Source organism: Gopherus evgoodei, chromosome 4 (genome assembly GCF_007399415.2).
Source record: "Gopherus evgoodei ecotype Sinaloan lineage chromosome 4, rGopEvg1_v1.p, whole genome shotgun sequence".
Taxonomy (NCBI): domain Eukaryota; kingdom Metazoa; phylum Chordata; order Testudines; family Testudinidae; genus Gopherus; species Gopherus evgoodei.
In genome coordinates, this window is record NC_044325.1 from 112,825,576 (window position 1) to 112,896,979 (window position 71,404).

The following is a 71,404-nucleotide window of genomic DNA, read 5'->3' on the forward strand; positions in this document are numbered from 1 at the left end:
GCGTTTCGTTTACATTAACACAAGCTGGCCTGGAAAGGTGCATGACACATGCATCTTTCGGAACATTGGCCTGTTCAGGAAGCTGCAAACTGGGACTTTTTTCCCAGACCAGAGGATCACCATAGGTGAAGTCGAAATGCCCATTGTGATCCTTGGAGACCCCACTTACCCTTTAATGCTGTGGCTCATGAAACACAGGGAACCTTGATAGCATCAAGGAGCAGTTCAACAACAGGCTGAGCCGGTGCAGAATGACTGTTCGAGTGTGCTTTTGGCCATTTAAAGGGCCACTGGCACTCTCTGTATGGGAAGCTGGACCTGGCCAATGACAGCATCCCCGTGGTTATATCCGCATGCTGTACCCTCCATAACATTTGTGAAGGGAAAGGTGAAAGATTTACTCAGGCATGGAACTCCGAGGTTCAACACCTGGAGGCTGAATATGAACAGCCAGAGAGCAGGGCTATTAGAAGGGTCCAGCTCGGGGCTACAAGGATGAGGGATGCCTTGAGGGAGCAATTTGAGCCTGAAAGCCACCAGTAATGTCTGGTGCCCTGCACAGGAGTGAAGTGCAGTGGTTCCAATGTTAGTAGGAATCTGTGTTTGCTACGCTGACTTGCAGTGCCTGTTGCTTTTCTGGGCTAAGTTATCTTTTATTTTATGCAATAATAAAGAATGTTTTCAAAGCCAAAAAATCCATTTATTGAAAAGAAAATTCATTTATTGAAAAGAAACACAACTGCTTGGGAAACAGAAAGGCAAGGAGGTGGGGTGGGGAATGGTACAATCACAGATTTGCATATGTCCTTTTATCATACTCAGCCTTCCCATCTGGAGTGCTGTGCAATGAGTGCTGCACTTCAGGATGGCTATAATGCATAGTGATGGGGGTTGAGAACAGTGGGTAAGGATCGTAGTTTTCAGGGCTAGGTGGTGAAGTTACAGGCGTTGGAGGCAGCTGGTGATGATAAGAACCCGGATGTTAGGGAAAGTGGGTTGGAGGTGACATGGGGGCACAAGGGAAAGAGTTTTGGGACAAGGACTGTGGGGGTGCTGGCGCGTTAGTGCTTCACCTGCATGGCTACGAGCGCCTGCATCGAGTCCACTTGGCGCTCCATGATGCTTATCAGCCAATCCGTGCTTTGCTGCTGGAGCGCCACGCTTTTGTGCCAGCAATCCATATTCTGCTGGCGGATCCTCCTTTCACTTTCCCTCCACTCCTGCTCTTTTAGATTCTCATTAAGTGTCTGCTGCATTACTTCATGCAGCATGTCTTCTTTGCTTCTATGGGGCCTCTTCATGATTCTTTGAAGTCTCTCAGCCGGTGATAACACGGACGGCTGAGATCTCAAGGTTGCATCTGTAAAGGCAAAATGCAACATTTAACAGAGGCAGCATTGTTCGCACCAGACAGTGCAATGATTCCCCTGTACTTAAGAGCAAGCACAGTTTACACAATAGCATAATTTTCCCATCCCAAAGTAAGCGCACATAACCCACAGGAGTCCCAAAATGATGAGTAAGCACAGAGTCAAAGGGGACTGATTGTTTCACGGCCGTACTGTCCTTCGGGTTTCTGTGCCTTGGGAAGAGCCAGCAGCTGCAGGTGGCCCCTATACTGAACACTGTCCCCACATTTTCCACAGGAATTCATCCTGGAAGATATCTCGCTGCTGAGGGAGACCTGGGAAGCAAGGGAGGGTCTTCTACTACAATGCGGCTTCCACCCTGGTCCATATGCAGCCTGCTTGTGTGCAGCAATGGTCCCCCCGCTCCTCATGCCACAGTGGCGTGGACAGGTTAGCCTGACTGGGACAAGGACCACAGTGGCTCTCCCAAGAAACCTGCGCAAGCGCATTGCCCAACTCCTGGATGAGACCTTTGAAGGGATCACTGAGGCCGATTACTGCGATGTGAGAGAGCACATCAGTACCCCATTCCACATCTAGGCATGCATGCAGCCCTAACCCTCCTCGCCCCAAGAGCCCACACCCAATAACTTCCTTCCCAAAATAAAAGCGCTGACTGGGAACATCCTCTGGTGTTTGTCCTTCCCCAAGCACCAGCCGCTGCGACTGGCTACCTTCCTCCTGGCTTGATAACAGTTCCTGGCTGCATGCATCTAGGGATGCCGGGGTGTCTTCCTCCACCTCAGCACCCTTGCTCCCGCTTTCCTCCTCCTCCTCCTCTTGCCTTGTTGAACTGGGCTCTGAAGTGTCCATGGTGGTACTTGGAGTGGAGGTGGGGTCGCCCCAAGTATCGCGTCCAGCTCTTTGTAGAAATGGCAGGTCATGGGGGCAGCACCGTAGTGGTAGTTTGCCTCGCGGGCTTTGCAGTAGGCATTCCACAGGTCCTTCATTTTAACCCTGCAGTGCAGTGTGTCTCAGTCATGGCCCCTTTCCATCATGTCCCTTGATATTTGCCCAAAGGTATCGTAATTCCTATGGCTGGAGCGCAGCTGGGACTGGACAGCTTCCTCCCCCCAAACACTGATGAGGTCCAGCACCTCGCCATTGCTCCATACTGGGGATCGCCTGGCACATGGAGGCATGGTCACCTAGAAAGATTTGCTGAGAGCACTCCACACCTGGCTGAGCAAACAGGAAGAGGATTTTCAAAATTCCCAGATAATTTAAAGGGCAGGTCTGATGGTTGGTCACCTGAGGGCAGGTCAGTAGAGTTCAAACTGATGACCAGAGTGACTAGAACAGGCATTGTGGGACACTTCTGAAGGCTGATCAGAGAACGTTAACAGACCAGGGCATCCACACTGGCGCCACGGCGCTCCAGCGGGGGCACATCAAACGTTATTCCTACTCTAGCCACGGAGTCAGAGCACTCTACGTGCCTTGCCAGTGTGGACGCGTAGTGAGTTAGAGCACCCTGGGCTGCTTTAATGCACTCTAACTCACAAGTGTAGCCATGCCCTTAGTGTGGTGGAACAGATTGCATAGCATAAGCAGTTAACACATTTCAAGAGACTATTCAAGGTGAAATCACCTGTTGACATCCCTCCAATCATAGGGAGGAAATGGGGTGGGGTGGGGTGGGGGAGAAGCAGCAAGTGGAGACTTAATCTGTCCTCATCCTCAAAGGAAACCTGCACAACACTTTCAAAAGACGAGCCTCTGAGCTTAAATCCAAAACATTGCTAGACACTAAAAATCATGGGCTGAAGAGAGACACTGGATTTATGGCTTATTACAACAATCTGTAACCCACTAACAACCCCCGACCCCAGTTCCTCTCCCTCCCCCCAAACAGTAGTCAAGTTTGCCTTTAATGGATGAAAGTACCACTTGGGATTAAACTCTTGTGATGGAGAGTTTTGAAAAACCATTGGCCAGATTCCAGAGCACAGACAGATTACATCAGTGTTGCACCTACAGCTGTGGATAGACAGGGAGGAAGCTTTGGAATTACTCATGACCACCTTAGAATAATTGCAGAAACCAGAGAATAAATTTAGGAGGGTTTTTTAATATTATCTCTCTCTGAGCGAAGGTAATTTGAATCAAATGTAATTAATCAAAGGGTGGTGATAGCTTCTAACTCTTACACAATAAGGCTCTTCGGGGCAGGAATATTCCAGTTTGTAAATCTCTTCTGAAACTCAAGGGAAAAAAACAAACATGCTAAATGATCAGGTATGATTTAAAACAACCCCAGTTGCAGCTGTCCAAGACAGAATGAAATTGTGGCAGGGTGCAGGGCCCTGCCTGGGCCATGTGAACAAAGGGTTAACATTGGCTCAGTTCTCCTTCCTCCCCCACAATGCCCCTTTGCACAGAAGGACTATAAACTGAGGAGAGAGGGATAAGATAATACCTGCGGAGAAGCTGGGTTCTGCACTGCCTGGTATAAGCCTATGCTTAATTCTAGAGTGGCAGGGGGGATGTTTTTGTCCTTTTCCTCTTGGGTTTAGATTTCTGCTTTTAAGCATCCTTTTAGGAAAATCTTTCCTGACTGCATCTGTGCTTGGGTTCAGCTGATTCCACCTCTCAGAGAAATCTATTAATTTCAGTTATTCATTGTCCTGGTATTAATATTCATACTCTGCCAGATGAAACTTTCTGCCACATGCAGCTGTGTAATTATCTATGAGTAATGGCATTTGCTAAGGCTTTGGGAAGAAAATCATTTTATGTCTAGCTGTTAATCCAATAATAATATGCCACTTTCTAGCCCAAGATCTCCAAGCATTTCACCACCATTTATGAACGAAGGCATATAGCACCTTTTGGGAGCATGTTAGTATTTTTAACCTGAAATTCTCAGAAGGAAAAATTAACACTTCTGAAAATTTTACCCTAAATCTCTTTGTTTCAAAGACTCATTTTCAAAAGTATCCAAGTCACATAGGTGCATTTGGAAAATGGGACCTAGGTACTTCTGAAAATTGTACCCTTAATGATCAAGGTCACAAAGGAAGCCTATATGGTAGAGTCAGGAGTAAAATGCACATCCTTTGACACCCAGAATCACAAGACTCTCAGTCCTTTCTTATAAGCTCTATATTTGCCTGTGGCCCTCATCCTGCATGCTGCAACATGCATGCAAATCTGTGAAGGATCCCACTGAAGTCAAAAGGGCCCTGCATAGATGAGGGGATCTGTCCATGCTGGGTTTTTTGCAGGACTGGAGGCTGTGAAAGTGTAACCCACTACTTGGTATGCATTATGTGTCCCGTCCCTCTGTGCCTAATCAATAGAGGATGTGAATCTGTTACAGTTCCTACCTACAGCACCAGGTTCCTGAGCTATAGAGATTCATTCCATCATCCTTTGGCATGGTAACAAGCTTTGTGAATGGGGAGAAGTGATAGATGTGGTAAATCTTGACTTTAGTAAGCCTTAGTTTTGATACTGTTTCACATGATCTTCTCATAAACATACTATGGACATACAACCTAGATGGAGCTACTATAAGGTGGGCGCATATCTGGTTGGAGAACCATTCCGAGAGAGTAGTTATCAGTGGTTCATAGTCAAACTGGAAGGGCATATCAAGTGAGGTCCCACAAGGACCAGTTCTGGGTCTGGTTCTGTTCAGTATCTTCATCAGTGGTTTAGATCATGACAGAGAGAGTACACTTATAACATTTGCAGACAATACCAAGCTGGGAGGAGTTGCAAATGCTTTAGAGGATAGGATGAAAATTAAAAATCATCTGAGGTAAATAAGCTGAAAGTCAATAAGGGCAAATGCAAAGTACTCCACTTAGGAAGGAACAATCAGTTGCAAAACATACAAAATGAAAAATTATTGCCTAGGAAGGAGTACTACGGAAAGGGATCCGGAGGTCTTCATGGCTCACAAGCTAAATACAAGTCAAAAGTGTAACTCTGTTGTAAAAAAGCAAACATCCCAGAATGTTTGCTTTTTTGCATCAGCAGGAATGTTGAAAACAAGACACGAGAAATAATTCTTCCACTCTACTCCACGCTGATTAGGCCTCAGCTGGAGTATTGTGTCCAGTTCCGGTTCCTACATTTCAGGAAAGATGTGGACAAATTGGAGAAAATCCAGAGAAGAGCAACAAAAATGGTTAAAAGTCTAGAAAACATGACCTATGAGGGAAGATTGGAAAAACTGGGCTTGTTTAGTCTGGAGAAGAGAAGACTGAGAGGGGTCATAACAGTTTTCAAGTACATAAAAGGTTCTCCTTAACCTCTGAGGATAGGAAAAGAAACAATGATCTTAAATTGCAGCAAGGGCAGTTTAGGTTGGACATTAGGAAAAATTTTGTAATTATCAGGGTGATTAAATACTGGAATAAATTGCCTAGGGAGGTTGTGGAATCCCCATCATTGGAGAGCTTTAAGAGCAGGTTAGACAGACACTTATCAGGGTTGGTCTAGATAAAACTTAATCCTCCCATGAGTGCAGGGGATTGGACTAGATGACCTCTTGAGATGCCTTCCAGTCCTACAACTCTGATTCTCCTTGCTCCAGAGGTTCCCAGACATGACCAAGATAGTGGTGGTTTCTTATCGCATGCTCATTGCTGTCATAGCTGGGGTCATTGTTACTAGAGTATCACAACTTTTTGCAGATCTAATTAATCAAGAATTGTTGCTATTTAAATGGAAAGAGCTGAGTCTCCCCTAATCCGGAATTCACAATGGCTGGACATGGATTACATTCACTTTGGTCTAGATCCTTAAAGGTATTTAGGTGCCTAACTCCCATTGATTTGTAGGTATAAATACCTTTGAGGATCTGGGCCTTTGTGCCTTCAATAGAAAGAACTTTTAAAAGGCATTTCAGCTAAGACAATGGACCAAATTCAGGGAGAGTGAGTTGAACCTGACTAGAGGGAGTCTACGGTTGTATAATTCACACCTTCTTCCAGCCCCCTTCAGTGTTCATTTTATATCAAGTTAGACTCATAGAGTTCACTTAGGTTTAGGCACACACCCACTTTCCAACCTGTAATTTCCATCCCAACCCCACCCTTACATCCCACCTGTGGCCAGGAGAGAACATGTAGCAAGGAAAGCAGTGAACTAGAGTGAGTAAAAATGTGAGTAGTTAAAGATACCACTCCTTGCAGCTCCGTCTGGCACCTGTGCATGTATTCCCACACACTGGGGAGTGGGAGCAAGTAGGTCTAAGAGAATTGGAGTGTCAGAGTGTCTTAGGCTATGGCTACGCTGGGAGCTAGAGCAGTGACTCCTTGCTCATGTAGATATACTCCTGCTATCTCGCATTGCGTTAACACACTAACAGGAGTAGCGTAGCCAGAGCAGCAGTGAGCCGCAGCACGGCGTAGCCGTGCTAAGTACATACCCATGCGATCTAGGCAGGTTTGTACTCAGCACAGCTAGCCTGTGCCGCCACCCACTGCTGCCTATGCTACCATAGCGACACTACTGTTGTTAGCATGCTAGCTCAATGAGAGCTAGTGCAAATCTATGTGAGTTTCCAAGCATAATGTACCCTTAGTGGGATAGGGCATCTCACTCATACTACTTAGGATGACCAGACATCCTGTTTTAAAGAGACAGTCCTGTATTTAAACCCTCCTGCAAGTGTCACGACTTTTTCTTAAAAATGGACAAATTGTCCCATATTTTCTGTCTCTTCCCTTCCCCCCATTAGTATTGGTGGGTGCTGCTGCTGGGCGGGTCCCTGCTTGCCAACCACCCGCCCACCAGCTGTGAGTGACAGAGGGGGGGTCCAGTGGCTGACAATGGGGGTGGGTGTGTAAGGCTGGTAGTAAGGTGAAGATGCAGGGCGTAGGGCCAGCCACTCGGGTCCCTCAGCACAGCCCCTGCTGCATGCCAGCTTTTGGCCAGTAGGGTCCCATCTCCCATCCCATTTCCGTTGTGCTGGCTGCTTGCTGCAAGCTGTGGTGGCTGGTGAGTGCAGGCAGGCATCAGGCGGCGGCCAGTTACATCACCTCTTCCGCCCACCCATCGGCCCTTTATGTGCTCCCCCTCTCGCTGTCCTGTCCATGCTTTTCCCCTTCACCCCTCCAACCCTGCTGCTCCTCCATATCCCCCCTGACGGAGCGCATCCCACTCCCAGTGCTGTGCAGGGAACCAGCTCCTGGTCAGAGCACTGAGCTCACCAACAGCCTGGCCAGCAGGCTCCTTCCTTCCCCCACTGCCTCTGTTCTGGTCAGACCCAACAGCCTGGGGCACTGGCCAGGAAGAGCAGAGCCACAAGGGGGAAATTAAAATGCTAATGGAACAGCAGGGAGGAGAGCAGCAGCAAGCTCAAACAGCAGCTCCTTGGAACAATAGAGATCCTTCTCCAGTCCAGGAAGGAACACCGGAGGCAAGCGTGTGAATCTGGGGCACTGCCCAAACTGCCTGGAAGTCCCAGTCCACCTGTAGCCAAAATGGGGCAGGAAGATAATCCAGGGGCATATCTGGTTATGTCTTAATGGGTGGCTACTGCAGCTCAGTGGGAGGAGGAGTCCCAGCCAATCCAGTTATCTCTGTGCCTAATGAAGAAGAGACAAGCAATGTATCACCTCCTGGGTGAGGAGGTGTGACAAAGTGGGGGATTGTCTTGTTTTTTCCCCCATGGTTTGCATGCAGAGGGGCTGGGATTCAGTTTCCCTGGGTGTTACTGGTTTAACGAGGTGATGGGGGAGGGAGTTGTTACAGAGGACCAGTGAGCAAACTTGGGACCCCAGCCAATGGCCTGGAGAAGGGATGACCTAGTGACCCGGAGGCCCAGCTTAGGGGTTGCAGCTGGTTCAGGTCAGTGGGAGGACAATGAGCTGTAAAGAGGACCCCAGTGACCTAACCAGCTGGTTCCAGCCAGAGGGGGCCAGAGGACAGAAGAGAGGATAGGAGACCCAGGCGACCGTTTACCTGGAGAAAAGACAATGGACAGAGGTGAGGTTTGGGGGAGGCGATATCAGATGTCCAGCTGGGAAGCCGGGGGGCTCTGGGCTGGAGAGGGAGAGCAGGCAGAGCCCACCTGGATGCAGGGGAGACTTGGATGTGCTGTGCTGAGGGAGGCCAGGTCCAAGGGCTCTGAGTTTCCTATGCTGTGTTCAAATGCTCAATAAACCCTCCTGTCTTATGCAGGCTGAGCGTCACTCCAGTCCAGAGAACAGGGTTGCATTATTTCCTTTGGGAGTGGAGGTCCTAGGTATCCAGAGCAAGCGGATTCCCTGAGGGGGCCCACAGAGTGAGACAAGCGTGCTAAGGCTCAGAGAGATGCAGTTCCAGGAGGTGAAGGGGCTTAACCCCCAAAAGAGAGTGGACCCCTAAGAAGGGTTGTCACACTGAAGGGGGTTTCCCCCAACGGACCGCATGAGGCCAAGAGTGGGCACAATCTGTGAGTCCATGACAGGAGGCAGCCCAACTGAGGCTGTGACAGCTGAAATCTCCACTGGAGTGGGACTCTCAGAAAAGGAGCACTGCTGACTGTTGGGGGGACATTACTGTGCACACTGGTTTGACATCAGACTGGGTGGCTCAAGATGCAGAGTGTGTTGAGGGGAGGGAACAGAGCTGCTGCCTGCAGAGTAGTATTGAGACCATCTACATGGGATGTCCAGGCATTGGTGCACTAACTCCTACAGATTGTGCTAGCTGAGGCACCACTGGTAATGGAGAAGGACCTGCTGGCAGAGCAACTGGTGAGAGACACTAGTGCCTAATGCAAAAGAGCTATCCAGGAAACAACTAAAGGGCCTGGTGAACTCAAAGCTGCAGCAAAGTCAGATGAGGGTGCTTACCTATACCAGTGGTTCTAAACCAGAGGTATGCCTACCCCAGGGGGTATATCAACTAATCCAGATGTTTACCTAGCTTTACAATGGGCTATGTAAAAAGCACCAGCGAAGTCAGTACAAACTAAAATTTCATACAGACAAATGACTTGTTTATACTGCTCTATATACTATACACTGAAATGTAAGTACAATATTTATGTTCCAAATGATTTGTTTGATAATTATATGGTATAAATGAGAGAGTATGCCATTTGTTAATAGTGTGTAGTAACACTTCTGTATTTGTATCTGATTTTTTTTTTAAGTGAGATAAAACTTGAGGGTAGGCAAGACAAATCAGACTCCTGAAAGGGGTACAGTCATCTGGAAAGGTTGATAACCACTGACATAGACCACAGGTGGGAGCCCAAAGTGTCCCTGCCATAGCACTCTCAGTTCTGCCCCTAGAATGGGGGTAATTTTGAGGCAACTGACCAAGTGGGAGTCCAAGGGCTCACTGGGCCTTAGGGTCTGTGGTCTTTGGTGATGGCACTGTGCCCATGCAGGTGGATGGAGAAAGAGTAAACAGTCTGCTGGAATTGGGGTGCAACTACACACTGAGGTGGGAGGAAGTGGTTGCCAGGAGCTTCTTCAGTTTGAGAAGCCTGTTGCATCCTGGGAGTCCCATCCCCCACATACTCTTTAGCTGTAATTCCCCTATGGCTGCACAGAGAAGGGACCTAATCTGACTCAGAAGAGGAGGCCTCCATGTTACTCTTTGCTGTCATTGTGGGATGTGACCTGAAAATCTTTTTCATACATCCTGAGTGTCAGGGGGATGGATTGTCAGTCTCGAACTGAGTAAGTGCCATTAGTGGAAGGCTGGCCAAGTTCTTTGGCAATTCCAGGGGTCACTGAGGGGTGTTGCATCTGATCACTGCAGAAAGGAAACTAAGGCCTGGTTTACACTTGAGGGGGATTGATCTAAGTTATGCAACTTCAGCTACATGAATAACAGAGCTGACCTCTATGTACTTAGATCTACTAACTGTGGTGTCTTTGCTGCAGTGAGTCAACTGCTGCCACTCCCCCGTCGACTCCGCCTGCACCTCTCATGGCGCTGGAGTACAGGAGTTGTTGGGGAGCCCTTGGGGATCAATTTATCACATCTAGACTAGACACAATAAATTGACTCCTGCTGGACCGATCGCTAGCCGATCTGGTGGGTAGTGTAAACATACCCTCAGGGAAGCTGGCAGGGGCTTTGCTCAAGCAGGGAGGAATGTAACAGGCTGGCACTGTTTGCCTAAGGTGCCTCAAGCTGTTAGCAGGTCTTGAGCCTTCTAGGAATGTTTTAAGTGGGTTTTAGCTGACATTGCTACAGCAGACAAAGGAAGTGGGGAATAGAGAGAGCACTAGGGTGTAAGACAGTTACACGCTGAGGGTTTTGCTGAACCATTGGTAAAGCAGGCACACGATGACACCCATTCAGGCATACAAGGGAGGTAGCAGTTGCTCTCTCAGGCAGTGGGTGAGCTGGGGTTTGGCACCCTTCCATCCTGAGGAAAGGAATGCTAAGGGCATTGAGGTGGGGAAGAAACCTGAGGCTGAGGGACCTCGCCAGCCAGCCAAGATGGGAGTTTCATGTAGGACCAGTTTGGCAGCCACTCTTTGTTAATCAGTCAGACCTCAGAGGGGTGACTCCTGACCATACACCCGTGCAGTTCTGTGCTGGCTAGGGTTAGGAAGCCACTTACTTCCAGGCATCTTAAACCAGCAGCAAGACCTTCAACTCCTGTTAATGTCAGAGAGCAGCAGGGGCTGAATATCTCTTAAAATCAGCCAAGCTCTAGTCCGGGGGCTCAATGTGGGTTGAGGACTAAGATTTTTTTTTTTTCCAAAAGTGACTAATGATTTTTTGGGTGCCCAGTCTGAAACACTTGCCAAGGGCCTACATTTTCAGGCAGTGCTGAGCACTCTCCCATAGCTGGGCAAAAGTTTATTCACTGAAAAATGGAGTTTTAGTTGACCTGAAACTGTTTGCAAATTGGACGCAAACTGGCTGAAATAGGTTTGGCCAGAAAGAACTGTGCATGCTAGATTCACAAAACAGCCAGAGGAAGAGGTGCCTCCCTGATAACTTTTAGCCTAATGGTTCAGGTACTCCCCTGGGATGGGGCAGACTGAGTCTGGAATCCCCACACAAATGTTTGAAGCCATGTCTCCCCTAGCCCAGTGTGATGCCCAAACCACTGGGCTGTAAACTATTCTGGGTTAGGTAGCTTGCAAGATCTCCTGTGCAATCTGTTACACTTTATATAAAATACTTGAACAGTCACTGAGGCAGAGAGCAATAATGACTCTACACTTGTGGCTAAGGCACACACCTGCTCCTGAGTAGGAATTCAAACCTGGGTCTCCAGAGTCAGGTGGACTTAAACCAGTGGTTCTCAAACTTTTGTACTGGTGACTCCTTTCACATAGCAAGCCTCTGTGTACAACCCCTGTTTTAAATTAAAAAAATCTTCTTTACATATTTAACACCATTATAAATGCTGGAGGCAACGTGGAGTTGGGGTGGAGGCTGACAGCTAATGAACCCCAATGTAATAACCTTGTGACCCCCTGAGGGGTCCTGACCCCCAATTTGAGAACCCCTGACTTAAACTGTGAATTTGACTTGTTTTTGGTTAATAGTTCTGGTCCAAAAAAAAGGGGAAGGGGAAAATTGGAAATGCTGAAATTAAATGCTTCCAAAAGATGTTTTATTTTTAATTAAACTTCTAAAAAAACCCACCAAACATTTTATTCAACCCTAATTGCATTTTTTATTTATTCATTTTGCTCAGAAATTAAAAAAAATCTTAAATAGCCCATTTCTAATGGGAAAAAAATGAATTTGTGCAGTGTTGCAGTTTTGGGCCCCTGCACTTGTATTTCCACTCAGTGGCCCAGCAAAAGCTCCCTAGCTATTCCTTCTCTTAGATGGAGACCAACTTCTCTCTCTCCCTCCTGACTGGGTTAGTTCCAGGCTGAACAGCTCCCTGTGTTATTCCCAGCAAAAGACCGACTCCCTAAGCAGTCCCGCATCTCTTCTTTCCTCAGAGACAGTACAGTAATTGCTACAGTTGTAAGTTAGTACACAGCTTTCTAAGCAAGCCTGTTTTATTCTTAAGGCAAAAGCACTACAGAGAAAACATATTTAAAAACAATAAAAGAACCTACATGCATGCTAATAAGATTACCCGAGATTATCCCCTGCTTCCAGCAGGGGCTCTGGCAGGAACAGTCCTTCAAAACTCACCTATGCATTCTCTGTGGTTTCAAGTTAATCATACCCTTTGCTCAGCAAGAGAGCAATCTTATGGGAACTCAGTAGGCCAGAGTCCTTCCAACTCTTCCCTAAGGACCAGGGCCTTCAGTCGACCAGAGGCCCTGTCCACTTGCTGGTTCAGAAAGAAAGTCCTGAATCTGTTTACCACCAAGTTATTTATCCCAACATCCTTTTTTTGTCTGCTGGTCTCTAGAGAATCTAGTCTGAACTTTTGAAGAGAGCGTGACTAGGTAATGAGCCAGACACTAGGTCCCCCTCCCAATACAAAGTTTCACAGGGCTGATAACTGGAGGGATTACAGTACTATACCCCTGCCTCCTAGAGAAGTTGCATATAATCTGAGGGCAGGTCTACCCTTAAACTGCTGCATCAGCACATCAGTCCAGCTGCCTCCTTAGTGCTTTAATGAAGACGCTCTACATTGCTGGAAGAGAGCTCTCCCAGTGGCATAATTAATCCACCTCTGTGAGAGGCGGTAACTATGTCAACAGGGGAAGCTCTTCCACCAACTTAGTGCTGTCTACGGCAGAGGTTAGGTGGGTATAATTACATTGCCCGGGGTGTGGATTTTTCACATCTGAGAGACGCAGTTATATCGATGTAAGTGTGTAGAGTAGACCAGATCTCACAATAACACACAAACAATTGCATTTTTAATAAGGTGGCCCCCAATAGTATTAAACCTAATTCAAAAGACTATTGCAAGTCTGTCATGCTTGGCTCTAATCCCAAGGTGAGCACCCAACATCATTAGTCACTTCTGAAAATCTTGGCTTATCTGTTTTATTAATCTTGATAGAACTGCCCTTCCCCCCAGCATTTTACAAACATGCAGCAGCCGTGTTATCTCCCCTGAAGAGATCACAAGGGACAAGGGGACCGCCAGGCAAAAGATGATATAAAAGTTCATACAGGGGAGGGTGTGCTGAGTTCATAGAGAGAACAGGGCAGGACAGATTCTTTGAAGCAGCAGGCCTGAAGGTGGAGGAAGGACACTTGGCTGGCTCTCCGAAGCATGGTGGGGGAGCACAAAGAAGGAAGTGAAGCTGAGATTGGGAGAAAGGGCAAAGAAAGGAGAGAGAGCTGGGAGGAACACGGGAGAGTAGGAAGAAATAAGAGTGGAGGTGGGGGTGAGATTCTGCAGGGCCTTCCAGAATGCGGTGTTTGAATCTGATGGAGGCTGATAAAGGGATTCAGGGAATGAGGTATCTACAATACCAAGCACACCACCTCAGTTGCTACTAATGGAGACCCCCTGTTGGCAGCCTCAGTAGTGGTCAGAAACTGAATGGGCTTGGAAACTGAGCTCCCTTTTCTCCCATAAGTTTGGAGAAGCCCCTGTTCTACCTGCGCTGTAGATAAGAAAGGGCCATGGCTGACTGGCTGGCTGGCGCCATTAACCATCCATTAAATTCACAGTCTCCTTAGCAGAAGTGTCCTCCCTGCTATTAGACGCCTGCCCCTTCCTTACCCTGAAAGCCCTCTTGCGAAGTTGGTGCTGCTCAAAGCCACATCTCCTGCCAATCCTTTATTCCTCCTTGGAGTCAGTGAGAGAAGCAGGACTCCCAAGTAACTCTCCAAATGCAAATGCACTGGGACAAAAAAGAATCATTATAATGACTTCTCTCCTGCTACTCCAAGAAAGATATAATAATAGCAAGGTGGGGGTGTGGGAGAGGAGCCAGTCTTCCAGGGGGTGCTTCAGGCTGTGAAAATCCCAGTTCCTAATTATATTTCATGTTGTTTTTACTCCTCTGTGCTAGCTGTTAAGCAATCAAGAGGATGAAAACAGACCCCAGGATCAGTGTAATGTAGGGGAGCATCCTGGCTACACTCCTTTTCCTCCAGCCCTCTCCCCCGCCACTAGGCTGGCAGAGGTAGGTAAGGGAAGTGGCATAGGAATCTCTATATGGACAGGGCTAGAGGTCCCCCCCCCCTGCACTCAGAAGATTCTCTAGTAGTGCTTTGCAGATGGGTTTAGAGCCCAGTTCTGTCAGCAGCAGAAACCTGCAGCTGGTCATTATAAAGCACATCCCATTCTGATGGATCCCTTTACAATCTATGTAGCCAAGGTTTGTTTTACTATCTTTAGATTGGAGGGCAGCAGCCACAAACACCCCCACAATAACTTAAGAGTGGGTACAATTTTGGTCAAAGGTCCCTTGCTTCCTAAAAAGTGCCCTAAGACCTTTAACATCCAGACAAATCAGACTGCACCTGGCTTTTCAGGGTATTCTCTAAAAGATCCAGAGAATCTGGTTCATCCGCCTTGAAATGGGCCTGCTGCCCTACAAAAATTCAAACCTACAGGACCAAGGAGTCTAGATACTGCAATTTTGCTAAGGTCCCTAGGTAGGGATCCCAAATTGTGGTCCATACATCCACAAAGCCCTTGCTCGCGGTCTGCAGGGAGCTGGCAGCTCACATGATGCTGTCTCCTCCTTGTTTCTAGCTGCTAAATTGCACTAACAATCTTTAGTTTGAAGTGCAGGGATGCTTAGAACATCAGTCCTTGCCTTCTGCTGTTCAGCCGCAGAGTATGTGCTCCTCTCTGGTGTCTCTCGTCTCACATGAAACTGCTTGATGTAGAACTTAACAAAGCTATGCACGTTATGGGGACTTTTTGTGCAACTCCATTGCCATGACTGCCAATACTTAGAAACGTAGCACCACTCCATTTTCGCTGTGAGGGGGCCTCCATCCTGCTCCTGGCCACAAGCCATGAGAACAGCAGCTTGCCTCTGTCCTCTGACCTCTTCAACCGCCCACCAATTCGCCAGTCTTCTAGGTGCCCTTTATGGTCACTTGTGCCACCACAAGACATGGTGGAATCTGCTTGGTGTAATGAGAGATCTGTGATGACAGTCATTAATAATCACTCTCTCACCACCTACCCAACCATCTGCCCAACAGATTTGGACCTGCCAAGACACCTGTGGTCATCCCTGAACCGGTTTTGAACAGGACAGGGCCATTTTTCAGCCAGTCTCTTCAAATGGGGTTCCTCTAATGACCCACCACCAGGTAGATGCAGGTAACGTCTGGCTGTGTGGCATATTCTCTATAAGTGCCCACTGACTTATTTCCACAGTGGGCTACTGCCTCCTCACCTGGCTGATGACAATGCTATGAAATGGCTGGTCACACTGTGCATACAATGAGAGAGAATAACAGGCAGGTACAAATAGAGTGACCAGAGAGCAAGTCGGAAAAATCAGCACAGCGGGTGGGGGGGTAATAGGAGCCTATAGAAGAAAAAGACCAAAAATCAGGACTGTCCCTATAAAATCAGGACATCTGGTCACCCTAGGTACAAATATATTAAATACTTTCCTGATCTCCTCTTTCCATGCCAGCGGCTGCCCCGATTGCCACAGGGAGTTTATATGATTGTGAGTGGGAGGTAGACATGACACAATCTCTCTACCAGTGTTGCAAATTCTTGCAATCATAGCACAAGTCTTGTCACGTTTGGTGTTTTTCGTAAACCGCATGAGTACACCAGCACCTCACTCTTCCCTTTTTTAATTATTATTAAGTTTTGAGCTTTCCTGGCTGCAAAGAAAAGCTTGAAACCTGTGACCAAAGTCCAAATTAAATGCGAGACAGCAAAGCACTCTAAGGCAGTCTCATGATATTTTGTGGCGGGAGGGAGGGGGGCTGACTCATGCTGTTTGCATGCTTACGTTAGCAATACTGCTGCTGGAAAGGAAAGTCTGGCACCTCACAGCCCTAAGCTACCTCCTTCCGCCTGACTGTGGCGTTTACAGGGTTAAATCCCTTCCCCGGCTTTCTCCTCCTCCAGCGGGCGCTCTGATCACGTGACACGGAGTTGCCATTTTAGCCCGTCAGCTGATCCCAAAGTCACAGGGTTCTATGCTCAGTCATCTCCTGCCCTGGATAACAGAGGGTGTGGGCAGGTAGTGGCGCACGGATCGGCTTGCAGTAGCTGTCACACCGGGAGCTAGCTCCGCAGCAGCTATGGGGCTCCACGCCTTTGTCCTGCTCCTGGCCCTTGTGGTCCCATGCTCGGCGCTGATCAGGTGAGGGAAGGGCTGCAGCTGGGCATGGATAGACAGCAGGCGCTAGGGGCTCCCAGGGTGAGGTCCTTGTAAACAAAGGTGCTGGCGGGGAGCCCGATGGCAACAGCAGCTGCTCACCCCTTGCTCCAAAGGGCTACCGAGGCCTCCTGGGAAACATATTTCTTAGAAGCCAGGCTGCTTGGGCTTGCCTGGCTGCCTGCGGTAACTAGTGAGGGTTGCAGGAAAGCTGGGTCTCTCTTGCTCTTGGGAGGTTGTGATTCCTCTCTGCTATCATGAGCTCATGCGGGGGGGAGGGGGAGCAAGATTAGGACTTGACGTGAGGAATTAGCTGCAGACTCAGGTAAATGCCTAACAGATCAAAGAGACAGTCTCCCTGCATCCAGCCCTCGGCAACGACTGGAAATGGGAGAATTTAAGCAAAGAAGCACAAAAATCTGACTCATCATGAGCTAAAATTTGGTCCTTGGCTAGGCATGGACCTTTTTCCATTGGCTTCCTCTCTCCCCTCTAGGAGAAGTGCCTGCCTCTCCAAGGGCACAGTTTGGCTCATGAAGTTTCTCTGAAGAGGCATCAGGGTGCTTTAAAGTGTCTCACTACTGCTAAGCAGAAGTTAAGGGTGTACCTATTGACTAGTCAGTTTCAAAAACAAGAGGAGAAAATTCCTGACCACTAAGTAAAACCTCAAGTCTTGATGATTTCTCAGAAGTTTTATTGACCTTTACAGGAGCAAAACTTCCCAGGGCCTCAGTGTTCAAAAGGGTTGAACACCCACAATTCCAGCTGAAATCAATAGCAGGTGCCCAGCCCTTCTGAAAATTAGGGCTTGGAAAGTTTTGCTCATGTGAAAGTCAATGGAACTTCTGAGAGATCATCAAGACTTGAGGTTTTATTTAGTGGTTATGAATTTTCTCCTCTTGCTGCTGAAACTGATAGTGAATATGTTAACTTAAAACAAAACTCCCTGCAAAATATACATTTACTCTGGAACTAGGTAGCACTGAATTTGGGGGATTTGTTGGTAGCAAGCAGCTCTTGACCTGAGGATTTGGGTTGTGGAAACAACTGCCCTCTTGTTAAACTCTGTTGTCTTTGATCTGTGATACAGAAGTGGGAGTTTCTGGACGCATTAGGAGCCCTGCACTTTGCATAGTCAGTTTCAACAGTGCAAAGTGTGTGTAAAATGCTTTGAGATCAGAATACAGCAGACCCTCTTTAGAACACGCGTCTTTATAGCGCTAGTTCAGTTATAGTGTGGGGCCATGCATGGATCCCAAATTCAATTACCTTCATTGGAATCCGCTATAACACGGTCCCTGCTATAACACGGTCTCCGTGTTAACCTGGGACCACGCATGGATCCAAAACCCTATGTTCTAGCGTGGGTCCGGTGTAGTAGTTGTAACACTCGCACACTGGTGAAAATGACTATTCTAGTTGCTGGACAGCAGTGAATGAGGCCCTGGGAGTCAGGAGTCTGATCTAGGGAGTGCCAAGCTGGGATAGTTGTCCTCTCAAGTGGAACCTCAGTGGAGTGTTTACAAAGATCTAAATCATGACAAGCAAAATAGCTGTAAGTTGTTTTCCTTCATTTCATTTTCTGTGAGCTGTGATCAGCTCTCCGTCAATGTGTTAACTTTCTTTATCTGCACTGAGCTATAACCGACAAAGGAAGTGCCTTTAGCTAAGTACTGACTTTACCACTCTTCGATCATAGGTAAACATCCTGATACGAAAGCTCTCATTTGTTGCATAAAGCCCCTCCTGTACTTCAGTTGTTTCTGGACTCTGAGCAGTTTTCATCAACTGTTTTAACAAAATTATACTCTTGTTGCGGGCCATCAGCAACCAGTACAGTCCTGGTACCTGACAGCTTGCAAGAACACAGTCAATTTCCTAGTGTGGACAGGGCTTGAAATCAGGGCTGGCTCCAGGCACCAGCTAAAGAAGCAGGTGCTTGGGGTGGCCAATACCAAGGGGCTACACTCCAGCTGCTATTGGGGCGGCACATCCAGGCCTTCAGCGGCAATTTGGCGGTGGGTCTCTCAGTCCCTCTCAGAGCGAAGGACCTGCTGCCAAATTTCTGCCAAAGAGTGGAGCAGCACGATTGCGCTGCTGTGGCACTTTTTTGCCGCTTGGGGCAGCAGAAAACCTGGAGCTGGTCCTGCCTGAAATATAGCAATTTCAGAAAGAAGTTAGCAGAGTCCTTACAAGCAACAGCGTCCAAATGGATGGCCTCAAGGGGAGACAGGAATGGGTGGTTTTGAACAGACTGGCTACCACACCTTGAGGAGCAGACAACTTTCTTGAGCAAAACCATTGGCTCCAGAAGTTGCAGAAGATCATTAGTAGCACAGGGGCCCTGAACATTAGAGTGATTCCCTGTCTGAGTGAAATTGCGGAGGGCCATGAGTTCAGTGGTGCTGGGACATCCCTAGCAGTTGGGAACACTGCACTTCTGCAGTTGCTAGTCTGAGTCTAAGGTGTCAAGTACCAGAGGGTAGCCATGTTAGTCTGTATCCACAAAAACAATGAGGAGTCCCGTGACACCTTAAAGACTAACAGATTTATTTGGGCATAAGCTTTTGTGGGTAAAAAACCCACTTCTTCAGATGCATGGAGTGAAAATTACAGATGCAGGCATTGTTATACTGACACATGCAGAGAAGGGAGTTACCTCACAAGTGGAGAGCCAGTATTGACAGGGCCAATTCGATCAGGGTGGATGTAGTCCACTCCCAATAACAGATGAGTCTAAGGTGTCGCCTATGGTGGGATCAGGAGGCTGGATTAGTGACTATTGTTAGGATGGTTCACTAATTCAAATGAACAGGGAATCCTTTCCCCAAACTAAACAGTGCTATATGCAACTCCTGCCACCTCCCCAAATGTGGTTTTATAAGCCCTTCAGAGCAAGAATGGACTGTTTTCTATATTCATCCAGCACCCTGCTAATGGGGGGCCTGGTGCAAAGCCCGCTGAAGTCAATGGAAAGACACCCATTCGCACTGGTCGGCTTTGGATCAGGCACTTGTCATGAAAACGGTGTGTTGGAACATAGAGCTAGCATAGTTCTGCTTCTGGTATAAAGAGGGCCATAAAGAACAAGGGAAGTGCCCCAAAGATGGAAGGAGGAGAAGGGAATAATGGTGCTAATCAAACTTCTGACTTATTTTATTTTTCTTCTTGTGCTGGTAGCCCACCTCCCCTCCATACACACACACACACACACTCACGTGGGCCACTGAAGTTGAGATAAGTTTCCAACTCTTAGAAGCAGCTCATGCTGGATTGTGACACACCCTAAGGCAGGGGTAGGCAACCTATGGCACGGGTGCCAAAGGCAGCATGCGAGCTGATTTTCAGTGGCACTCACGCTGCCTGGGTCCTGGCCACTGGTTCGGGGGGCTCTGCATTTTATTTAATTTTAAGTGAAGCCTCTTAAACATTTTAAAAACCTTATTTACTTTACATGTAACAATAGTTTAGGTATATATTATAGACTTATAGAAAGAGACCTTCTAAAAACGTTAAAATGTATGACTGGCATGCGAAACTTTAAATTAGAGTGAATAAATGAAGACTCAGCACAGCACTTCTGAAAGGTTGGCAACCCCTGCCCTAAGGCCTGGTCTACACTGGGGGGAGGGGTCGATGTAAGATGTGTCGACTTCAGCTACGCTATTCCTGTAGCTGAAATTGCATATCTTACATTGACTTACCTCCCGTCCTCATGGCGTGGGATTGACAGCAGCTCCCCCCGTCAGCTCCGCTACCGCCTCTCACCCTGGTCGAGTTCCAGTCGACGGGAGCGTGTTCGGGGATCGATATATTGCGTCTAGATGAGACGAGATATATCGATCCCCAATAAATCAATTGCTACCCGCCGATCCGGCAGGTAGTCTGGATGTACCCTAAGTTTGGCTCATTCAGGGATGCCTACACTAGGAGCTGGGGGTGCTGTTCTGAGCTTGAGGGCACATGCTTTCCCACTAGCAGTGTGGTAGACATGCCCCAGATGAAAAGCAGTGAGTGCTTCTCTTCAGGCCTTGGGAATTGAGAGAGATGGACAGCATGGCTGTCTGGATAGGGCACTGGGCTTCAACTTGGGATACCTGGATGCTCTTCCTGGCTCTGCCACCTACCTGCTGTGTGACCTTGGGCAAGTCCATCTCTGTATCTCCATTTCCCCGTCTGTGGGGATAATCGCAGTTACCTCCTCTGTAAGATCTATACGTGAAAAGCACCAAGTGCTATGTATTCTTAGTAAGGCTCAAGAAAGAAGACACAATGGTAGGCTTCAGAAAAATATAAACATTGTCAAAGCTTTCCCAGTCTGGGAGCTGCATTGTAAACCTTGCTGACATTAGGAGCCAAATTCTCTGCTGATGTAAACTGGCTGATCCGTTAACTTCCATGGAACTGTGGCATTTTGCACCAGCAGATGTGTTCCTGAGAACCCTACAGGCCCTGGTGTGCATTTATTTGTATGCACAGATGAACAGAAACAGGTGCTGTCACCCTGGGGAGAGGAGAGGAGGAGGGACATTCTGTCCCTCAGAACATTAAACAGCAGCAAGTTCTGGATTTTTGTAAGACTGCTACTGAACCTCTGAGTGCTCCTTGTGTACCAGACGATCACTTGCTTTGCATGGAGCCCAGCCCTGCCTGTGCGGATGGTTGATGTTGTCATGGGGTATTGGCAGGGTTAACTTGCTTTTAACTGGCAACGTGCTTTTCTTTGATTCCCAAACAGAATCCCGCTGACTAAGTTCCCCTCAGTGCGCCGCATCCTAAATGAAGCCGGAAGCGAAATCCCCGATCTGAATGCCATGGGCGAATTCCTCAAATACAAGCTAGGCGTGCCTGGCGTAGGGGAGCCCACCCCAGAGACCCTAAAGAACTACATGGATGTAAGTACAGCAGCTAATTCTGCAGGGTCACCACTCTATTTGGCAGCATGGTATTGCAGGGAACTCCCTGCATCAATGCATAGGTCTCCCATTAACCTGGAAACTTTTTGTCATCTGCACCAGTTATGCAGCTCGCCTGGACAGGAAAAAGAGGCAGTTGCTTGCCCACAATGATAGCTGACTCATTCTGCTGCAAATGCTTCTCAAGTGCCTGACTCTTTGCTGTGAATATTGAATCACACTCAGATCTTGAGAGCCCCTGCACATGGGCAATGTTTGTTTGCAGACGCATTATACTCTCATCCAGTGCTGTGGAAATCCATTCCCAAGGAAATTCACCCTGCCAAAGTCAGGGCCTCAGTTCTGCAGCAAGCTGCTTACTCTCCCTCAGTTTACCCATGTGTGAAAGGGTCATACCACCTCCTTTACAGAGCTGTTGCAGGGATTAGCCCCTTAGGTCCAGATTGCCTAATTCCCTTTGAAGATCTGAGCCTTAGAGTCCAGTCCTGCTTCTGCAGACATCAATGGCAATGCCTCATTTGACTTTAGGGGGAGGAGAGTGCCTTGAAGTGTAGCACTACATAAGTACACAGAAGTGGTGCAGACTCCCAAGGAATGGAGGAGCCACAGTTTGAAGGGCAAGCGCCTCTTATTTGCAGTTTTAATAAACCTGTTGCCACACCCAAGAGAGCTTTAAAACAGTCTTTACAGCTTCAGTAACCTATTTCTTTTCCCCTCATTGCTAATTACCCAAACTTTATGACTGTCAGTAGAAGCTTTCTCCTTTGTAATCAGACCTCTCAACTTCTCACCTGATCGGTGGTGCCCCAATCCACTGCCTGCGATGCAAGGGCATAACAAACTGCAGTTTTCACTGAATGCATCAAGCAGGAGGGAGAGGTAGCTGTTAGTATTGCTAGCCGTTGTGGCCTAGTGGCCAGGGCACTGGGCTGGAATCTGTAAGAGCCAAGAATAGAACCCAGCTCTATCAAGCTGCTGGGGAAATGGAAGGTGGGAAGTGATTTGCCCATCCATAAAATGGAGATAACGACATTGATCTCCTTTGCAAAGTGCTGTGAGATCTATGGATGAGAAGAACTCTTGCTGCTGTTTGTTTGAGGCCCAGATCCAGCAAAGCATGTAAGAATGTGCTTTACTTTAAGCTGTTGAGTAGTCCCATTAGAGTTAAGCACATGCTTAAACGATTTGCTGGATCAGGGCCTAAGCCCATACGTATCACAATGGGAGCTGCTGAGCGCTGAATTGTTTCGAAAGTCTAGCCCCAGTTGGGGGTGCTGAGCACTTGTCAAAATGGCCATGAGCTCTTTGGAAAGTCTGGCTTGTCAAGTGCACTTGAGATTGGGTGCTCAAGAAAATCACAGAGCAGATGTTACACCCACCTATATATTGGCAGCAGTACTGACGAAGGTCAAGTGAAAAGGGAGTCCAGAAACAGAATATATGTGCCATTTTGCTTTGGTAAAACACTGCATATATTTTGAGTGTGCAGGGTTCCTTTCATCAAAGCTCACTACCTGGGTTTGCGTTGGGGACACAGACATTTTGTGGTTCATTAATGGAGCAAATTATATGTTGGATATTCAGGAAGCTGCCTATTTTCAGCCTTGCTAGGGAGTTTATGTAACCTGAATGCCGGAGGGAGGTTCAGAACCCACTTCAAAAGGAAATGTCCCCTCTTGGATTTATGAGGAACCTGCATTAGCTCTTAGCAGTATAGGGTCCATGAAACATGGTTATAGTCCTCCCATACAGTAGGGGGCATTGGCACACATGCTCATTATAATACTAACCCCTTGATACCAGTGGTACTGACACTAGCACGAGGACAAACCCCAAGCATTCAAGGCAGCAATTGTTTACTGAAGTCTCCTTTTGGCACATGACCGGAAACAGATTACAAAAGCGGGATGTGAGCTTGAGCCATCTGATGGGGAATCAGCAATGTGATTAGAGCTGGTGTCTAGATCCTGGCTGACAGTGTCACACAAGTGTTTTCCCTGTAGATGGAAAAGGAAATGCCTGGCAAACGTCTGGGAAGCAATGGGTGTCTGAATGGTAGGAAAGGCAACCATCTGCCGGGATAGAGGTAATTTCCCACCTCTGCAGCGTGGGTACTGCTGACTCGCCCCTGCCAACATTATCCCTGGTTCTTAAAAATGTAGGACTCCCATTGACTTCAATGAGCTTTGGATCAGGCCCCCGACTGGTGTTTTCAAACGGGGCCTTCTGAGACCCCAATACGAGGGTTTTATCCACCCTCAGTAAATGACTTGGCTCATACTGCAGGCAAAGCCTTCCAGAAGGGCCCACCTTTGAAGCTGGTTCTTTCTACTACCTAGTAGCCATGCTGCTGTCCCCTGGAAAGTTACCGATTAGTCACTGCACGTAACCAGAACAGGGCTCAGTGGAGCTGCAGTGTGCTGCCCCTCAGGGATCTGCCCAGCTCTGGCCCTGCCCATGTTTCTGTTCTTGATTCATATCACATCGCACCTCTTCCCCCACAGCTGTGCTAACCTCACCATGACCTATTTCCTTCTCTCACTCACTTCAGACCTTCTGTCTGGGGAGCAGTGTATTTAGACTGTTTAGTTATGCCAAACTTTTCTAACTTGGGTGCTGAAAATTAAACACCTAACCTAAATCTGAATATGAGGCTTGATTTTTTTTTTTTTGTGTGTTTTGTTTTTCTTCTCCCTTCGGAGTTGCTGAGCACCTGCAGCTCCTATTGACTTCAGCTGAATTTGTGGGTGCTCAGCACTTCTGAAACTTAGCCTCTGATTGGGCACCCAAAAACTGAAGTCCTAAACTTCAGTGGCCATTCAGCCTTGGTTCCTATGAGACAGGTGGAATTTTAAAGCTCCCAGAACTGAAGGCATCAGACTTACGAACAACCGTGCATGCCATGTCCTGCATATGTGGAGAACACTCCTGGGAACGGGAATGTCTTGGCAGCTCTTCTCTTGCACTCCCAGGCCCCCTGGGCTCTTGTCAGATTTCCAATTTCTTCCTCTCTCAGCTTCCTTGGGATCAGCAAGGAGGCACCGCAATTTGGTTAATCAGTGATGTCGAAACAGAGGGAGGAGTGGATTACACAACGGTGGGACTGCGATTCCGAAACATTTTTGGTGGCTTCTTTTAAAGACCTTTTTCCTCATTTTCAGCTCTTGGCTCTTAGGAGCTGACACTAAGTCACTTCTCAGGTGCTGTTTTTTCCATCTGCAAATCTTGTTGCTAGAAATGATTTCAACCCCCTTTTGGTTTATTTTCAAGTCACAAAGTCAGAAGAATTTGGTTGTGCTCCTCTTGTGATGTCAGGCTAGAACACTGGATCCCAGGAACTGTGACAGGGCAGATTTATTATTTGTCTTCCTATAGCACCTTGTATCCCAAGTCATGGACCAGGACCCTAGTGTGCCAGGCGCTGTACAAACACAGCAAAAACAGTCCCTGCCCCCAAAGAGCTTACAGTCAAAGGGAAAAAGGCCAGAGACTACAGGTTAGCGTGGGGCGGTTAAAGGAAATGATGAGACAATACTAGTCAGCGTGATGGGCAGTGATGTAGCTCGAACCTCACTATCGTTTCATGTGAAAGCGCACGTAGCATAGGCACAACTACTGGATGGGAGAGGATTCATAGAAGGGATCACTGTAGTTCTTGGGCATGATAACAGCTGTGTCTTTCTTAGCCTACCCCCACCTCTATCTCTTTTTTTTTTTTTTTTTTTTTTTTTTTAACTTCCAGGCAATACCCCCTTCCCTTCCCACCCAGTCCTGCATGCCCTATGCCTGAAGAGCTTAAAATAACAAGGTTTCACCCCATCCCCTGAAATACACCCTCCTTCTGCCACTCATCACCGCTTGTCACCCCAGTCCAGGCCAGTGTCCCCTGGTCAGATGAACAGAAAATCCTTCCCAAGTCTCTCCAAGAGGCCCCTTGCAGAGTCTTGGTTCCCACTGACCAGGATGCCCGTGACTCATTGCGTTTCCGTCCCCCAGAGCTTGTGGCCCACAAATGGCACAGAATGGTACCCGATATTGACCCATAGGGAGGTACTCTGCATCTGTTCCTGTTAGTGGACACAGCATGGCTTAAAGTCAGCTTTGTGGTGTTTCCAAGGGCTTGTTTTGGTTTTTCTCTTTCTGATGAAAAAAAAAGTGAGGAACTGGGGTGGGTGGGGGGAGAGGCAGTTGTGCCCTCAGGTAGGGAGACCCTGATGGTGTGCCAGAACCCCACCCAAAGTGCTAGGAGACTAGGGGAGCCTTTAAACCTCAGCAGAAATAGCCATTTGGGCATGATGCACAATGGAGACTGCACACCCTGCATTGCAATGCTATTGAGATGTAGATCTCCATGGCTTTCTTAATTGCATTAACATAGTTCTCCTGCATCCCTACACCTAGGATGGCCTCCCTGGCCGAGGGAAGCAGTATCTCTTTGCATTCAGGTCTTAAAGCACCTCTTCAGTGAAGCTCATCAGTATTAAAGCACATAGTACTTCCTCTGGGTTTCCTAGTGTATATTTGGTTCTGGTCTATCCATTTAGCTGTCTAGTTCCTTGGCCAGATCATGGCTCACATGGAGAATGCTTTGCTTTGCGCTGCTAGACTGGTGCAATCTTATAGCCGGCTTAACCAGCTACCTTAAGAATTTGCCCTTAGGAATCTCCGGATGGCATAAACTGGCCTGGCCAGCTGAGGGCCGCCCATCTCACTTCCAGGATAGGGGGGTGACATACAGAAGGGGTGTGTGGCTAGTGTACTGCTGCATTCCTGCAATCCCCTGGTCCCAGAACCCCCCAGTGAGGCTCCATTGCAGCCAGCAGAACTTAAAGAAACCCCGAGTCTAAGTTCTGTGGCCCTGTCATAGGGTGAGCTGGGCCTGTCAAAGTCAAGCCCCCGATTCTAGCCTGCACTTTGATCAGGTGACAGAGGGTCATGTGACTTAAGGCATAGGCCCAGCTCATCCTGTGACTGAGACTGAGCCAGCAAAGCATTTAAGTATCTGTTAACTTTTAAGTACTTTGCTGGATTTTCTGCAAATTCAGTACAGAGTCAACCTTGTAGAATTGGCATGTGTTTTTTAAAAGTTCAGCTCCGTTCCCAAAGTTCAAGCTCCTTTCAGAGGTGAGGGAGTCTGCAAAGCTTTTCTTGTCTCTTCTTACTATCTGCAGTGGTGGTGTAGTCATGTTGGTCCCAGGATATTAGCAAAAGAAGGAAGGTGAAGGGAATATTTTCTGTTGGTGAAAGAGACCTGAAGAAGAGCTCTGTGTAGGTCAAAAGGTTCTCTCTCTCTCTCGCCAACAGAAGCTAGTCCAATAAAAGATATGACCTCATCCACCTTGTTGACTTGCTAACAGATTAGGCTTTTACAGTGCTCTGGCTGGTAATGTGCAAGAGTTTAAATAGCCTGTTAGGTGGAGGGGAGTCATGACTGTGACTGTCAGTGACAAGGTAGAAATCTGTCACTCTTAGTGGAGGGATATTTGTAGGTTACAGACGGATGCTTCCAAAGATCAAATGAAGGAGAGAGGCCGAAGGGCTTTTTCTCTGAAGATTGTGACCACTTCTGTGTTTTAATTGAGTCAGGTACCTCTTACAACACTTAGGTCACCTGACCCAATTACGACATGGTTATGTGTTGGTTACACCATCTAGTATCTGTTTGTAATCTGGTTACGGGACAAATGTGTTGTAAGTAGGTCCCCTGACTTGATACTAATTAAGATGTAGATGAGGTATTAGCATCAAGCCAAGGTCATTCTTATCTAGTACTAAGGAAGTGCCTTACAGTAAGCTGCTCTTTGGCCTTTTTCCCCACTGGAAGAACGCTAAGAAGAGAAAATCCTCAGCTCAGCTGTTGGGTGACCTTAGAGGGGTGCTGGGTTTGGACAGACAATGGTGACTGTGCAAAACAAAAAACATAGAAAATGCCGAGTCACTGGCCCATCTACACTGGCTTCCCTTGTGACTGCAAGTCAGCGTATTGCTGGCAAGCCAGTGGAAAGCTGGCCCAGGGCTATTCTGATCAGATGAGTTCTTGTGTGTGAAACCTGTTCAGTTAAGGCAATTTAAAAAAACAAAAGCAACATAGCTCCATGTGCATTTCATTTTATTCAGCCTGCCCTGCTGAGCACTGGCTACACTTCCTTTTAGCCCCCTGCCATGCTGCTAGTAATTGGCTTTCCTGGTCAGTCTCCCAGAACTGCTGTTGAAGGGAAGACTGATCCTGTGCTACCTTGCTCCTTGTGTAGCCGTTTACACCCGTACCCTATGCTTGTACAAACCCTGCTCCACTGCAAGCTAGTGGGGTGTTTATTGGCTAGCACTTGGGTCAGTATAAATGACCGCAGCAGGGGCAAGACAGTAGAGAATCATGCTCAGGATTCCGTAAACTGGTGCCGTGAGGCATGTGTCCTGTGCTAATCCCTCCTTGCCTGCACACAAAGGGTTAATGGTTTTTTGAGTTCTAGCAGTAATCAGAGAGCACCACTGTCTTCTCATTAGTTTATTATAACAGATAACTAACCACTTAGTGATCCGAGCTGCCTTACAAAACTGCAAAATATTTAGGATGCTGCCTCACTGCAGCTGGCTATACAATGCGATGTCCTTTTTAATCAGGAGCCTTAAGGGCTTGGGGAAGGGGTGGGATTTGTTTTTGTTGTTTTTTCCCTTTGGTGGTGGTTGTTTTTAGGGCAAAAATTGACCTGCCTTCCTCATAGCTTTCCCTCTATGGTCCTGGTCCTGCAAACTGCTCTGAGCAGATTGTCAGTGGATCAGGGCCTGAGATTTTTATTTTAAGTTGCCCAGCCTTCCCTTATTACTATTAATCATGTTTTATTACAGTAGTGCCTCAGTACCCATCAAGACTGGGGCCCCCACTCTGCTAGGCACTCCAAACACAGAATAGCAGATGGTCCCTGCTCCAACAAGTTTACAATCTAAATCGACAAGACAGGTGCAGCCTAGGAGAAGGGGCAGAACGCATAAGCAAGGTGAACATAGAATCATAGAAGACAAGGTTTGGAAGAGACCTGAGGAGGTCATCTAGTCCAACCCCCTGCTCAAATCAGGACCAATCTGAACTAAATCAAAACAATGTGGTGGCAGCGAATAGCCTGCTCCTTCCATGACCTTTGTGGGCTTTGTTGAGTGAGGATATATTCAGAAGTGGGGTGGTGGGGAAGAGGAGTGAGGAGGCAAGGAGTGAGGGAGCAGGACAGGGAAGAAAGGGCTAAGAGGGGCTGGTTTATAGTGAACCAAGGTGAAGAGAGTGGGAGGTGAGAGAGGGTTGGAGCAATCAGCACAGGGCAGAGGAATTTCTCCATATGTTGGGTCCCTGCTTTGGCTGCATCAGTGCCTGCTTCTACCAGCTGGACTTGAGCCTCTGGCTGATTTCTTACTGCAATTTACCCCCAGGGCTGTCCTTAGGCATAGGCAACATAGGCAGCTGCGTAGGGCACCTGAAAATTTGGGGCACCACTGGGTCTTAGTGTCCACCCTCTTGTCTTCCTATCCCTGTTCTGACCCTTCCTGCAGGCTCCCACAGATGGCTGCTCTAGCCTGGTGAGTCTTCACTTTTAACTACTAGATTCCCTCCCAAGGAAAAAACCTCCAGCCTGCCAGACCTATTAGCACAACATTGAAACTGTTAAAGAGACATTCAAGGGGTAATAAAGCCATTTAACAGGCATTTGCCTACCCCAAGGTATATACTGACAGGTTTCAGAGTGGTAGTCCTGTTAGTCTGTATCAGCAAAAACAAGGATGAGTCCTTGGGTCACCTCAAAGACTAACAAATTATTTGGGCATAAGCTTTTGTGGACTAAACCCATTTCATCAGATGTCCACGAAAGCTTATGCCCAAATAAATTTGTATACTGTCAGTTTCTGACTTTACTGACAAAAACAGTTGTGCATTAATGTAATATTTACACAGAACATGTCAGTCTACAGGACCTTAGTTTAAAATTTGCTTTAAAAATATTTCATTAGTGAGCTGGTGAAGATTATAAAATCACATTTCTAAAAAATGCTTGCATAGAGTTTTAGATGCACAATCATCTTTAGCCTTAAATGTGTGAATCTTCACACATAGTTTTTTAATAAATCCTTCAAAAGACCGCCCTTATCTAAAATACACATTTTAATTACTATAGTTAAAAAAAAAAAAAGTGCTTCCAAGTCTTTCTGTCCATCCCTTCACCACCTCTCCCCCCACTCCCCACTGAAGAGAGCCCTTAAAGGGACAACAGTCCTTCCCTTCCAGATAGCTGGACAAAGAGTTCCCTTTCTTTACTTCTGACTATCCGACAAACTAGTTTTAAAAGAACCCTCCAGCAAATCAGTACCTTAGTAAGACAAAATCCTTGTTATACCTAAAATCTTTGGAAACATATTTTTTTAAAGTTGGTGAAATTTCATAACCATGTCTCTTGTTATGGGGATCACACAAAGTAAATTACTGTTCCCTTTTTCTAAAAGCAATGAACATTGTTATGAACACACTAAACCTCTCTGATTAGTTTAAAAGAATGTCTTTGTTTCAGTGAGTTAAATATGTAGTAATCTGGAATGCTGTCTTAAGATTTGAGTACATTTAAAATATAAATTCAACTTAGAAATACTGATGAAGAAAATGTAAAACAGAGAAGAGCTGCATCATGTATTCCATTATATGTAATGTTATATTCAGCAGGAGAGCTGACTCACCCTTACTATGAAGTTTTTGCAAATAAATCTCTGACAAACTTCAGGGCATATCAAAAAACCTGTGACTGACATTTTTTATTCCCAAATTTTAGTGCTTTTAATTAGGTACTTTCTTCATGTCCATTCTGCCTGAGGGAGAGTACATGGAAGTCTCTGCGGGGAACTGTGACTCTCCGCCACCATGAGGCAGGCTGGGCATCTCATTATCCTTTGCTGTCAAGTCCCTCCCACCAGGCTGTGAGCTTGGGCTGCCATCCAGCATAGGGGCAGCAGTTTAATAATACTGCATAGGGCCCCATAAATCCTAAGGACGGCCCTGTTTAACCCCAAGATCATATGGGGGAGGAAGGGCCAGGTGACATCACAATCTGTGTCCTATTGCCCCCAGTGTGTGTGTTGGGGGTGGGAGGGTGTTTCCCTGCACAGTTCTGGGTCCAGGAAGGTGCTAAGAGGAAGATAAGCTTTGTCTGGACCTCATTTTACCCCCTCCTCCCAGTGCAGCAATCCCTGCTTTGGTAGCTTCCATGGGATGTGGTTTTCCTTTTCCCCCCTAATCCCAATGGTTCCCAACACCAGAAATAAACTTTAGGAAGCTTGGGAGATGGTCTCCGTCATGTGACACTCAGAGTAAGCAAACCCAGAGCATCTGTGTGCCTCACACCTAGGGATTGCCCTAGCTCTCAACTTTCTTCTGCCCTAAACCAACTGGAGGGGGACTGCCCTTCCCTTCCCGCAGTCACTCCCATAATGATAAGCAAAATTTTGCTGCTGCCAGGGGATGCCATCTACACTGCCTGAACAGGAGCACCAGTCTGGCCTAACTGGGTGTACTTTGTAGCGTCATCTGTATCCAGCATTCTGCAGTCCAGGGTGTCCAGCCACCCGCACACTTAGCTGGCTGATAAACAAGACTCCAAGGTTGCTTCTAAACTACTGTTTCAACTCTTCCCCACAACACTGACAACACCTCTCCCTCTCCCCCTCCCCCTCTCTTCAGAACTGCAGGCACAACTAGTGCAATCTCTTCGGGCTTGTCTACATCACAAAGTTGCAGCGCTGGTGAGGGGGTTACAGCGCTGCAACTTAGGAGGTGTACACATCTGCAGGGCATCACCAGCACTGCAACTCCCTGTTTGCAGCGCTGGCCGTACTCCCGTTTTTGTCTCGGGTGTAGAGGATCCAGCGCTGGTGATCCAGCGCTGGTAATCAAGTGTAGACACTTACCAGCGCTTTTCTTGACCTCCGTGGAATAAGCAGGTATCCCAGCATACCTGAGGAAGCCTCTGGTAATCAAGCAGGTCTCCTTCCCCGGTTTGCTCTCGCGTTCCCCGAACCCCCGTGCAAGCAGGTCTCCTTCCCTGCGGTTTGCTCTCGCGTTCCCCGAATCCCCGAACAAGCAGGTCTCCTTCCCTGCAGTTTGCTCTTGCGTTCCCCGAATCCCCGAGCAAGCAGGTCTCCTTCCCTGCGGTTTGCAGGGGGGTTCAGGGAACGCGAGAGCAAACCGCGGCGAAGCTGGTCTCCTTCCCCGGTTTGCTCTCGCATTCCCCGAACCCCCCTTGAAGCCGCCCAACAGCGCTGCAGTTGTGGCCACATCTAACACCACTTGCAACGCTGGTTGCTGTAAGTGGGACACTCTGCAGCGCTGGCCCTATACAGCTGTAACAACCAGCGCTGCAAAATTGTCGATGTAGACATACCCTTCCTTTCCCCCTGGCTCAGCAGGAGGGTCTTTCCTCTTCACCTGCCTCTTGAAAAGTTTCTGATCCCTGCTAGCCTGAGGACTAAACCTCCCCAGCCAGGGTGGGAAATACTTGTGCTGTCACTTCTCTCCCTTGCAATGTGTGGGAATAGGACTCTTGTGCACTGCAATTGTCACAATGCCAGTTGGCTTGCTAATTAATGATTTTTCACCTTACTCCCTCTCTCTCTTCATTTTGTAATAGCTTTGTTTCCTTCCTGGCTTCACACCACTTTTGTGTTTCTTTCCTATAGTAGATTGAGTGTGTTTTCAGCATTTGCCTAGAATCTTCCTTTTCTCGCCCTCTCCCACTTCTCTGCCTTCTCCCTGCTATTTTTTGTCTTTGCTTTCTTTCTCCCTCCCCCACCCCTCTCTGCAATAAACAAATAAAACATCCTGTCTCTCTGAGTTTCCTGACTTATCTTTTCCCTCCCACTCACTCACAAATAGGAGTTGAAAATCTTTCCAGACTTCTGTGCGCCATTGGAATAAAACTAGTAGCCAATAGAAGTTGGTCCTATGAAAGATATTACCTCACCTGTCTTGTCTAGCCAAAAACTGATAAGAACTAAGGGAAGGCATTACCCATGTGAGAAGCCAGACGCATGTCTAGCTCCTGGGAGTCCTGCTTGGAATCTCTGATCCCTGCTCAAGGACTCTTTTCATATCAATCCCTGGCTTGCAGGTCTAGTAGGTGATCATTGTGTATTCCCTACTGCACCTATCCCCTCCCTGCTGGAAGGGAAATTGAGTATTTCTCTCACTCACACGCCTACCATTTTTTAGCTGCAAGGGTGCTTGGAAAGTTCCCTGCTACTCTACCTCTATCCAAGCTTGTTTGAGTCATGACTCCCCTCCAGTGCCCAGTGAATAGATCCATATTAATTTATGCTTCTGCTGCTACTTACAGCCCTCCCCAGTGTCAGCTGGGCTGAAACTGACCTGATTCTTGGAATGGCAACAATGCAGATTGGCAAAACTGTGGTCCAGTTTCACTCTGCTGCAGCTTGGCAGAGTGAAGAGCAGCAGCAGAGGCACCAGAGCTGGCTGTCTACAGACTGCACTGCATCAGTACACACTTGGTTCACATGTGCAAGGTTCTCTTCACTGTCATAAGGATTAGAAACTTCTTATTTTAATTAAAACTTCAAATGAGCAGACGCTAATGTCCCTAACCTCAGAAATCTACCCACCCAGTGCACAGGAGCAAGCAAGTGTAATCTAGCCCTACTTACACTTGTTGGGGTTAGAAAAAAATCTCAGGGAGATGGATGCCCAAGGTACTGTCTGCGGGCAGCGAATTTTTTGTGGCTGACACTTTGGTTTACATATTAAAAAATTTAAATGTGTTTTTAAAAATGAGGGTGCGAGCTGGTAAGAAACTAGAGGGATATCAGGCTGTCTGGGCAAGATAAAACCTCCACAGAAGTGCACATCGATCTGTAAAACAGCCTACATATGGTTTGCTATGCTTGGGAGTAGCTGGGAGGCGACAGCCCCATCTACATTCTGAGGCACCTGGACAAACAGAGAAGGCAGGGGTTTAATATACTGATTTAGAATGACCTGTTCTGTTTCACGCATGATTTCCTGATGTTGTTAGTTACTACCTACTAAGAACTGACAGCAGGTGGGGTACTTGGGAGATGGCAGAGTCACTTTAATAAAATAAAAATACAACTGGAAGTAGCCTCACTTGGTGTCTATATGCGATAACTTCCACGTATTCTCTGAGGAATTTTCCTCTGTTGTGTGTGTTATGGTAGCACCTAGAGGGTTAAGAGGCCTTGATCCCATAATGCTAGGTGCTGTACAAACATGTAGTGAGAAATAGACTCTCTTACATTCTAAATGAACAAGACAGGCAAAGAGAATATTACCACCATTTTTTTTCAGAAGGAGAACCGAGGCACCAAGAGATTAAGTCATCTGGTCAAGATCACGTCAGAAGTCTGTAGCAGAGCTGGGAACAGAGCCCAGACCTTAAATTTGTACTGTAGGGCTTCATCACAAGCCCATCCCTCCTTTCAGCCCTTTGTAACTGTGCGCCTTGGGCAGAGGAGAGAGAGGGAGACTCCTACCAACTGCAACCTTGTAACCTCTTTGGATGCTACTGTATCTATTGGATTCTCTGCTGTTCCTTTCAGTGATTCTTGCGGTGAGGCTGACTACCCTAGGAGTGAAAATCAGTGGAGGGTAGGCTTCCTAGTTACCTTTGAGGATTTGGGCTTGTGAGCTTACTGCGCCATGTGTTCCTACACTAATTCCCTCCTGGGAGAGGCTGGGATGGAGCGGCTGTTGAGCTCACCACAGCCAACATCTACTGTGCCCTTCCCTACAAATGATTCCTGCTGGAAGAGGCTGTACTGGAATGATTACTGAGCTTGCTATCACCAGCACTTGTCTACACCATTCCCGCTCCTGCTGGGGGAAGTAGGGATTGCAATGCAGTCTTACACCACTAAGTTATTTATGTATCAACCCCAGAGGATTATCGGTTCAATTCAATTTTTGAGCGAGAGCGCCTGGGAATACTCTCCTTGTTGCCACATAACTTTTGTCTGTATTAACACTCCTTTCTTGCTCTCCTCTTCTCCCTCAGGCTCAGTACTACGGAGAGATTAACATTGGGACGCCACCACAAAAGTTCACTGTGGTCTTTGACACTGGATCATCAAACCTCTGGGTGCCCTCTGTCCATTGCAACCTCCTGGACATCGCCTTGCTGTAAGTAGCTCTTGTGCTGTGTAGCTGCTTGGCCTTATGACCTTTAGCAGCCTCCCATTCCTTGCGTATCCAGTACAGGCACCAAAGAGCTGCCCCTGTGAACCAGGGAAGAAGGTCAGACCACCTGAGGGAGAAACCCCTGGCCTGCAGAGGTAACTAGAATCTTACCAAACAAGTCTGTCCTGCAGACTTCTTGGCCCATGAGTGGGCCAGCTGGAGCAGTCAGGGAGAATAACCCAAGTGAAACACTGAATGCTGTAGGGGTCTCTTGTGTTCTCATTTGCACTCCCAGTCCCAGGATGGCTTCACCAGCTTAGGCAGCTGCCAGCATGGCTAAGCTAGACACAGATGGTCCCTGTCCTTGGCACCTGTAGCCACTAGGTCTTCAAAATAAATATCTTCTTTTTCTTTCCCCCTTAAGTTTGTCCAGCCCAGGGGTTTGGAGGATGCAGTCGTTTGTTTTGCACTTTTTCAGCTCACCAGAGCAAGCCATTCCTTGCCCTGTGGTGATAGATGCATTAGTGGAGCATAGTACTGATATCTGGGCATTGGCACTCTTGTCCCTTGACTGAGGAGAAAGGGACAAGGAGAGTCTATGCTGATGGGTTTATCAATGGCCCACTTGAAATGGGGGAGTGGCATTGGCGGTGGGAGGGGTGAGTGAAATACAGAACAACAATAATATCCACTCTTACAGCGGTCTTCTCAGTAGAGCTCGAACCTTAACAAAGGAGATGTCAATATCTTTATCCCCATTTTACAGATGGAACACAAAAAGCGAAGCAACTTGCCCAAGGTCACCAGCAACAGCCAGGAATAATACCATATGTCCTGAGTCCAGTCCAGTGTGCTGGTCAAGTTAATGGCTCTTCCTTCTCCCCATCTCTGTCCCTGCTCTGTCTCTTCCCCTTCCTTTCCCCCATCTCTCACACACTCTCTTTGGGAATTGACCTTGATTGGGTAATAAGCCATTCCATGAGTCGCTCTACTTCTCCTTAAATTATAGCTATGTTGTCCTATTGCTCAATGCTGTCAAAAAAACCTATCTTGCTAGATCTGATACCAACTGTCCTAGTTTCTAGTGTTATTGCCCAGAATGTGCATGCACATGTTTATTGATATATAATTAATGATAACCGAGTTTAAAAAAAAAATGTTGTGGCTAAAACCAAAGGCTTAGAAATTACAAGGTTTTCACCCAGTGATGTTGCAGTATAATAAATCTCCAAAGAAGATGTCAAACCCAACTGTGTAAAATGCCTTTTAAAAGCCACCGAATGTGCTACTTAAGCAGAATGGAGAAAGTGGAGCCAACAAATATACAAACATGAAAGGTGACCTGCAAAGCTGGGGGGGGGGGGAATATTGGACTTGTGCCCTTTATGATTCATAGTGGTTTGGCAGGTGGATATATAGGAGATTTGGGCCCTGTCTAGGCTACAGACTCTCTGATTCCAGACTGGTCTATCTTGGAGATTCTGTACCTCTAGAGAACTAGGGAAGTGGTGACAACCCATGAGGCAGGAGTAAGATAGCTGAGCAGTTGAGAGGGGAAGAGATTTTAGCTGGTCTGTTTACAGCTCTGTGGTCCTGATTCTCCACTTGCACCTTGTACTGCTCATTTTACTGTAGTGCAAAACAAATGTATAATGCTCCCAAACTGGAACTGAGTTTACACAGATGTGATTAGACCCAAGGTGCCAGGCAATGATGTATTGGGTCCCATCTATTTGGCTTGTTTGTCTTTCGACCTATTTTAATTCCAGGGATTAATAAACATTTGGGAGCAAGGATGGCATTGCTAATGACTTGTTGTCTCCAACCTTATAATTAAAAACAATCCATGTCAGCTGAGACATCCATTTACACCCTGGAGCAAAACTGGGGAAGAAATAAATAAAATTCCTGAACTTTCTAAGGTATAAAACAAATAGGTGTGGAGGAATACATCCTTTTCCCCCCCCCCGCCCCCTTTTCTTTTTTTTTTAAACTAAAACCTTCCAGGCCATCTTTATAAAGAAGGGCAGAAAATGTATATTTTAAGAAATCTTTTCCAGACCACCTCTAAGAAGGACACACTATGTGATGTAAATGAGTGAATACAAAAATTAATGTTTGTGTTTAATACCTGTATATACTTAAATTCACCCAAACTCTCCATAGCCCAAAGCAGCTTTCTCTTGGGGCAGTTATGGTGACTTGAGCATCACTCTCATGGTTTCTAATGTCCACTGACATAACAGCCATGTGCAGTCTAGTCTCTAAATATGGTAGCCAAATCCTATTCAACTGCTAAATCGGATCTCATAATTGAATTCCTCGCATGTTAGAAATGCTTTATAAGGCATTCCGGAATTGGCATATGTAAGAATCAGAGCTCTGCTTACCCTCTCCTTCAGCATACATTTACTTTTAAGAGCAGGTGAGACAGCATGGTCTGGAGTTCTGAGCATGGGATTAGGAGCCTGGAAGTCCTGAGTTTCCTGATCTATGTTCCAGCACTGACTTTAGTGTGACCTTGACGTCTCTGCTTCTTCCCCTCCCCCACCATATGTAAAAGGGGGATAACAATCCCCTATTGCACCTCTCAGGCGGGTTGTGACATTAATTTCTAGGACTTCCTGACAGCTGCTTCCTTTTTTTTTTAATTTCAAATTGTTGTTGAAATTTTGACAGAAAAATTGTGGGAAATTTTTTCCAACTTTTGTTTTAGGGGAGATCAGCTCATTTAATTAGCTAATGCCCGACCAGTGCTTCAAACAGGCAACACACTGTATAAGTTGCTGAGCAGCATTAATATTGTGTGTATCTGCTATATTCCTTTTCCTCGCTGCAGTGATCCATCACAAATATGACTCCTCCAAATCCAGTACGTACCAGAAGAACGGCACAGCTTTCGCCATCCATTATGGAACCGGGAGCCTCTCTGGATTCCTCAGCCAGGATGCTGTGGGGGTTAGTAATGACTGTACTTCACTTCTGCAACCCATGTAGGCCCTCGTTGAGCCAGGAATTCAGGCATGTGCCTTTGATTTCAATGGGCCTTAGCAATACCCATCAGATCTCAAAGCATTTTACACAGGTCAGTATCGTAAAGTGGGGAAACTGAGGCACAGAGAGGGGGAATTAACTTGCCGACAGTTACCTAGCAGGCCAGTGGTTGTTAGGAATAGAACCCATGTCTCCCGACTCCCAGTCCAGTTCGCTAGTCACTGGGAAAGACTGTATCCCACTATTCCTTAAAGGTAAGCACTTGCTCAAGTGCTTTGCTGAAGCAGGGCCTTAGTTGAGGGTCTCGGTCCGCCTCCCCCAGGGACACTTGTCCATGTTGCAATTGGCAGATCTCATTACCGAGGCTAAGCATTGAGTGAAAATGGAGATTAAACTACCCTACGTCCACTAGAGGTAGTCCCATCATATCATACTTGAGGCAGTCTGGGATGAGCTTGCCCTGCTGTTGCCTGTATTGCACTGGTTCTGCTTCTGTGTAGAAACTTGGGGCCTACATTTTCAAGGGACCTGTGATTTTTGGGGCGGTGCATCCTTTTTTCCAGCACTTAACTTGAGACAACTTAAAGGAACCTGATGACCAGGAAGTGCAGAGCATCCACCCTCTGAAAAATCAGGCTACTTCAGTGTGTCTCAAGTTAGGCACTCAGAAAATGAGATGCCCACAATCACTCTTGAAAATGTGGCTGAGGGCTTTCAAAGTCACAGCTGTGACTTAGCGCTCAAGTCCTGTCGAAAGTCACTGGGACTTGGGCTTCCAAATTACGTAGAGCCAGATCCTCAAGGTGTTGAAAATCAATGCATGTGAGGATCCTATATACCTCAGAGGATCTGGGCCTTAGTCTTCAGTGTCGGCTTGAGAGCCCTAAACTTGCTAAGCAAAATAGATACATCTATAAACCTATTTTAGGTAGGCCCAGAAATCCATTGGCATTTTCTCCGTCTGTCCCAGTTTAAAAGTGTTGGCTAACAAAGTCTGCTGGTGTCAAAAGAAAGGGATCCCTCTCTTTCTCCACCTCACTGCACAGAAGAACAGCCTAAACTGAATTTCCAATCTGGCTTGGACTAGACTCTGGCCCCCCTCTGCCAGAATCTTTTCTAGACTAGTGCAGAAATACTTGACTTACAGTCAAAACATTCCTCTTGTAGGTGTTATCCCCATAAGCAACAAGAGACTCTGGGACCGATTCAAAATGAATCAGTCAATGGGTAGACTTGCAGTGAGTTCAGATGACGCCATTAGTGAGTTTCCCCTTGCTAAGATTGACTGTCAGTATTGCCTGGTCGGGTGAAAGGATTTGCCACCCCACAATGAGCAAGGATTGACCTCCAAAACCAGTAGAACTTTCCTCCCTCCATTCCCACCCCCAAAAACTGCACTGGTCTTGGGAGATCTGTACAGCCCAATGCTATCCCTGTACCTCCATTCTAGCTCTGTCCCTGCCTCCCATGCCTACTTCCCTGGCTTCACAACATTCAGTTCTAGATGATCTAGACCAGGGGTGGCCAACCATGGCTCCAGAGCCACATGCAACTCTTCACAGGTTAATATGCGGCTCCTTGCATAGGTGCTGACTCGGGCTGGAGCTGCAGACACTAACTTTCCAATGCGCCAGGGAGTGCAACCCCCTGCTCTGCCCCCACTCCACCCCTTCCCTCAAGCCTGCTTGCGGCAGGCGTGGGGAGTGAGGGGGAGATGCTGATTGATGGGGTTGCTGGTGGGCAGGAGGCACTGGGGACTGGAGGGGGGGGGGAGCTGATGGGTGCGGGGTTGCTGACATATTACTCTTTGTCAATGTACCTTGGTAAATTCTGGCTCCTTCTCAGGCTCAGGTTGGCCACCCCTGATCTAGACCCTAGTCATTTCCATTCAGGAAGCTTCTCGGATTCACTAAAACCCCTTCCAAGCATTTTATCGTTGTTCCCGAATGAAGTCATTTTGCATTTAACAATAAATGTTCCACTTCTGTTAGGTTTAAAAAAAAAAAGTCTAGCGATAGAGATGTCTGCTTTTGCCCTGTGCTGTCGGTTGCTGCTAGTGGGATTGGAGGATTGCAGGGAGAGAGCAGCGGGGGGGAGCTGGGCGCAGGTGACTGGAGGGATGAAGAGGCCATTTGAAAGGAGCTGCTCCAATGATGGAGTGGGGCGGCGATCCAAAGCAGCTGGCTTTATGGGATTGTGTTAGTAGGTTTCAGTGCTCTACAGTTTAATGGAGGGAGCGAAATGGAGTCAGAAGGGAAATTGCAGCTTTTTTTAATTATCACTGTAATGCCTTCTTTTTAATTAGTTTGTTCCTGAGCCTGCGTGAGTAGGGGGGGTGGGAAAGGGCTCTCTGCAGCCATTGCAATTGGCAATGTTCAGCTTCCCTGTGTGCGGAAGTGATCGAAGTCTATCCCATGATAAGCCGAGTTTACAATGCAAAGGAGCACTGCAGTGGGTTCTTGGCACTCGGAGGTGGGCGCTAAATGCTGGGAACCCAAGAGGCTTCCCGTACTGGGCCAGATCCAGCATTCATTGCACACCCCAAATTTCCACTGATGTCAGAGAGAGGCTTGGGATGCACAGGAGATGTGAAATGGAAGCCATTGTCAGTGTCTGAGCACAGACCTAAAATGCAGCCATCAGGCCAGGCCAGGTGCTCAGCAGGTTGACATCAGCAAAGCGCCATCAAAGTCACGATTTGTCAGCTGTGGGTCTGGCTTGGCAGGTGTTTGGCAAGGACAGCTGACTAGATGAAAGGGAATGAAGGATTGTGTCTTTCCCTTCTCTGCTTTCCCCCAAATCCCAGCCCCTAAACATGGGTGTCCTGAACCTTTATTGAACATCCCAGGGAAAAACACCCCATGAGAAGTAATAGAAACACAGAAATTTAGGGCTGGAGGGAACTTCAAGGTCCTCTAGTCCAACCCCACACACTGAGGCAGGACCAGCCAAGACCATCCTTGACAGGTATTTGTCCAATTTGGTCTTAAAAACTTCCAGTGAGGAAGATTCCACAACCTTCCTTGGAAGCCTTCACCAGCCGTGTAGAAAACTTTCTGCCTTCCTGATGGAGCTGGGAATTGCACTCCAAATAGCAAACAGTGAATACAGCTGTAGCAGAGGCACCTCTGCCTCCTAGAGTACTGGTAATCCTGAGTTCTGTCAAGGGTTTCTAGCTTCACAGGGAGTTTAGGGGGTGCGTTACAAGTATAAGACAGAAAGCACAGACCGGTGAGTGCTGGGCTGATGGCCCTGCACAGTGAAGTCCTCATTTAGCCACACAGCAGAAAGGGAGTATTCAAGGCCAGATTCCCAGCTGGGGTAAATTGTCCCCATTCCACTGAAGTCATTGGAGCTAACCCTGCCCTACACCAACTGAGGATTTGACCTTTGTGCCCCTCTCCATTTGTGATCTTTCTGCTGAGACTGCTAACTAGGGTGCCAATTGCAGGATGTGATGCGTGACACCTCTCTGCAAGGAACTGGAGTGAGGCCATCAAACAGCCATCAGCTAGAAATGATTTTTGATCATTATGTACCTGGATGGAAGCCAAACTAGTGACTTAGAGAGGGAAAGTTCTGTAACCCAATGCCTTTGCTCTGCTAAAGATGCTCTCAGACTTCAAGCCTGAAAATGTTTGCACGCCTGGCTATCTTTGTGCGTGTAAAAATGTTAGCGATTTTTGGGCAGCTCCCCAGTTGGCGTAAATTAGCGTTGCTCCCGCTAGGGATTGGGCCCATCAAATATTTTATTGCTGTTGTTTAAAAACTGAAGTTGTGCTGTGGTGGTACCTTTTATCACTTCTGAAAATGCCTCCCTCTTCTCAGTGCGTTACCGGACGTGTCACTCAGATCCTTTCTGCCCCACATCCTGCTCTGTGGCTTTTGTCTCTTGTGAAGCAAATTACACTTTGAAACAGAAAGTGTTCTTAGTCCAGTTAAAATAAGAGCTCTCTGTACACATACCAGGCCTGCACACACACCTTTACACACTGACACAGAGCGAGGCACTATTTAAACCTGCGGGGATTTTAGTCATTTACAAGGGATCGTTTTCTGATGTCAGGTCAGAGATGTTGCATTTTTCAGTACAGTACATCTCACTGTAATGCTGCCAATGAGAGTTTCAGACCCAGCCAGGGTGGACTGAGGAATGATGGTTAGGACTCTGAAAGCATCCTGGTCCAATTGGTAAAATTGCCTGTGATCATTTTAAGCCATGAGATCTCTTGAACTGCTAGAGCTAGAAACCAAAGGCCAGATCCTTATCTGGTGTAAATCATCCTAGCTCCATTGATTTCTGTGGGGCCACACTGATCTCCTAGTGCTTTATACCATATCAGTCCTTCTAGCCATGAGTCTGGCAAGAGAGCTGACCTTATATTCATATCAGTCAGATTGCCGCTTTGCCCCTCCCACCACCCAAACACAACCCTTTTGTGCCAACCTCAATTTCCTGACTTGCTTTCCTGAGAACTGTGGGAGTCAGCATCTATGGTGTCTGCTTTCTGAATGTTTGGGGTCTCCTGATTCAAAAGATATAAGTAGGGCCGTAAATGTGGATGGGGAAACTTCCCGTACACTGAGGGATGTGCAATCCAAATCCCACTAGACAGACAAACATGTGGCACAGACCAGCAGTTCATGAGGGGAGGCTACAGATTCTAGCTAGGAGAATAAGCTAAATGGGGTTTGGGTTTGAGGGAGGAAAGAGAGCGATGCAGGAAGGGAGGTTGTTTCTGAAGTAGGGGAGAGCATGATGGCTGCTGACTGGAAGGAAGGGAAAGGTGAGTAGGTGATTTGGGAATGAAAGAAGGAGCTGTAGGTGGGACAGGATTCTGTAAGGCCTTGTGGGTAAGGACAGAAACCAGTGGAGGGACTGAAAGAGCAGAATTGATGTGGTCACAATGGGAGCTCCCATTAGCAGTGGTTGCTTCAGACTTGCCTTTGATGGGGGAGAGCAGTGAGGCAGTCAAGCCAGACAGGAGATGATTGAGGGGTGGGGTTGCAGGGGATGACCTCAGTAAGGGGATAGCAAGGAAAGGACAAGTAGAAGCTACAGGACTCAGCAACTTGCCAGATGTGTGTGGTGACAGAGCGTGGAGACGGGAAGGATAACAGCGCTGCCAGTGGTGATGGGGGGCCATTTTGAACTGGAGTTGAACACACAAGTGCAGAGGTTAGGGAAAAGGGCAGTAGGGGTGGTGGTCGCTATGGTAGGTGAAGGAATGGGTGGGAGATGGCATCCCCTAAAGAGAGGGAGTACAAAGCGGGGAAAGAATACAGAATCATGTGGAGCAAAGAGGAGGCCAAGAAGTCACGGAAAAACACACTGAGAGCATGAGGAGAAATCAGGAAAGCGCAAGGCCAGGGAAGCCATGAGGTGAAAGCCAAGGAGCGAATGGGATTTGTTATTTTTACTGTTACATGTCTTACCATAGCACCTAACGGCCCCAGTCATGGACCAGAACCCCATTGTGCTGGACACTGTACAAATGCTGAACAAAAAGACACTCCCTACCCCAAGGAGCTAAGCTATCAGTGACCTGCAGGAGGGCTGTTTCAGTTCAGTGGTGGGGGCACAGATCGAGCCGAGGGGCTCAAAGAGAGCGAGCCAAGAGAAATGAGAGAGCAGCTAGAGGAGTAAGTCTGATCCAGGGAAGGGAGCATAAGCATTTCCTGTCACCCTATTCACGAGGAGCTGTGAGGGCCCAGTGTTGGTCTGCCTGCACTAGATGGGAGCTGTATCTCCAATGGCCTGTATTTGTAGCATAGCATTCTGACCTGAGACCTACCCGTGGTTTCTGTGTGAGGCACGCATTGAGAGGCAGGATCTCTCTAGCCAATGCTAGACCAGAGAACAGCTCTCACACATAGACTCCATCCTGTTTCCAGGAAAGTGCTTTCTCCCACCCAGTATTCTGAAACTGTCTCTTTTTAACCATCTTGGTTTTGGGTGGGATTTTTTTTTCCCCCTCCCTGCAGATTGGTGACTTAGTTGTCAAGGACCAGATCTTTGGTGAAGCAACCAAGCAACCTGGCATAACTTTCATCGCTGCCAAGTTCGACGGCATTATGGGCATGGCCTTCCCGAAGATCTCTGTGGACAAAGTCACACCCTTCTTTGATAATGTCATTCAGCAGAAGCTGGTGGATAAGAACATCTTTTCCTTCTACCTCAACAGGTAACACTGTGGGGGCACGGAGCTCATTCTTGAGACATCACATCTGGCTGTCTCCAACCTGTGGGCCACCTCCTGTCCTCCCACCCTCATTCCAAGGATCAGACCCTCGGTGTAAAGGGGCACAGCTGTATGGAAATCAATGGAGCTGCATCCTTTTGGCACCAGAAGAGGGCTTGGCCCCAGAATCCCATTATTGCAATAGGGTGTGTTTTCTGACACCCTTACTACTTCAGAGAGAGTGGGCATTCATCTGTTGCTGTAGCTACTTCCCACAGGTTGCTTGGCATCAGGCAACTGACTGAAGAGCTCCGTACAAAGCTGTTTTTTATTTTTATTTTTAATTTCAGTTCTCTGGAGCTCTGCTGATTTACATCAGCTGCGAAACATTCCCTTTCCTGAATGCCTACAGCATGTTTGTCACTGGGCAAGTCAGTGCACGTCCTGCCCCGAGGAGCTTACAGTCAAATGGCCCGATCCTTTGAGGAGATGGAGCGTCCCCAAAAAGACTTGGGAGCTGCTGAGCATCCTCTCTATCCAGCCCTAAGTTTTTCTCTGTCTGGCCCCTTAGACAGTCACTTCCACCTATGCACTTCCACCTGATCAGAATGGTAGCCTTTCACACCCACTTTGCACAGGTGGCGTTAATAGTGTAATAACAAAGTAGGGCTGGAAGTGACCTCCAGAGGTCATCTAGTCCACCCCCCTGTACTGAGGCAGGACCAAGTATACCCGGATGCCTACCCAAAGGGTAGAGCAATGGGGAATGGGACCTCAGGTAGTGCAGAACTCTACCCACTGTGTATATGTCGGCTGAAAGTCAAACTCTGGACTGGGAAGAAGTCATGAATTCCTTCTGGGTTGGTTCACATGAGGCCTGTGCATATAGCATGTGGTGATTGGAGTCACTGGTAGGCCTTGCTGAAGGAGTTTAGGCCTGATTCCTCCTCCTTGTACCGGTGACAGTTGGGAGTACCATCACAGAGCTACATTGATATGAAACCAGTGTGAGGAAGGGGAGATTCTGGGTCTTTGTTTCTAAGAGGAGGGGTTGAATGTGGTGCTGAGGTGGGCCAGGAGAGGCTGTGCGTCCCAAGGGGAGTGGGAGATGAGTGGGAAAAGACAATACAGAGGGAGGACTGGGATCATGGCAGCAGGAGGCCCTGTCATACCCTCACTGGCTCGGTCATACCTATCACCACTCCTACAGACCTGAGCATGGTTTTCCGTTTTCCTGGGAGAGACGAGACTCCTTGGGCTGAAAAATGTCTTATTGGGGTGCGGGGTGTTCTGGATCAGTTACGGCTAAAAATCCCCCATAGCAATGCTTCCTCAGACCTAGTCAGCTGCAATCTGTGTGTTGAAATAACCTGAAGAATGCGGTTCTCTGGGCCGTGAGTCAGGCAATCACAATGTATCATTTGATCAGCTGCATCCCTCCCCACATAAATGCATGTTGTTGGCTGGATGAAGGATATTGTACTAGTACACAGGGTGACAAAGCTTATTCTGCCTCTGCCCTACCCGTACCCCCAAATGCAAGGGCGATAAAGAAATAGGCTGTGTCTGTCTCTCCGGTCCTGGAGCTAGTGGTAAAAGAAGTTGGCCAGTCTTGGGCTTTCAGTGACCAATGATCCTTCTTCCATTGCTCTTTCCTTGCATGCAGTGAGTTTCTCCAGGTCTCAACACAACGTGCATGGCTGTTACAGGATGGCTCAGCCCTCAGCTAGCCTAAGACATGCTGGAGTTCCCTTATATCCCCTCACAGCCTAAGCCACAATGTTGGTGGTTTAATATTTTTATATCTTTCATATGTGGGTGCCCTGCTCGTGCTCTCCCCTGGCATGAGTGCATGGGGATCCCTTGTGGAATGAGCGTGCTTGGAGAAGCAGTGTCTGCCTCCCTTCCACTTCAGCTGAATTGACGTTCTGTCTTTTTTCTTTCAGGGACCCATCAGCTCAGCCTGGAGGAGAGCTGCTGCTGGGGGGAACTGACCCCAAGTATTATACTGGAGACTTCAAGTGGGTGAATGTCTCACGCAAAGCATACTGGCAGATCCACATGGACGAGTGAGTTCCCCGTTCCTCCTCACCCCGTCTGGACAGGACCCTTCATACCTAGCCAGTTAGTCCCTGGGAAGTGGGGAGAGGCGGAAGACAATGGGATAAATTCTGCCCTCGAATACATGGGTGTAAGTCCCATTGTTTTCATTCAGGCCTGCTCTGTGCTGGGCACAAGCCACCAGTGCAAACACTTATAAGCTGCAGCTTATGCTGGCTTCAAGCAGGAGTAAACCCATCAAATTATGGCTTCTAGCAGCTTTGCCTATCTCCCCCCAGGGCCTTGCTCCACCAATTGCTATCATTCCCAGTGGGGATGAAACCCCAGAGTTGCTTGTACGTAAAGGCTGAGTGGGGCTCAAAGAATTCTGCACTTGATGGAAGGGGCCCTCTTCTTATAGGCAGGCAGTAGTAAGCACTCTGCATTGCTCAGGGAAGTGAGGGGGAGGCACTGAGACTGGTTGCATGGTCCGAGCAGAGGGCTGTTAGCCAGGAAGCCTGGACTTCTATTCCAAGCTCTAGACCAGATCTACACTACACAGGTTTGTTAGCGTAGCTTTGTCAGTCAGGGGTGTGGAAAGAGCCAGAGCTGACCTATCTGTGCCTGCAACCCCCTGCTCCCAGGCGTCAATGCCTTGATAGTGACAGAAGAGGGCATCTCTCAGCATAGCTAATGTCATATGGGTAAGTGCTGCTACTATGCCAACAGAATAACTCGCGTTGGCATATACTGTGTCTACATGAGGGGCCTCTGCTGGAATAGCAACACCGGTAAAGCTTCTGTAGTGTAGACAGGACTGTGTAGAGTGCCTTTATCTAAGGATCTCCAAGTGCCTCCCACCCTTCCATGGCACATGGGTCAAGTATCATTATCCTCAAGTTATTTAATGTTTGCAGAGTGCATTGAGACCCTTGACAGGAAGGTTTTTTAACATTGCAGAGTATTGTGATGCTTAACATCAGCAAAGGCCAAACCAGACCCCATCACCAGCCTACTATACTTCCTTTGAAGCGGGAAATGTTACATAATCCTTTGCCACCCATGGTGGTACATACTGCTGCATAAACCACTGTGGAAACAGATTCAGATATCTGCAGGGGAAGTGCCAAAGTACATACAGGTTTATATGTCGTCATTCTGGTTAACGCATCATGATAAAAGGTTTAGCATGTCAGCTAGCTGTGAGATACCAGGCAGAAATTAAAGAAATTTGCTGGCCCTGCTGCGGCAAAGTATGTATAACTTCAATCACATAAGTGCTCTCATTGAAGTTGATGGGACTATTCACTTAAAGTGAGGTATTTGCTCAAGTGCTTTGCTGGATCAAGACCTAGGTATTTCCATACTTCAGCATATTCTGGGAGTTTTAACTGTTAATTCCCCTACACCAGTTTGCCAGTATTTTTATACTGTTCTGTTAAGGTTTTTTCCCCTGTTTAAGTAACTGATTCATATTTGCAACCTGAACTGCAACTCACAGAGGGCATTTATTGTCTGGGAATCTTCTTTTTCACATAGACTGGATGTTGCCAATGGCCTGACCCTGTGCAAAGGGGGCTGTGAAGCTATTGTGGACACAGGAACCTCGCTCATTACAGGGCCAACAAAGGAGGTGAAGGCGCTGCAGGCTGCCATCGGTGCTAAGCCACTCATCAAAGGACAGGTAAACCCTAGCAGAGAAGCTGAGTAGTGAACTGGAAACGTGGAGAGGGCTGAGTATTCAAAAAGACTGGTGCCCCCACCCTGTGGAATCTCTACTCTGGCTTCCCCTCTTCAGACAGCTTTAATATCAAGCTTCTCTTTACTTTGCAGATCTCTTATTTCTGTCCCTCCTTGCATCTCTGCCTGTCTTTCCTCCTACTGTTCCTTCCCACTCTCTGTGCTCTGCCCAAGTCTCTCTTGGGGGGAGATTCCTTTTCTCCTTCTCCTGAAAAGTCTCCTGATTGATATGACCCAAATCCCCTCCCTCTCCTACGTCTCCCGAAACCCAACAGTAGTGTTCCAACTGCACTTAAATCTTTGTCTGTCCTGCGTCATGTCCCCTTGTGCCTCTAGACTGCGAGTTCCTTGGGGCAGGGACCTGCTGTTTCTTTGGCACGGTGAGCCGGGTGCTGTACCTTTACAGCCCCATACAGAGAATTAAGGGCAGCAGCCTGAGAGAGGAAGGGATACACGCTGCCCTTCCCTATCCTGAACTGCAGCTCGTGAGCTTAGATTCTCTCTCCTACTTTGGGAACTGACCTGCTTCTGTGGGAGGAGCAAATTGTCATGGAGAAATCCCAACCCCCTGAACCATGATTGTGCTAGTTCTGGATAAACTAAGAGCGAAGCAGCCAGTGAGGAAATGGACTGGAGTTTAATAGTCTCCCATGCTGTTTCTTGGCCAGCTGGGACAAGAATTAAGGCCTGATCCCACTGATTTCAGTAGGCTTTGGCTCAGACCTTGTAACCCCTCCTTGTAGCAGTGGGGGAAGGCGCGAGGGGTAAATTCACATTTGAAAGCACTTGCACAAAAGTCCTACAAGATTTAATAGACAATGAGAATCTTCCCATGGATGTTTTCACCATCCTATAGAACCTGATAGAGAATCAAGTCCCCAGTCTAGGATTCTGTTAATAAATGTCCTATGAGGGATCTACTCTAAGAAGTTCTGTAGGGTTTTAGAATAATGTATACAGAACACTACTGAATTCAGCCTTATTAACTTCTGCAGGGATACAGGTGCCTGTAATGTAATGACATTCGTTCTGGACCTGGCTCTCTCCAGGCCCCATCAACACCGCTGAGAGAATTTATTTATAATTAGATGGATTGCCCCTATACAGAGTCTCTAGGGTTTTTTTTGTTTAGCACTATCTATTTCTATTGCAGTAGCAGCTAGAGGGCCCTATCCCTATTGTGCTAGAGACTGTACAAGTGCCTAATGAAGAGACACCCCCTGCCCCAAAGCATTTGCAATCTCAGTAATATGACTTGGCAAACAGCGGTTGAAAGCATCTCCTTCCAAGGGCTTCTCTGGTGCTAGAACAGAACCAGCCACCATAGCCCAGCTGTCCCAGGCAGGATGTAAGAATACAGTGTTACAAGCCCTTGAGAAATCTCCCCAAACATACAGTGCAACAAACATTTGCTCATTACATACCCCAGCATAGCCCCTAACAAGCCCCACTGACAAAACTGGGTCTTTGGAGAGCAACTTGGGGCCCGGCTGGCCAAGGGATTGAGGGACTTCAACCCCTGTATTTGTGCCCCTGCTTCTGCTTTGCATCCAGTGTTTTGTGCTTTTATTCATTAGTTCAGCAGCTCCTAGGGGCTCCATTGTGCATAGGCGCTACATATGCACTTATTCTGTGCCCCAAAGAGCTCTGAGTGTGAGGTTTTCAAAGGAGCCCAACAGCATTATATTCCCATTCATCGGAATTCGAGACACCACAGACGAAGGGTGGGAGGAGAGCCTGGCAGGGTGATGCAGTGACTTGCCACAAGTCTCTCTCCGCAGATCTGTGGCAGAGCTGGGAGCGGAACTGAGGTCTTCTGACTCTCAGGCCAGTGTGCTACTCCCAGGACCACACCGCCTCTTGAGCTAGTCCTCCCACTGGCTGTCTGAAACTCTGTGCACTGAACTGTGCTGAGCCCTTCTGATCGTAAGGGGCCCATGCCTCAGCAAAGAACCCATTCAGATTCCATTTAAGGCTACAGGGTGCTAATTACCATAGGCTGCCTCCTTTCCTTAACCCGAAGAAGGCTGTTGTCTGAGCACAGAAGGAGAGACCTTGCCATCTCCATAGCGACCCCCTTTTCCTTAAGCCTGCCAGCCAGCAGCCTTTCTGTGCCCATAGGGTCTCATGCTTCAGTGTGCTGCTGCTGTTTCCTTTTCAGTACGTGATCCCCTGCGATAAAGTGTCGTCCCTTCCCGTCGTCACTCTCATGCTAGGAGGAAAACCCTTTGAGCTCACTGGAGAACAGTACATCTTCAAGGTGAGTCCAGAGCAGCTTCTACCCAGCTCCCTTTCCTACGCTAGCTCTTCTCATCTAGACGTAGGAGGCAAGGCTGTCGTGGTGAAATCCTGGCCCCTCTGAAGTCAGTGGTGGTCTTACCATCTCAGTAGAGCAGGGGTTTCACCCCAATGCCCACGTGAGTCCTGCCAAGATAGTGCCTGTTCGCTGCTGCAAGGTTAGCTGCTTGCCAGTCCTATCTGAGTCTGTGTCATAACCTCTTCTATTCAAGAGAGCAGGCCAGACTCCAAAGCAGGATATGTGGAGCAGGATCAGCCCAGAGCTTCAGTCACAGGGTCTGACTCTCACCTTGCTCACTCTGGTCTAAATCAGGAGTAACTCTGCAGAGAGTTAGACCAGTGTGTGTAAGGTCAGAATTGGCTCCATGCACTACAGTTCCAGATGGGACCCCTGTGTGCCAGACTCAGGGAGAAGCATGAGTCTGAAGAACCAGGATGTTGTCATGTAAAAGCAGCAAAGAATCCTGTGGCACCTTATATACTAACAGACATTTTGGAGCATGAGCTTTCGTGGGTGAATACCCACTTCATCAGATGCATGATGTTGTCATGCGAATTTCAGCTGCTGGATCTGTAGAGAGCAATGGAGACCTCTACTGGTTTATTGCAGTAATAGGAGACGGCTAAGGCCTTGTCTGCACTTGCAAATTAAAGCACATTAAATCAGCCCCAGGCACCCAACTCTTGAGGTGTCCACACTGGCAAGGCACTTAGAGAAACATAGAGCTTTCTGCACCCGGACTGAAGTGCTGGGATGTCAGTGTGGACGACTGTTGCATTACTGTGCTGTGATTGGTCTCCAGAAACTTCCCATAATCCCTTGAAGTCAAGTGGCCACTCTTGTCATTGTTTTGAACTTGGCTGCAGGCATGCAGCTGTCCCCTTTCAAAGCTCTGTTTCTGACAGCCAACATGCTTATCTGCTCTGGGACAAAGCAGCTATTACTGTGGAATGCTCCTGCTGCAGAAGCAGGCATCTGTGCATGTGAGAGAGAGAGGCGGGGGGTTGGGGCTGATGTTGGGGTTTCCCCCTGCCGCTGTCTGAACTTACAAGATGGCATGCTGACACACTCTCTGCCTTCCAAAATACACTGTCTCATACACACAACACACTCCCTGTCACACTCCACCCGCACACCCATTTGAAAAGCAACTGGCAATCTAGAAGGATGCCCTGCAACAAGGGGATTGGGAAACCTGCATCATGTGATACTGTGCCTGCCCCATTAGGCATTGCAAACCCTTTCCAAAGCATACTGCAGCCACATGCACACTGGGATAGCTACCATAATGCACTGCTCTCTGTGGCGTTGCAAGAGCTGCTAATGTGGACATGCTCCACAGTCACAAGGAGCACTGTGTGAACACATGGCAGTGCGTTCCCTGCTGCTGTCTCTGAGGGCTGGTTTAACTCCTGGCACTCTATATCTGCAAGTGTAGACCTAGCCTGAGTAAAGCCATCAGCTCCTGCAGTGGATGAAACTAGGGAGGCAGGGTGAGCAATAATGGACAGGACATCATGTGACTCTTTCAATACGTCCTCTACTATTGCAGTCCATCTGCCACTGGGTTTGGAGAGCTCAGGGCCAGTCTCTGTCATGATAGATGATGATAGTTAATACCTCATACCACATAGTCAGTTCCACCAGTTGGTGCCCTAGAGTGGAGCTTGTGGGAGGATGGGGGAAGGACTCATCCTTCTACTGACCTTCTCACTCTTTCCTGTAGGTTTCTGTACAGGGAGAGACCATCTGCCTGAGTGGATTTTCAGCCCTGGACATCCCACCTCCCGGGGGCCCACTGTGGATCCTGGGAGACGTGTTCATTGGCCCCTACTACACTGTGTTTGACCGTGATAATGACTCTGTTGGCTTTGCCAAGTGTGTCTGAGTGCCTGCTCCACCACCCCTGCCACACACACACACGTGCATGCACTGTAGAGAGAGAGTCCCAGGATTAGGAAGCAAATGAGGAAATAAAAGAAATGGAAATAGATTTAAAATTAAAAAGGAAACAATATTAGTGCCCTCTTAATGACCCTTTGCCGTCTCTTGAATAAGTGATAATCAGAGAGCTCTAGCGGATCACTCAATTTAGAGCAGCCTCACCTTGTTAGATCTTCCAGCTCCATTTTAAATATTAGGTAATGAAGCTGCGATTCCCCTCCTCCTGCAGAGAACCCACATTGGTAATGGTCATTAGATTCATTGTTCTACTGGGAGGGGAAGAGGGGGTTATATAACCGCATGCAGAAAACTTTCTCCTTATTCCTCTTCTCTAACCAATGACAGGGTGAGGGAGCTGACTTTGTCTTATGGCTGCTCCAAGTCACATGGGAAAGAAAGGCAATAGTCTGGTGGCTCTTAATAAGTTTGTGTTTTAATGTGCTTCCTTGTGAGACTGATTTCTCTTGTGGAGCTGAGGAGGGTGATCGAGAGATGGCTGCATGAGCCATCCCTTAAAATACACAAGGGAAGGCTTAGGATCAAAACACATTAACCGAGTTTCTTGTGTCGTGGCAGTGTAATGAGAGCACTTGCCGTGGTGTGACCATCTCTGTTGACATGTCTCACTGGGCAGGGATGACAATAGGGGCTCCAGCCAGTAGAACCCTCAGGGAGCAGAAACGGGAAGGGGACCATGGTAGGATTTGATGATGGTCTTTGAGTTCATGTCCGCAATGGCCCATCTTTACACTTAAGGCTGAGCAAACCAGTTCAGATAAAATAAGAGATGACCCAAACTTCTTAGGTTTGAAATAGTTTGATTGGTTGGATTTTTTCTTAAAGTCCTACTGTTTGGGAAAATTTGTCAAGAGCTATTGAGCTGAGAGGGTTTTTTGTTTTTTTTTAAACATTTAAGTTACCTAGAAGCCCTAGGTCCCACTGACAGTCAATGGGGTTTAGGTGCTTTCAAGTCACTTAGCTACTTTTGAAAACTTTACTTATGGTATTTTTGATCTGATCAAACCAGAGACTATTAGCAGTCAGACAGGAGACTTGCAAGACTTCCAGATCAAAGAAGTTTGGGGAAGCATCTCAAGTTCCAGGTGCTTCTCTTTACCAAACCTCTGAGCCTTTGGAAGCCAATTCATCTCTACTCTACACTCCCTATTCCGAACCTTAGCTTACTTTTCTTATTCAAAACCAGGTAAACATACACCCTGCTATACAAATATAGAGTGAGGCGCATTGCCCGCTCTGGAGAGCTTACAGTTAATGGTCATGCGCACAGACCCACACTTTCCCAGGCAAGAGTCAGCAACTACGTATACAGAACTGTTCACCCTGTCGGGCCCTTAGAGAAGACAAACATGGGGCAGCAGTCCAGGGGAGGGACTGCAAGTAGTGATTGGTAGACAGAGGGAGATAAAGTGGGTTTTTAAGTACGGTTTTGAGGAAGTGGGAGAGAGTGAGCTTGGTAGAGTTATCAAGGCTTTGATCCAAAGCCCACTGAAGTGAACAGAGAGACTTCCATTGACTTCAGTGGGCTTTGGCATGGGCTCCCAAGTGTATAATGCAGCATGAGCAATGGCACAACGCAGAGAGAGAAAAAGAAAAGTCAAAGATGCAGATCCTGCCCTGGTGTGAGCCAGCTTAACACCAACAGTAGCAGTTGAGAGGATTGGGAGTAATGTATGGTGTGAAATCCTGACCCCACAGAAGTCAATTGGAATGTTGCCACTGACTTCAGTGGGGTCAGGATTTCCCCAGGCAGTGAGAGCAGTAATGTGCCTGGGGGGTATATGGAAGGCCAGTCACACTAGGGAGCATACACATTTTTCCCCAGGTCCAAGCCAACATTGAGCCTGCCATTGGGGGAGAGAAAAGGGCTGCCAGTTAATCGGGATGTTCAGGGAGAATGGGGCGGAGATGATCTAAAATAAGTCACATCCCATCAGCCTGCTGAATGCCACCCTTTTCCAGTCCATTGCACCTGTGATAAGTTTGCTAACGTTGACTCAGGTCTTTAATAACAGCCTCTGCTGCTCAGACTGGGCTATTTCATTTGTGTGTACTTAATGCTTACAATCATTACTCTTAGGCACCTGGAAGGGGCTGCCTGAGGCAGCTGTGACTGGTGCGAATGTAGGAGCTCTAATATTCATGTCAGTCTGCACAGCCCCAGGAGTGATAAATACGCTGTTCTCACCATGGGCTGCTGTCTGTGCCCACTCTTCAGCTGCTGCCTCAGATTAGAAGCTGAAGGCATCTGTTACAGCCTAGAGACCTAGCTAGAGAACAATGGTGTGTTCCCAAAAACCATCAAACACAAATACTCAGCTACCCTCCAGAGGGTCCCATTTGCAAATTAATCAAGTGCCCAGAGCTCTTTAAAGTTTTGCTAAATCCTTTCTCAGAGGAAGAATTTATCCCATACAGTGACTTAAACGTAGAACTTTTCTTAGATGCCCATTAATTAGATTTGGTGGAAGGTAAAACTCTAGCAGGGAATTGACCGCAAGCTTAGATTTTATTAAGGATCTATTTTTAACCCCTTCCAAAACAGGCACAGGGCATTGTATGAAGGAGCCATTGTACTGCAGTTGCTGTTAAAACATATAATGCCCTATATTGTACATTCTGTAGCATCTCACTGGTAACACTGGGCCAATTTCTGTCATCAGACATACAGGACGTTTATATCTGAGGGAAGAATTTGGTCCATAGTGATGCCCTGAAAGACACATCTTATGACAGGCTGGGGGAGCGGTTTATTTGACTTAATACATTTGCAATGCAAAGATCGTGGCGCTTCTGAAATCAGTCTCTTCCCCTTGTTGTTTTACTTGTGTTTTTCAAACAGAGCTTGAAATGCTGTTTGACTTTCTTTTCTGGGCAATCTGATTTGCTGTCAGAATTACCATCTCATTTTATTATAGAAAATTGAAATGAAAACATCTTTTCTCCCCTTTACCTTGTGGCTGTTTTCTTTTGAGTGGTTTGGAATTGCCAAGGTGTAGTGAGCACTTCACGTAGGCCAGGCGTTACGTTGAGAGGCTGGGGGACAGCAGGAAGGGTGGAGGACCCAGTGAACTTAAATCACTTCAGGGTTGAAATGGAGTCGGGGGGAGGATAGATATTCTCCCAAGCTCTGCCTCCTTGAGATGTGAAAAGGAAACACCACTCACAGTACATTGTACATATGTTCATAATATGCTCAGGTGGGCTTCTGTGGGTAGGCTCCCCACGCTGCGGTTTGAATGTTCCACTGGGTTCTTCAGGAGTGGCTCTCCGTTAATGGTGCTCAGAGGCCCGCTTGGCCTCTGCTCTTCCGCTCCGGCCTTTTAGTTCCACAGGTCAGATTTGGAGTGAGGAGAGGGGCAGAGGAAGCCGTGATAGCTCCACTTGTGGCACTGCTGTGAAATGTCAATCAGAGCAGATTGTGCAGAGCATTGCAATGGGCTCCTTACTCGCCTTTCTTACATAGGTTCAAACAGTAGTGAAATATTTAACACTGTTGACATTTACATTATCTTCGCTGGGAATCTGAAGTAACGTGCTTTGAGATACATGGCCCAGTTCACTTCTCTCAGACCTATTGGTTCAGGCTCTGTGCAAACAGAGGCAGACAGAATTGTCAGTTACAGAAGGTTTACCTCTCAGCCATGAGGGATAGAAACATACTGTCCTGTATTAAATTATTAAAATGTTATATTGAGATTCTGTAAAACAATATGCTAACCTCCTATCAATGACCCAGTGCAACCTAGCCCAACTGGAGCTTTGAAACCACCACAGCAGGCACCGTTCTGCTCTATATAATGCCTGCTCTAATTTACATAATCTCCCAATGACCATTATAACACTAACACCTAGCTCTTATCATCCGTAGATCTCTCAGTGATTTGCAAAGGAAGGCAGTGTGGTTATTTCCATTTTACAGATGGGGAAACTGAGGCACAGTGGCACTGGGCCTTGCTCAAGGTTACCCACCAGGCCAGTAGTAGAGCTGGGAACAGAACTGCCATCATCCAGTTCTTGAGCCTCTCATCCACATAACAGTCAAGAGGAAGGGAATGCCCAGCCACTCCCACTGTGTGGCCCTCAGGGAGGGGGCAGTGCAACAAATATTACACAAGCACCATGCAATGAAGGAGCCACCTACCATAAGATAATCCTCTCATGACCAGCTGTACTAGTGTTAGTACCTCTTTGTGTTGGAGATATGGCATAAAGCAGATCCACACAGACACACCCCCAGTGGCCACAGATCAGAGCTCAAGTTTATAACACTGGCTCTATCAATGAAGCACTGTATGCCTATAGATGCATCACACACCAATGTCTTTGTGCCTCACCTGAAGGATGTATGAAATGGGATGACACTAAAAGATTCAGATCTAGGAAGAGCACTATTCATTTTTCAATTTCATAAAAAAATCCAACCTATGCTCTGAGCTTCTTTCCCATATTATTACTTTTTGTATTATGGTGGTACCCAGAAACCCCAACAAAAAATGAAGCTCCTCTCTGCTAGGTGCTGTACAAACACAATAAGAGTCAATCTCTGCCCTGAAGAGTTTACTATCTAAACAGCCATGACAAAATGAAGTATTATCCCCATTTTACAGATGAGAACTTGAGGTACAAAAAGATTAAGTATCTTGGCAAAGGTCACACAGGAAGGCTGTGTGCCTTAACCACAAAATCAACTTTTTCCCTAAATTAACATCTATACTATGAAAGGAGTGCCCATAAATACCTATCAAATACCGAATGCTCAGCCTAGGAAAAAAGATGTAATCAATTGCCAAATGTTTATTAATATAAATACGAGGGCAAGGTACCTGCCTCAAAGAACTTTTAAAGCCCTAATCCTGCAAAGAGCTCCCCAGGTGAACCCATGCAGAACTGGGGCCAATGCAGTTTCATTTTGGAGGGAAGCCAGTGGTAGAAGTGATGTTAACGTGCCTTATTGGGTCCATGATTTCGGTTTGATCTTCCTCCTACTAGTCATCCTCCACTTAGTTAACATTAAAGGGAGAGCTAGGATTGCTAGGCCTTGCTGAAGAAAATAACACACCTAAAAAAGGACTGTCTAGCAGGTACTTTAAGAATATGCCCAAAATTAGGTTGGGGAAAAAATTGTTAACAAAATATATCACTACTAGAAATGGTTTCCTGATCTTTTTAACCTTTGATGAACCTGATTTCTTGTTTGGATTCAGAACATCTCTGTAGTGCTGGCAACCCAAACTCTCCTGCATTGGGCTAGTGCATGACAGCTAAATTACAAAACTAGCTATAAGCAAGATTGGAACTGACTAAAAGCCCTGATCCATTAGGGATTAGTACAAGCACCAGAACCTGCTTGTGTGAATCTAGTTGCAGAATCTGGGCCTAAATTCATTTCAGAGTCTAAGTGGTGAGAAATGCAAAAAAAAAAAAAAAAAAAAAAACACAGGAAAGAAAATGGGAAATTAGATTTATTTTGTTTTTATGGGGGGTTGATTGGTTTGTTTCATTGCTTGGGTGGGTGGTTGTAATAATTTCTGGTGTAATTAGTGACAAAGGGAGCGAAGCTTGACTTTTGAAATGGGATGGTCAAGCTGGTGGAGCCCTTTGCTACAAAAGAGATTGTAAACGCTCTGAGGCAGGGACTATCTGTCTGTATGGCACCTAGTGGGCCTAGCCCTGGGACTCCACACAGTCCCACAACACAAAGAAATAACAATAACTGATAAAAAGGATGAGCCAGTAAAAAACAACCAAGCCAAGCAGCGCAGCTCCTCCTTTTCCCTGTTTTCTGCCCAGCTCATCTTTACCACTTTACCAGTGCATATGAGCTAACAGGCTCCGTTTGGGGGCCACTGGGTTTTTTTAGCTGTCCTCTGATCATGCTGTTTATTCCAGTATCAGAGGCATAGCCGTGTTAGTCTGCATTCACAAAAACAACAAGGAGTCCAGTGCCACCTAATAAATCTGTTAGTCTTTAAGGTGCTACTGCCACCTCGTTGCTGTTTATTCCAGGCAGCTGGGCCTGAAAACACAGGTTTTCCCCACACGCAGTTTGCTCATATTGCCACTAGGAGATGCTGTTTTCACTGCTGTGGCCACCAGAGGCTCTGCCTTGCTGGCTTTACTGCTCTGTGCTGAGTGCTTTCTCCCTCCATCCCAGTAGCCAGGGGGGTTTCAGCTCCCTTCAGAGAAGTGGAAAAGGGCAGAGAAGGAAGCAGAAGAGAGACCCAAGACAGGAAAGGAAGAGGGGGGCACAGCTGGCTGAGGGAGAGGGAAAGGGAAAGGGAAGTCACAACAATGGTCTGATTTTCAAAGGTGCTGAGCTCCCACTGACATCCCATTTTCAGCCCCTCTGAAAATCAGACCATTAAAGGGACAGGAAGGGGAGAGCAGAGGGGAGGGGTCACAAAGTTGTATGGGAGGAGAACAGGCCTGACCTTGGATCACCTTGGAAGGGGCCAGAGGGCTGTTGCTGGTCCCATGCTTGTACTCCAGCCTGCCTTCTGGAAACAAGAGGTAAGAGGGAGAGACTCCATTGCGGGAAGGGAAGGGAAAGTTGTGCAACCTAGTGCCCCCAGCAGAGGTTTTGGATGTTTCCTCACCCCATTGGGGTGCTTCCAGGTGTAGTGTTGTGCCAGTGGCATGCTGAGCTTATGCTTTGAAACATGTGCAACTTGCATTGTGACTAAACACCAAGGCTGCGCAGAAAGGCGGGATTAGTGCAGTTTTGGTCTTGTAGAGGAGCCAGCCTTTAACAACTGCTGCAGATCATCCCTGGGATGCCCTGATCATTCCCACACTCATCTCAAAACATCCTAAAACTCACCAGAATGCGCACACACTGTCTGATTCTCCAATACTCTGCGCTTCATTTACATTTGGAGCAAGGTTCTCTACCCCTGCTGGCCAGGTGGCTCAGTTCCCTCCACCACTCTCAACTTGTGTCCTGTACTGCAACATTATTTCCTTAATTTCTGCAATGCTATTTTTAATATTAACGATCTGAGTCATTTGCCCTTCCTCTGCCATCTCCCTCCACTTACTGCATTGTCTCTCTACAACTAAATTCATTTGATTTAGTTGAAACTTTATCTGTATTAAAATTTTTCACCAGCACCGAGAAGATAAACAGTACACACCACATGTACAGAACAGCAAACATGATACCCTAGCTCCAAGAGTCCAATTCTACTCTTGCTGACTCTGCTGCAACACAGTGAATTACTAAATACTAAGCAACGAATCAGCTGAAGTCAATGCACTTACACCAGTGTGAAGCTCATGTAAATGAATGGAAGATCTGACCCCATGTTCATAGACGCTCAGGGCAGTGTCTAGAAGACAATCTCTTGCTTTTGGAAACTCTTTTTACTAAAAACAAATGATGAACCACTTTTGTCTTGGGGTTGGTTGTTTTCTTTTTCCTCTGATTTTTTAATTTTATTTTTAGGTTCCTTTGGGAGGGGAAGAGAAGTAGAATGCAGCTTAAAAGCTAGAGGACAGGAGAGAAGAAGCATGGGGAAGGAGGCCTGACCCTTTCAAATGTCAAACAATATTATTGTTCAGCTAGCTTAGAATTCAGTAGAGAGAATTTCAAAGAGGGGGGCTAGGAAAGAAGCGCCATAGGGTTGCTGCTGTGTCTCCTCTGCTGAAAAGTTGAGCAATTCAGTCCTACATAGTGCTCTTGGGCAGGACAAGGATGTTGTCCCTAGCCTCTGTTTGCCAGAAGCTGGGAATGGATCACTTGGTGATTGCCTGTTCTGTTCGTTCCCTCTGGGGCACCTGGCATTGTCTGCTGTCGGGAGGACAGAAATACTGGGCTAGATGGACCTTTGGTCTGACCCAGTATGGCCGTTCTTCTGTTCTCCCAGTGTTGCTATTCTGGTTCTAGTAGGGAGAGTTCAGTTAGTGTTGCCAACTCTCCTGATTCTGTCATGAGTCTCACAGTATGTGATGGTTTTTAAAGCCTTCCCCCAGGTCAAGTGATAACAAGAGAATCTCTTTTGGTCCTGGTCCTAGGCACTATGAATACAAATAATAATTATAATCTCAGCTTTCATTTGTAAAAAAGTAGATGTTCAGCCTTTATGGTTGTAGAGAATGACCCCTAAAGGCTCAGAAACCAGGAGGCAAATAAAAGAATGAAAAATGTAAGTGAAAGTAAACCCTCATGATTTTTTAAGCCAATTTCATAATTTTTTCAGGCTTGACTCATGATTTTTTAATGCTTTGAAATACTGAGTATGTAACATTCTGTTCAGTAGTACGGTGACCATGATCATGTACCATGTGATAGATTATACAGCACTTGCCATCTTGAAAGATTATGAATTAATAATAATTAAGAAGAGATCCCAAAGTGGTTTGAAAACTATAGGGCCGTCTGGCACCCACTGAAATCAATGGAAAGAGTCTCATTGGCTTCAGTGGACTTTGGCTCAGGCCTTGTTTACAGGACTTACGGCCTCATTAAAATGCTACTGCCTCTGGAGTGGGATGGTGGCAGCCAGCTGGTGCTAGTGTATTATATAGCAGTGACTAGGGTGATCTTTTGGCCATGGAATCTAGGGCCAATGAGCACGCATATGTGGTGCTGTGGTACCGAGGCAGAGCAGACAGGACCTTGGTTTTTAAAGTCTCATCTGAAAGAGCCACATGTATGTAGCAAACTCCATTGGACCCCATTCTCGGGTGCACACTGGCAGCATAAAGGGGATGGGAAGAGCCCTCTGAGAATACCCACTATGCAGGGGGCTTCTCCAGCTGAGACAGGCCTGGCATCAGGTTTGCTGCTGCTCCACTCCCAGCTCTTAGTGTGGAGGACAGGGAAGGGGAATGTCCAAGGTGCACTACTCTTTCTGGCTATTCCCTGCTTCTCAAAGACCACTGAAGGTCCTGGGAAGCAGACGTGGAAGTCAAGCAGTCCTGAGGCTGTTCTGACTTACACTGGTGGCCAGGTAGGCCCCAGAATAATGCTAGAGGACAGTGTGTTTGAATACAGTGTAAAGCTGCCTATGCCCCTTCTCCTCCAGCCCTGCCCTAAGCACAGGGACAGGGTAACTGAGAATCAGGCCTATGGAGGCTATAGGAGGGATAAGGCATGAAGTGATGCTGCTGGCAGTTGAACCTGTGGTTCCAGAGAGCCTGTGGAGTTTTAAGCATCTTCTGGCACAATGGCACGTTAGGGACTCTTGTAAAATGTAAACGTTTAGTTCCATAGCGATAGCAATAGATTGTTAAAGGAAACCTAACTCTGAGGGAAACATGCTGGCCTTTATATTAGTGAAAGGAGGAGATGAGAGCCGCAGCAGTGACAGAAGAGGAGATTGCAGCTCAGGGGCTCTCATGACTCAGGATCTACTCCCATAGTTTGTGATGGCATCAGCATCTGCTTTCAAATGGAAATATGGCCTGATATTCCATGGCTGCCGTTTGCTGCTTTCTCCTTGTGCGGCTTTCCATATAAATCTCAGAGCACAGATCAGTTGTCACCTTTACACAAAAGAAAATCAGGGAGGTGGATAGTAAAAGAATGAAGTCAGGTCTGAACAGGCGGTGTCACCCCACTCCTCCGCACACCTTCCCAGCCACACCCAGATAAACATTCTCTCTTGCTGGTGTCGTAAACAGCCACGCCATGTAGCCCGCCATAATGATCCCCTAAGACAAGCTTTCCCAGGCCATGGGGCTGAGTGCCACTGGTGGGGCCTGAATTTCTTGCCTTACTCTTTTGTAAGAATCTGGAAAATAAGAAAATGCAAATGGTTACCTGGGGAACTTTTTTGTCAGATACCCCTATGTGTGCATTCCAGCTGCAGCTAGTTTCTCATGCAGCCAGTTAGGGCTGCAGGGACTGAGCAGGCATTAGGGATTCCCTGGCAGTCACTCCTCCCTGCTGGTGGGGGCTGGCACTGAGGGCAGGGAAACTCTCTCCTCATCTGCCCTCAGTGCTTCTCCCACAGGTGCCCACCCAGCCAGCAGGGGCAGGAGAAAGCACTAGTCTCCAAGCCTTGACAGCAGGCAGAACTGTGGTGAGGAGCTCAACGGGGAATGGAGGCTATCCTTGAGCCTCTTCCTCCCCCCTCCCCTGCCACAGCCTGTACCAACTTGAGCCCTGGGGAGATTGACAGGTCACTGTCCACTCTGGATAATGTCTGCAACCAGGAACAAGCTCTAGCATCCCTCTGGAGCGAGCCAGGGGATAACTCTGGGTGGTATAGCTGCATGCACAGCAGAATTCTTCCTCATCAACTGCTGCTCTATATGAACATTGTCTCCAGCACACTGGAAGGCGGGGCCTGAGCTCCTTTGCTGTGATAACACCTGATAGTGCCCCTCCAGGCAGTGCTTCTCATGTGTTGCACTAACTTATTGCCTGCCAGGCAGCATGAGGGATCAGGCTGTTTGATGGAGGGGTGGCAACTGTGGCTGTGAAGCCTGGGTGGCTCAAAGTTTCCCACCCCTGTCTTGCAGAGCTCAGCCCTTTCTCTGTCTAGGCTTCTCACGGAAATAAACCCGTTCTCCTGATTTACTTTCAGTGTCATGTCAGACTCGCTTCGTTGCAGGGAACCAGCCTCGGCTTCTAACAGTATCCAGCTGCTGGACCAGAATATTGGCTAAAGCAAACAGACCATGATATTTAGAAAGGAGAAGCTGTCGCGTCTCCCTAGCTGTGCTCTTTACTCTTCTTTCCTTTTATTCTTCCTATTCATTAGGTTTTCTTCTCCATCTCGGGTTTTAATTCAGTATTTCTCAGTGCCCGTATTTCCCTTCGTTGATTATTTTTGATTAAAGGCCCATCCTTCTCTCCCTTGCTTTCTAACATGTTTGGATCTGGCCTCTCTTCCCCAGTTCATTTTTCACTTTCTGTGTTTTTTTTTTCTCCACTATTTTTAACTTCTACTCTCCCTTCTCGGTGCCAGCCTCTCCCCTCTCCTTCAGACCCCAGGCCCTTGATCCTCTCTCCTTGACTTCTAAAGCAGTCTTGTTGGTCCTGTTTCTCCACCAGTCCCCCCTCCACACCACTATCATTTCTCTCCAGCTTTCTTGCCTCACTTCCTTACTTGTTCCTCAGAACAAGTTCCAGGTTTCACAGGGTGTGGGTGTTGAAGTAATTTTTGGTGTGTTGCACCCCAAATGCAGGTGAGCTGTTGGCCCTGTCCGTATAGAAACAAAAGAACTACCTCACCAGATCAGAGCAGTGGTTCATCTAATCTAGTATCCTGCCTCCAACAATTGCAAGCACTAGCTGCTTCAGAGTAAGGTGCAAATATGCTGTAAAGGACAATTATGAAATGGGAAGTTTCTTTGTCACCCTCACCAATTTATATCCCTTATGATTTTTCCCTAATGTGTCTGTAGATGTTCTCATTAGCCATATAAATGTCTAATCCTTTTATGAATCCTGCCTCAATAAAAGCTTGTGGCAGTGAGTTCCACAGTTTAATTGTACAAAGTATGAAAAAGTATTTCCTCTGATCAATGCATTCAGTAAACTTCTAAACTATCCTAGTCTTTCCAGTATTTTCTCCTACTGAAGTCTCTCCATATGTCAAATCATTTTCCTTGCCTGTATTTCATTCCCTTCTATTTATACTTTTTGAGATGGATTGACCAGAACTGAGCACGGTATTCAAAATGAGGCTATCCCACTTATGTATATAATGGCACTATAATATTGTTGCCCTTTGGCCCAAGCAGTTAGCCAGTATTTGGGACTTTGCAGGGTTTTTTCTGTTGGGGGAAGAAATTGATGATAGGACTCAGGTATCGATGGAGCAATTCTGTTTATTTACAAAGAGTGTGCACAAAAGTCCTGTTCCCCTGAATACAGTAGGAGCAAACCTCAGTCCACATGGCTTAGCTTTGTCTTGCCTAGTGCCTTGGGTGATTCCACCCCCAATAGTCTGCAGTTGTTTTTAGTGCATAATGCAGCTTGATTACTACTTCTGTTGAGAGTACTTGGCACACCGATTGGTTTGATGAGGTCTGTGATTGCCTTTGGATCTAAGGCTATGGCTATACTAGAGAGATTACTGAGATGTAGCTGAACCTCTGCAGTACTGCCACTGTAAGGTCTCGTGTGTAGCCACTCTATGCTGACGGGAGAGAGCTCTCCTGCCGGCATAATTTAAACCACCCCCAACAAGTGGCAGTAGCTATGTTGGTTGGAGAGCATCTCCTGCTGACATAGCACTGTCCACACCGGTGCTTTTGTCGGTGAAGCTTATGTTGGGCAGGGGGATGGGGTTTTTTTCCACCCCCCGACTGACAAAAGTTTTGCTGACAAAAGTGCTAGTGTAGACAAAGCCTGAGACTCACATGGTAGCAGCCATTAGCACATTTCACCATAACAATATTTTCAATATTATTTTCCACTCCTTTCCTTATACATCATAATGTTTTGTTTCCACTCTACATTGAGCAGAGGTTTTGATTCAACTGTCCAGTTACCCACAGGTATTTTTCCAGATGTAAAGTTAATTTTGAACCCAGCAATGTGTATCAGTACTTCAGAGTATCCCTTTCTATATACATTACGTTGCATTGAGAGACAAAGTGAGTGAGGGAATATTGGACCAACTTCTGTCGGTGAAAGAGACAAGCTTTTGAGCTTACGTGGAGCTCTTCTTCAGACCTGAAGAATCGTGGGGCCAACATAGTTACAACACTGCAAGTTACATTACATTGATCAATAGTGATAATTATCTGCCCATTCACCTCGCTTTCCGGGTCCCATGCACCTTCTCTCGTCTTGATTTACCTAAATCATTGCGCGTCACTGCAATATTTTTCCACCCTTATGGTTCATTCCCTTTTCCAGATCGTAAATGATAATATTAAGGGCACGAATCCTTACATGGAGCATTGTGGCTCCCTACTGTTAATTTTTCACCATCTTGAAAATAGACTATTCCTTCTCTTTGTTTTCTCTCTGTTAGCCATTATGTTATCCTAAGGAGAACTTTATCTCAGCAGCCGCACTGGGGAACCGTTCTCATAACATGGCCACTCACGTGTCTTACAGTTCTGTCTTTAATTATCATTTCAACACGAGCATCCCCTCGTTTTTACTGCTTTCCCTGCCCCACCCAGTGCCACAAATTGCAGCCACCGGCCTTCCAGCCAAAGAAGACTCGATGCAATTCCATGCCTGTCTTCACCTAACTAATCCACTACTGCAGAGCACCTTTAGTGGCCTTGGGGCACCACCTTTATGCTTGTCCCGTCTGGGACAATCTGAAAGTTGTGACCTTGCTGCATTGGCCACCCCACACAAAATGAGGTCATTAGGTTGTGAAGTTGGGTGAGCCGGTTTATTTCAATGTAGCTTTTGGGATAGGTAGAAAGCAGAGATGGGAACCATTTAATTCAACCCCTGTCAACAATAGGGATGCTCAGAAAACCGAACTCAGATCCCAACCCTTCCTGGCTTTTCCCATCCTTAATGATGTCCATCCATCTCCTCCTCTCTGCAGCAGAGCGCACTACGTCCTGTGTGCTTCCAGACACTGTTGGCCTGGGGATGCTTCTCTCTTGTTTTGATTGCATGTGCATGTGTCTCTCTCCCTGCATGCAGAATCTATCCAATTTCTATCCATTCCCCATGACTGGAGTGCAAACGCTGCTGAACACCCTCCTCGCTTTAGACTTGTGCTGACCAGACAGCCCTGGTTGACCAGACAGCCCTGTATGGCGTGTATATGTTCGGTCCAGGTTACCAAGGCCTCGGCAGCGACTCCATAGTTAAAGTTGCATCAAAATCTCTCCTTAAATATCTCGATGGAGGTGGTAGATGGTTTCTGTCTGAGGTGATCTTCCCGGCTAGCGTGTGCACTGATGCCCACGCCCTCGAGCCGTGCACCTGGGAGATGTGCCTTCCTGGCAGGTAGGTGCAAGGAAACATGAACCTGAAGGTCATGTTCCTGGGCTGAGAGGGCATGAGAAAACAGCATCGGTGGGTGAGATGAAGTGGAGCTCTCCTGCCAAAAGGCTGTAACGAGCATGTGTGCCTTGAACTGTTTGTTTCAGGGGGATGCTAGTTGACCTCTTCCTCCCCCACCACCCGCTTCCTCTCCTTCACCAACTCCAGTTATTAAGAAAGCAGAGTCGGAGGCAGTGTGAGCCAGAGATGCAGCAACTCCCTGTGTTCCTCCTTGTGAGTATCCCTCGCTCTCCCCTCTTCCACCTTTCCCAAGGAGATAAATGGATGGACAGACGGGTTACTAGAGGCAGATGGTTCCTGCTAATTACACAGCTAATGGAGTGGGGAAGGTGGGGAGCAGGAGACTGCCTCTTCCCAGCTCCCCCTCACCCTCCTCTGTCCTCGCCCCTTCTTCCGCCTCTCGCCTCGGGGTTGGCCAAGCAGGAAAAACTGCTGACGAGTGAAAGGAAATGGGAAATTCAGTTTCATCAGGAATTCCAGGGAGATGAGGACTCAGCAAAAAAAAAAAAGAAAAACAGAGGGGGAGAGAGAAGCCAGGGCTGTGCTGCCGCAGCTGCACAGCTGACTGGATTGACAATCATTTAACCTCCCCCCAGCAACCAGCTTCGATCCTGGAATGGGACAGAGAGCAGCAGGGCCCTGATGGATGGATGGACAGGGCGGGGGTGGGGGTAACGCTGGAACGGGGTCTGTTTGGAAACTCTCTTCGGAACCTCCTCTCCCCCTTCTTCGGATGTGTTGTTCTTTCTTGCCTTTTCTTTCTTTCTTTCTTTTAAAGAAACGAAAGCAGCCGCTGTCTCCCATTCAGAGTTGATGTGGGGAAAGGTGGGGGGCCAAGTGAGGAAACAGCCACATGCGTTATTGCTGGGACGCTCCCACTGCAAAGGCTTTTGGCGGCGATAATAAGGATGGTGGGAGCAGAGGAAGAGGGTGACAGATGTCAGAAGCTCCTCGAACTCTCCAGCTATTCTGCAAGGGTTGTGGGGGAGACAGAACATGCTGCGGGAGCGGGGACAGCCAGCTGCATGGAGAGCAGTAACTGTTCCACTGCTGCATACATTACAGACTGCTCAATGTGCAGGAGAATGCTCCTTTGTGGTACATGAGTGCAAATACTATTCTCTGTCTCCTCCCCCTCCTCTACCCTGCTCTCCTCCCTCCCCTCTACCTACTCCCTCTCTCTTCTCCCCAATCTCTCCTCTGTCCCTCTGCCTCTCCTTTCTTTCTTCTCCCTCGATTCCCCCCTGCTTTATTCCATCCCCGTCATTCTCCGTCTCCCCTCCCCACCCCCAATCTTTCACAGGAGATTTCACTTTGCCAGGATACAGTCTGGTAAATTTGCGGCAGCCACCACGGAGAGAACTCAGGAACCCACCTTGGACCCGCTGTGTCCCTTTGACGGAGCATTCTGGATTCAGAGACCCCCCCAGCAGGGGTGCTTTGCTGGCATTCCCAAGCCTCCTGCCATCCCGCAAGCCTTGCCTGTCCTATCTCCCTCTTCGGCTGTTTGCTACATGGAGAATAAGAGCTGCAAAGGGGACAGCCTGCGGCCAGCTGTACAGTGCAAACACACTGTGGAGAAGAAGACAATGACTAACCCCACGACGGTGATTGAAATCTACCCAGACACCACTGAGGTGAACGATTACTATCTCTGGTCCATCTTCAACTTTGTATACCTCAACTTCTGCTGTCTCGGCTTCATCGCCTTGGCCTATTCTTTGAAAGTAAGTACTGATTCCAAGCCACCCTGTGGGGAACACACTGAGCCAGAGCCACAGCTGGGGTAAATCGGTGCCATGGCTGTTGAAGTCAGCAGGGCAATGCCAGTTTCTCCCTGTGGAGAATCGGGCACTTGTCATGTTAATATACATTGTCAGGGGAGATCTTGGGAATGGAAATGTTGTTTTGTGAGTAGTGTGGGTATCCACGGCATTCAGATACCAAGGTGATGGGCACCACAGAAGAATCTAGATAGAGAGATGAGAGGAATCGGTGATGATGGCTCTGAATTGGCTTTTGTTGTGACTGGAGATCTATAATTCTCACTTGTCTGAGGTCTTGGTTATAGCGTAATTCTGAGAACTAGAACAGTTGAATTTACTACCAGGAGGACAAACAACTTCCTCCCCAGGTAGCCAGAATCCCCCAGCATCTGGAGACCTGTGTGGGGCAACCCCCATCGCCGTAGGAGAGAGCTTCAACTGGTGCTGGGGAATCCTGAATGCCGATAGGCTACTGGGGGCTCCAGGTGTATGATGATGATAAGAAGCACTTGACATCCTCCCAGTACTTTGCAAATCAAACTTAATTCAGCCTGGCAACGTTTCTGGGGGGGGGGAGGCTACGTGGGGACAAGTATTATCTCCATCTTGCAGATAGGAACACTGAGGCACAGAGGACTGAGGTAACTTGGTGATGGTCCCAGAAGAAGTCCGTCTGAGAGCTGGGAATAGAATCTTGGAAATCCTGGCTGGCAGTCCTGTGGTCCACGCACTAAAGCCTCTCACATCAGTCTGGTACCAACTTGCTGAGGCTCTACATAAGGTAGTTTAGTTAGAGGCACTGGACCAGATCCTCAAATCATGTAAATCAGTTACTCCACTGACTGCAGTGGAGCTCTGGTGATTTATGCTAAGTGAAAGATCTGGCCCAATAGTGGAACAGGAAGTTGGTCTTTTAAGAACTCCTTAGCGATCTGATTAAATATGGATGCAGTGGGAGTCCTTCCATTGATTTCAGCAGGCTTTGGATCAGGTCCTTAGAGAGTGTTTCCTAGAGTCTGGGGATAGTGAGGGCTCCAAAGAGAAGGAGGGAAAAAGAGCAACTGTGCAAACTGGAGGAACCGGGAGATCGGTGGGACTGGCTTTAAGCACAAACACACCAAGCAGCCACTTGTGCCCCAGCTCTTTTGTCCCCACATCCCGTCCTCTACAAGTTCTGCCACTCCAAGCCCAGCCCCTCCGCTTCTAGCAGTGGGACCAGAAAGGCATGAAGCAACTTGTTTCCTTCCCTGGCTCTGGCTAAAGCAGCAATGAGGAAAGCAGCTCATGGCCTGATTCTCCCTAGGGTCCCCTAAACCATCAGGCCAACCTTGGAGACCTGCCAGGAATGTGAAAACAAGGTCTGCTAACTAAGGTGATGGAAGACCAGGGAGGGCTTCATAAGGGAGGAGTGGAAATAGATGCATGAATGAACTGGGAGCCAGTGTGCAGAATGCAGCCCAGGGAGAATGGGACCTGTGTAGTTCAGGGGCATCCAGCCTGTATCCTGCAGACTGCGTCCTGCTCTCTGCTTGCTGGATCACCCTCGAAATGGAGTCAGAGTCTGATTCTAAGAGGTCAGTTGCCCCAGTCTGCTACTCTTCTCTGAGGGCTCCAGACCTCTGCATGTCTGTAAGGTAACACTATCATAAGGTAACACTATCCTTTGAGTCCATGAAACCTTCCGGAATTATTCCCTGTAACTGCCGGATGAGAACAGACCAGCTGGGCTGCAGGATTTCATTGCCGGTGAACTCAACCAGCAAGCAGTTTCTTATCATCTGTCAAGGAAGAGAGGGTCTGAGGGTTTGGAGGGATTATGTTGTTTGGGGAGGGAGGTTCATAAAAGCAATTAGATAATTGTATATGTAAATGAGACCAGGCTCCTGGGTGGCCCTGAATGTGTCATCGTTTGGGTGGCCTCAGGCACAGGAATCTAGTGGATGTGTTTTGGCAGGCAGTGTTTACAGGAAGGCCAGTGTACAGAGGAATTTCATCACAGAAACAGATCAATTAACCCCATCTAACTCCAGTGACTGTGACTTCCACAAGAATACAAGGAGGCTGTTTCTGAACCAGCCAGGCCCTGGGGCTCTGCTATAGCAGAGGCAGTGTGGTCTAGACCACTGAGCACAGGGACTCTGATTGCCACTTACTGGGTAACCTTGGGAAGTCCCTTACCTTCTCTGTGCCTCAGTTTCCCCATCCACAAAAAGGGGGTGAGAATGCTCACTCACCTTCCTTGCAGGGGTGTCAGGAGGCTTAACTCACTGCTGTTTGTAAAGTGCATTGAATGTAAAGGCCTATACAAGTGCTGAACATTACCATTGCCTGGGCTGTCCCAAGGACATTTAGGGCCACTGCCAACATCAAAGGAGGATGATATGGAAGTCTTGCTTACCATGTAACACTCTGTGGGATGGGCACACCAGTATAGGACAAGAAATAGGCTTTTCCTCTCTCCCCTGCCCCCCTCATGTGTTCATTAGCTTAAATTTGCTTTAATAACATGGATGCTTCTCCCCCACAAGGGAACAATTGATTGGGAGCGGGGAGAGAGGAATAGCTAGGAGAATTAGGCTGAACTCAGGAAAACGAAAATATAAGCTGAAGATCCAGAGACAGCACTGTCTATCAGTCTGTGGAACAGTCTCCTGTTGGAAGTGGAGTAGTCCTCGTCACTTGAGAAATATACAACTAACCTGAACCAGACAGGGTGAATTAGCTGTAGGGCACAGTCCTGCTCTGGCAGGGGATGGACTAGACCAAAGTTTCTCAACCTTTTTGATACCAAGGACCAGCTTGCTGCCTTCCTAAACTGTGTCCGGGAGATCTTGGGGACTGGCACCAGCCCATGGACCAGTCATTGAGAAACACTGGACTAGACAACCCAACAGGTCTTTCCCATCTCTACTAGCTTCAGTTCTTTGGCAAAATAAAAATGGCAAACATAACGTTCCTCAGAGATCCATGGCAGAGTCAGGGAATGGCAAGGAGTATGGCCTGAAATATTGTGGTCACTGATGGGGAGAGCAGCATAAGAGAGAAAATGGGGGAATATCTGGATGCAGCAAAAGAACTCCCCTGGGAAAGGCCTACAGAATGGAAGAGAAAATGTGGTCATTTCTATAGTCTTAACCATCCTATAGCGTTTAATAGAGAATGATAGCCCTGCTGTAGAATTATTTTGTGTGTGTGTGTGTGTGTGTGTGTGTGTGTGTGTGTGTGTGTGTGTGTGTGTGTGTGTGTGTGTGTGTGTGTGTGTGTAAAAAGTGACAAAGAGTCCTGTGGCACCTTTTAGACTAGCAGACATATTAAAGCATAAGCTTTTGTGGGTAAATGTATGTGTGTGTGTGTGTACGCACAAGTGCGTAAAAAGACATCCACTCTTTATTAGTTGCTATAGGATGTTAGAGTCATTTCTACAGAGCCCTACTGGTTTCATCTCTATCTCTGTTACATTTTGTAGGGCTTTCCCATTAGGTAAAAAAAGACTGGAATGAGGAAAATAACTGGGGAAAATGTCCTGTTAATTAGACCTTCTTCTTGTCCCCTGAAGCAAAGTTTAGATGTGCCGATTTAGGCCCCAGTCCTTCAAGGAGCACCATGCTGAGTAGAGGCCCAGTGGAGTCCATGAGGCTGCGGGACCAGGGCTGCTATTATGAATAAAACCAAGGTGTTTCTTCACTGGGAACCACAGCTGTGTGATTTCCTGCCTAGGGTGCAGCCAATGCGCTAAAGGCTTTAGGGTCCCTGGATTTTGTTCTTTAAACTTACTTCACATAATGTAAACATTTAAAAAACCCTAAGAAACATTGT

General features: G+C 47.4%; 2 protein-coding genes across 2 annotated transcripts in view; both read left to right on the plus strand.

Moving 5' to 3' along the window:
• The first annotated feature begins 21,380 nt into the window (after positions 1-21,380).
• CTSD (cathepsin D) lies at positions 21,381-54,832 on the plus strand. Its single transcript, XM_030560593.1, has 8 exons — positions 21,381-21,468; positions 34,542-34,666; positions 37,503-37,621; positions 43,643-43,842; positions 45,786-45,908; positions 47,419-47,563; positions 49,781-49,879; positions 51,645-54,832. Coding segments are annotated over exons 1-8 (975 nt in total). The 5' UTR covers positions 21,381-21,466; the 3' UTR covers positions 51,807-54,832.
• Positions 54,833-65,716: 10,884 nt separating this feature from the next.
• IFITM10 (interferon induced transmembrane protein 10) overlaps positions 65,717-71,404 on the plus strand; it is a 14,476-nt gene continuing 8,788 nt past the window's right edge. The window contains exons 1-2 of the mRNA XM_030562136.1: positions 65,717-65,765; positions 66,930-67,549. Of these exons, the coding sequence (XP_030417996.1) occupies positions 65,717-65,765; positions 66,930-67,549 (669 nt within the window). The remainder of the gene's footprint in view (positions 65,766-66,929; positions 67,550-71,404) is intronic.

Excerpts from the sequence above, each read along its gene's own strand:
- CTSD (XM_030560593.1), top strand. Across the intron at positions 34,667-37,502 it reads CTCCTGGACATCGCCTTGCT|TGATCCATCACAAATATGAC; the intron begins GTAAGTAGCTCT and ends TCCTCGCTGCAG. Across the intron at positions 37,622-43,642 it reads TCAGCCAGGATGCTGTGGGG|ATTGGTGACTTAGTTGTCAA; the intron begins GTTAGTAATGAC and ends CCCTCCCTGCAG.